Source organism: Panicum virgatum, chromosome 4K, assembly GCF_016808335.1.
Source record: "Panicum virgatum strain AP13 chromosome 4K, P.virgatum_v5, whole genome shotgun sequence".
NCBI lineage: Eukaryota > Viridiplantae > Streptophyta > Magnoliopsida > Poales > Poaceae > Panicum > Panicum virgatum.
Genome location: NC_053139.1, coordinates 9589088 through 9655959, shown reverse-complemented (window position 1 = coordinate 9655959; position 66872 = coordinate 9589088). Strand labels below are relative to the sequence as shown.

Here is a 66872-nt window from a genome sequence, read left to right as displayed (position 1 = left end):
ATCTACTTTTTTCACTTTGGTTCTGTTTTTGGTCCATGTTGTGTGGAAAATGATGACCCAATGTGGCGCGTAACGGATGCGAAACACAACTTTTTTGTTGAGAATTATGCGAAGCCCAACTTAGAAGCTCGGATTCTAGAGAGATGTGGGCCAAAAAACCCAAATAAGCCCAAGCCCACCAGCTCATTGGGTCTAAGCCCACCGGCTTGACCCACATCATGACATCAAGCAGCTAGCCGACCGGCTTGACCCATCGGAGCTAGATAAATGCTAGAAAATATCTATGAACGTGAGGTTTGACGGGGGATGGTGTCACCCGATTCTGATTATCTATGGGTTCCATAATTATCTATGATTTTTGAAATTTTTATAATAATTGAAAAAATAAGAACAATCTATCTAAATCGTACAGTGATCAAGATAGGAAGAAGTGCCTGGAAGTACCAGGACTAGAGCACATGATTGTACAAAAATATGAGATCAAGTATCAAAAAGTCACTTATATAGAAAAAGGGCTATAGTGACGGGCGTCATCTCTCTATGGTGACGGACATCACGCTCGTCACTTTTACATAATCACTATTTAGAATAGAAGGGTGATTGATATTTATCCGAATTGATCACTCTGGCAGAGAAATCCTGGGGGTCAATGAATTTAACACCAAGCTGACGGGTCTTTGATTCTCTGGCCAATTGCCTACATACAAATACATTAGTTTTCAGAAAGCTAATATAGGGTTTAGCATTACGAAGTAATTTAGAATGACAGTGAACAATTTTTTGTACTATATATACTCACAGTGTCAAGCAACAGATGAGGGAGATGTCCAAGGCATCGAGGTTGAAGACGTCGTACAGATCAGACCAAAAAACGGAGAAAAAACCAGGCACACTGTGCAAGTCCTCAGCCTTGAATTGACCCACGATTGACGTATTATTGTAACACCCCGATGTTAATTTTTAGTTTAACTTGCTAATCTCAAGCCTAAACATGTCATTAGCGTTAACTGAGTTGGAATGGTGTACTCCACTTTAGCTAGGTTCAATCGTGTTTTTCTCCCTAATCAAAGTTTCAAATCAAGTTTTACCCAAAACAAAAGTTGTAGATTTTCTCTTCCTCTACAATTTCTATTTTGGCCAAATTTCAAGTTCCAATATAAATTATTTTTGAGTTTTGGATCGTCAAATTCGGGTCAAAATCATTCAAATGTGTTCACTATGCTTCACTGACCACTGGGCCCGCTTGTCATCTCCTCGTTTCCTCTCGAAGCTCCCGGATCGCTTCCGTCCTCAAGTCGTCCACGGCACCACTCTCGCTTACTGCCCCGCCTCTGTCGCGTGCGTGCGCCGCCATGGTTGTCGCAGCTACGAGCCGAGCCACGCCGCTGCCGCCCCGACCACGCCGTGCCTCCTCTACTCGCGCGCGAACGCCACGCGCGCACCGCGCCGCCACACCTCCACGCCGAGCTCACCGCGGAGCACCCTTCCCCGACCCTCCTACGCCCGAGCAAGCCACCCCACTAGCTTCGCCTCATCCCGGAGAAGCTCCCCGACCGCCGCTCCGGCCTCCAGCTCACCGGAATCGAGCTCGCAGTCGTCTGCCAGGGCCGCCGCCCCTGCAGCACAGCGGAGCCCCCACCTCCGGTCCTCCTCAACCCAAACGACCCCGGAAATTGCATCCTCTTGCCGCAGTGAAGCTCCCCGGTCCGCTCGCCGCCGCCCAGGGCCGCCGGAGCGCCGCCGCCGCGGTTTGCTGTCGCCGCCGTCCGCTGCTCGCCGTGGGGGATCCCCTTCCTGGCCATCCCAACATACACTGAGCACGTCCACAGGTTGCCCTCGTCGCTCTCTAGCTTTTCCCCAACTTCCCCCACGCCGCCGGCGAGCCTCCTCGCCGGAAACGGCCGGCGGCGCCCTTCTTGTGCGCCTCCTCTGTTTTATTTCCGCCCAGGGACCTCGGGCAAGAATTGAAGCAAGTTCAGGGGGTTATCTGCATAGCTATAAACTCAAATGAATAGTGCTGCGAAAGGTTGTTTTGCAATAATTGGCTGAAACTTTAAAAAATCATAGTAAATCGTAGAAAAATCAGAAAAATGCAAACTAAAATTTGTTGGATTCCTTGTTCTAAGATCTATAACTTTACTTACAGGTTGATCTTCGGTTTCTAAATAGTTTTTGGTCTAGTTTAAATATTAATTTAAGTGGTTGCAAGCTTTGAAAATGCATAGTAAATAGTAGAAAAATGGTAAAAATGTTGATTTAATCATGAGTAATGCTTGTTTTAGCTTGTTTATTTAATATCTGCAGTTTTGGAAGTCAAAAAATTATGAAATTTATGTAGTAGTGTACTCTTGGCATGCTTAGTTCACTACAAAAATTTCATGTCCAAAAGCTATGCACATGTGTGTAAATCTATTTTTGTTCAGTTTGTCTTGTTTAGGCTAAAATAAATGCTTTATGTTAGTAATAAATGTTGGTAAATTGTTTTTACACTCTTTATCAGTATCTTATCATGCTAATTAATTTGTTCTATCAGGTCCTTGCTGCATGTCAAGTTGTTGGCCTTGTTTGGTTCCTAAATATAGTTGTTCTCTTGTGTGTTGCTAAGAGGTGATTTCCTACATGTTAAATTCAGTAGATAATTCTTGTTTCTTGGGTAATCATGCTAACCATGCTAGAACCAGTTTGTTGCTTGTTTTTATGTACTTTGCTTGTGTTTGCTGGTTAGTAAATAAAGTCCAGAGCTTACTTCTTTTTGCTCTAGGTTTATGCTTAGTCTTCCTAATCAAGTTAGTCACACTTTTTGTAGAAAACACTTCAGGCTAAAATACTTGATTGAACTCTCGTGTTGTAGCACCAACCTAGTGTAACAGTCCAAAATCTCACACAAATAAAATTTGTCTGAATTCAAAAGTTATTTTCAAAATCTAATTTCAAGACTGTTGAGCTCATCTCCCTTTGTTTGAAAAATCCCTCACAAGTTTAAGTTATCTAATTTCTTTCTAACAACTATGATCGAATTAGTGTGTTTCTCTCTTTATTTCTCTAATATCTCTCTGCACACGTGCATTCCACCTCTCTCCATCAATCAGAGCCACTATCCAGAATATCTCGGCTCCAGTTCAAGGGATACAGTACGCTCATGCACACACGAATCAAGCAATCAGCCCACACTCTTCACCCGTACTCCCTCTCTGTTCTTTTCTCGAACGCAGCAAGCAAACAGCAGCACATTAATTCTCATCTCACTCCCTGCACACACCTCCTCTCTCTCACACGTCTCTTTCATACTCTCTCTCCGTCGGTGGTGCAGCGCCCCCCTCTGTTTTTTTTATGCTCCACTGAGCAAGCAGGTAGCACACGCACATGCAATAGACACAGGTAGGTGGACAGCAGTGCAGCACTCACGCACACACCACAGAAGCCATTCACGGCGAGAAGCAGCATGCAGCATGCACTAATGCATGCCCTGATGCATGCACACTCTCGTTCACTCCAACCCAGCACTTCCGTCGGTGCACACCAGTGTTTTCCTTACCGATCGGTAACCGCCGGTTACCGCCGATTTTTACCGATACCGCTACTAGGCGGCAACCCATACCGGCGGTAAATTTCGAAAAATTTCGCCCGAATTTAAAATTTTCAAAAATATTTGAAATAGAAAAGGAAAAAATATGGTAAGAAAGTAGAGATGACATACATCATTCTAATATAGAACATATTCAAATATTTGACTGTTTGGGCACTCAAAAAAATAAAAAAACTTTCGGACCGGTAATCCCAAGCGGTATCCTCTAATCCCGAGCGGTATTCGGCGTTTTCCGAGCGGAAATCGACGCGTTTGGACCGGAAACCACTGCATTGTGAGTATTTCTTGATTTTACATTGATTTTTAGATGTTTGTTGTGTAGCTATATTCAAAAACATGTGTTCATATTAGCTATATGGATCCATTTGTTCATGGTAGTTGGATGTTAATTTGTTCATTTTAGCTATATGTATATATGTGTGTTCATATTTCAAATATGTACATATAATTTCATTTGTTCATTTGTTCATTTGGACCGGAAACCACTACTATGTATTATATATATTGATGATGATGGTTTGTGAGGACTATGGTTGTGATGATTTGCATAAACTATTGTTGTGATGATTTATATGGACTATGGATGTGAATTTCTATTTTTATGGATATGAACTTCTATTCTATGTATGTGTAAATGTTATATAATTGTTTGATATATACCATCAGTAATGATATTTACAAAATTACGGTGAAATGCTGCCAAAATTTTTAATTTTCCAAAGTCATACGGTGTTTACCGGTTAAAAACGACGGTTACCGGTCGGTAAACATCGATTACCGGTCGGTAAACAACGGTTACCGGTTTTTTGAATTTGAATTGTCATTTCGAGCGGTTTCTAGCGGTTTTCGGCGATTTACCGCCGGTTTACCGATACCACTAGTTGGCGAAAATCGCTTTACCGTCGGTAAGGTGAACACTCACGCATAGTACACAGCAAGCCTGAACTCCTCTTTAATGCCACCTCCATTTCTTTTTCTCCCACGTCACCTCCTTCTTGATTTTTCTGCTCCAAATCCAAACAAGCTAGCATGCAGCAGCAATCACTCTCTTTCGTTCTCTCTCTCACTCTCTTTCGTTCTCTCTCTGTCGGCAGCTCTCTCTGACTCACTCCCTCTGTCGTGGACAAAAGTCCACAAGGCAGCAGCAGCAGCACAGCACACCAGCTACTCTGATTTTTTTCCACCGCAAGCCACGGAGCTCTTTTGCTCACTGCTCTTCTTCTCTCCACCGAGCAAACCAACAGCTGTTGTTCCTCTCTCACCCATCGCAAGCCAACAGCAGCCAGCAGGCGAGCAGCATGCCGCCGTGAAACCCACCGCCCTGCTGCGCCCGTTGACGCCAGCTCACGCCGACCAGGCTTGCTCTGCTGTCTTAGGGCACCAAGGTCACCGCGGCACTGTACTCGTTGACGATCTCCGTTGGTAGCGAGCTGCAGCCTGCCATGGATGCCGGCAAATACCGCCGCGGCCGGAGAAATATCTCGCTGGAGCACCGCCTTAGCCCGCCTATAAAAGGAGCCGGTGAGCTCGCGGCGAGCTCAAGGGAAGCAGAGCTCGAGCTCGGAACAGCCAGCGCTGAGGTCTGCATAGGAACGCCTGAGGTCCTGCCTCCACCGTGCTGCGCCGAGCCAACGACTTTTCTTCCACCCTCCTCTGCTCGCTGCTCTGCTCTTGCGAATGCGTCATGGCCGGAGCCACCGTCACGCCGGAACGCCGTCGTAAGACCAGGCAACAGAGCACCTCGCCCTGCCACTTCCCCATGCCGCAGCAACGCCACCACTCGCACTGCATCACCGACGAACTCACGCCGCACACCCCCGCACAACGCTGCTGCCGCGCCCACGCTGGTTCGCCTCGGCATCAAGGCCGGGACGCTGCCACCCAGCTGCAGGCCGCCCAAGTCGCATTCGCTCAGCTCCACCGGAGCCACGCTGCGGCCGCACGCTGACAAGCTGAGGAGCACCGTGCTCGACCCGCTCGCCGCCGCCGCACAGCACCGCCTTGCCATCCTGCTCTGCTGAAGCCGCTGCCGGGAGCAACCACGACGTCAACGGCCACGAGCACGAGGAAGCCGAGCCTGTCCTTGCAGCACACTAACACACCGCAGCCACAGGCGCAGGTCCGCCACGACCAAGCACGGAACACGTCCTGACCCGGGCCAAACAGGCACACCCGTTCCATCGTCGCCGATGTCGCGACGCGAGCTAGCTGTAGCTAGTCACCGCGAACGCGAACACACGATTGGCCTTGCCAAGCCTACTTATGGTACCACGGCCGCTCTGCCCCGCGCTTTCGCCGCGGGCGGGCACGTCACGAACCGACCATGCCGGGCACCATGCGCATGCATGCCGCCGGAGGCCGTCGCGCTAGCCACCGTCCTCGCATACCCCGGGCACGAGCCAAGTCGCCGCGAACCAGTTGTCGCTGGACACCGCGAGCGCAAGCCTGCACAACCAAATAATCTAAAGATACAATCTATCCAACCGTGCACGTGGCACGCTTTTGTTCGATAGAACATTCGCCGAGCCGTTCGCCGGACGAAACGTTACCGACTCGATTGCCACGCGCCAACCTCCTGCTCAGGGTGCCCCTCGCGGTGCCATTCCCTTTCGCTGAGTATACGACACGTGCGAACCGCACTCAGTTGCGCCACAGTACCCCCTTGGCGCCCTGCCGCATCCGTCGCATCGCCGCAGACCGCCGCGCATCACGCTGCCGGCCACCAGCACGCCGCTCCACACCAACAGCTCCACGCACGCGTAGCCACAGCACCATCAAAGACCAGCGCCCTCGCCGGCTTTTGCCCGGCCTCGTCGCAAACGCCGTCAGACACAGCGCTGCGCTCAGCCCCACATGCCCGACCGCTCCTCCACCTCCGGCCTATAAAAGGCGACGCTGAGCTCTCCTTTCCAGCCAGCACAGCTACCTCATTCCCTCGGTTTCATCAGAGCAAGGATTTGCTCGTCACTCTCTTATTCTGACAAGCTGTTCATCGTGCTCTTGGTAAGCACTGCACGCTATATTCATCTTCCTAAATTTATCTAAAATCTAACTCTAACTATCTTTGTTAGTTTTATAATTTATAGAGTTCAGTTTGTATTTATGTATGCTGTGTTTGTTTGATTTGTGACGCGTAATAGTAGCCGAGAGTTCGCGAACAACGACGAGAGGAAGCCTGGAGTCCGGTGCCGCGGGCTAGGAAGTTTGTACCGCAAGCAGAAGCCAGAGTACGTACCGCAACGACGAGGACTGGTACCGCGAGCCTGAAATCGAAACGCGTACCGCGAGTTGAAATACCCGTTTGTTGAGCGAAGGCAAGTTCAACCCCATCCTTTGATGCATGTTTCTGTCCTAGTTTTTATAAACACAACCCAATGGCCTGTTTTATAAAATTGCATATGTTTTGCTTGCATGAAAACACGGTTGGATAGCCACCCCTTGATTTGTGATGACCATTCCTTGACCACCTAGATTAACGTCTGATTTTGCTTGGACGTTAATCGATATTAGAATGCTTAGGACTTTACTCATAATACGATTTGTTTTATAAAGAAAATGTGTGCGTGTGGGATGGATAAATGTGGTGTTTTTGTAAAGAAAGTTTAGACGGGATGGATGTCATATCCACGGATTTGCCATTTGGTGTGCTCGTGCCAATGTGGCAAGGCAAAGAAGGGAGATATCCATCTTGTCATGTCTAAGGACCGAGTTGGTGTGTCATCTCACCTAACTCCACTATCGTGCAAACCACTCGACCGTTGTATGGGCAACGGCGTAGCATAAATCCCACTAGTTGGTGTGATAGCCATCAGGAGGGCTGAGAGCAACGGGTGACCAAGGAGAAGAGATATGCTCAGTGTGACTTATACACCGGTTATACCTCAGAGTTAGGTCGATGACCCCTTGGTGATTCTCGTGATGGCTAGTCAGGCTTAGCTAAGGTGGGTAATGGCTATGTTAGGATCTACACCGACACGACGGTGTTCGAGATGTGGTATCCTACTTGTGGGTAAAGTTGCACACCTCTGCAGAGTTAAAAGCTATTCGAATAGCCGTGCCCACGGTATTGGGCGAGTTACGGTGTGGTCACATAACTAGTGTTTCATTGGGATGGGCTGGTGTGAGTTGTTTTGGAATTGTGTCCGGCAATTGTGCCGTGTGCTACGACGGACGGGGAGTCCGGTAGCAGTTTAAAACTTGAACTCCGTGTTACTCAATACAAAAACTGATTTTCTAAAAGGTTTTCTGTTAAATAAACCCCTGCATAAAATATCGCTTTTTCTGTAAATTAAACCGTAACCTTATCCTTGATTTACCTGTGCATATTATTCTGATATAACCCCCTCCGTGGGTGTGGTTGGACTTGCTGAGTACGTTTGTACTCACCCCACTCTTACTTTTTATAGAAGAAGAACCAGACTTCGTACCAGACGACGCCGAGTAGGGTTATCGTTCTACACCCAACCTTGCCTGTGGAACCGGCCCTGTCGAGATGCCTCCGCTGTCGCAATACTCTGAGCCCGTGCTAGACCCCATGTGGTTTGCGGTCTGGTGTTATGTCGTAGCTTGGTTAATTATTATTATTATCTGTATCGAGTGTCCTCCAAGGTTTGTACGGTTTTGAACCATCTGATGTAATAAATGTGGCATCAGCCTCCTGGGACTGGTGTTTTGTATCACATTTAAGTCTTCTCTTATGAGGGGACGCTTCACCTAGTTGCCTTTTGAGTGTGTATGTGGTGCTTACTCGATAAATGATTGTCTAGTTAGGTCTTTCTTGTAATTGCATTGCATCCTGTGCCCTAATGCATCATGTGTTGTTTTCTTTATGTTCATGCACTCGCCTCGTTGCATATCATTTAGGTACGCTAGACGCACAACGTGCGGACGTGGATCACGTGCTGACGGAACCGAACCACAAGACGGTGTTGGGTGGACGCATCCTGAAGCAAGAAGGAACCGCTGGAGCAACCGAAGACCTAGCTCAAAGTCGGGAAGGCCCAAAGCCTTGTTAGTACTAACACTAGCTTAGTGTTACTCCCAGGCAAGCCCCGGAGCATAACCCAAATTTAAGTATTCAATGTTTAATTAAATAATTGTGCATTTAAGTTATAGGAGTTGTATGGAAATCTAGTATGCATGTTCTCCCTAGGTACCCGAGGGTCAATACTAGTATGCAGATGTCGATAGAAATGCTCTGCTAAGTAGGATCTCGGTAGAAGTCGAGTGATTCCTGTCACTCGCGAGATTTAAGATCTTGTTACTTGTGGCAATGTGGTTTGAGAGTGAATCAATGAGGAAAAAGAAATGAAGACCGGGCGGAGATGGAATGGGTTCTGGATATAAAATGAATGGAATTTAGCCTCCGCCTGTGTCGATTGAGGACCGTACCGTTGTTGGCATTGTTGATCGAGGATTGAACAGTACTAACGACATGCCGGAAGTAGGAGGTAGTCGAAACCGGTAAGCTGTGTACCGCTTTACAACGATAGTTTGAATCCCGACCTGCTACGCTGGGCGTGGGAGTTGGCGGGTGTTGGATAGGATGTCGCCTTCAGGTTCTTTGTGAGTTCACCGGGAGGGGCCCATCACCTGGGTTTTAGCAGGCGTGGTTCAGCTGTCGTGGTAATGATGGAAACTGTTGACGCGCATGGCCCGACGGGACTTACATGTGTCGTGTTAGTTAGGTCCACCTTGCAATGTTAAATCGGATCGATTCGCCGTGACTCGCGGATAGGAGAGCCTTGGTCACTGTGTCACATCGTAGTAAAGAAGTGAAAATGAGAAGAGAAGTATGATGAGATATGTTTGTGGTACTCTATACAGATTAATGTGATCAACCATGCTTGCTTTAGATGTCAGGCAAATCTAGTTAGTACTTGATAAACTTAAATTGAGCTAAAATATTGAAAGTAAGGATCCAGTATTAGTAGCTTTTTAGCAAAACAAACTTCAGAGCCAAAAAGCTTTGCATGTCTAGATAGTGGGCTAAGTATACCCGTGTCGGGTAAGTCTTACTGAGTATTACTATACTCAGGGTTTGTTGTTACCCTATTTTCAGGTAGCTGCTGCTGGTTGGAGCTAACCAGGGTTCACATTGGTGGGCTCGGTGTGACATCCTCACGTCTTCGTAGTATCGTGATTTTTTTTGAATCAAACTTCTATTTAATTTCTGTTGTTTTTTTTGAACTCTGATATTTTACATAAACTCATTTTGTTAAGCTCTATTTTGTAATTTAAATTTGAGAAACTTCTGTTTGCATGTAATCATCTGTGCTCGCCTTCGGGTGAGACTTCCGGTGTTTTCGATCCTTAACCCAGCAGACTGCCGGATTACACCGTTTTAAGTGCGTGGTGGCTTGATTAATACTTAAAATGATAGTTAGCGCACTTAAGCCGATTTAATTTAGGCGGTTCTGTCACAATTATCATCGTTGCCATGGGTCATGTAGTGTTGTGGAGTCCCTTGGTATTTACCCCTGCAGTGGCCAAATCCAGCTCTGACAACATTGGCTTGCCCATCACAAACTTGGAGTGAGCAGAAGTCCATACATTCTTTGCAGCTAGTTCCTTGGGTGCCGTCTTACCCTTTGATTCCGTTGCTTTCTGTGCTAGTTTCTTGAGTTCTGCCTTATCCCTTTCTTTTTTTTGGGTGGCTGGTCTCTTTTTTTGTGTGGGGGAAGAGTTGTCGCATGCAACAGCATCCTTCTTCACATTTTCAGTATCAGGTGTTGGGGTGCGTGGCCGCTTTGGGGCACCACTAGTTGACGACCGACCAATAGGAGGATGAGAATACCACTTTTCTTCCATTGGATCCGCATGGTACGGGCATCCCCCAAAGTATAAATGTCGGCTTCTGGCAGCGGGATGGGCAGAACGACATCCTTGGCATTTTCGTGGACAAAATCAATCTTGACCACGACATACCCATCCTGCACTGGCACCGTGTGGCATTTCTTGTCCCCGGGTTGCACAATCCCCTGTGCTAGCTCAATCAACAAAGTTGAGTAACTTCCAGTTATAATGTTGCCGGGGGTTGGAACATTATTGAGCCTTTCAATTGTGTCCAGCTCATCAAATATAGGACCAATGCTCGGAGAGGGGGGTCTTGGGTTCAGCATGCTGCGCTGACGGGGGGAGGGGGGTTAGGCAAGGCTGCTGCTGCTGCTTCTTCTTCTTCTTTTGGTACTTGCTGTACCACCTAATAATGCTGCTTCGACATCAATCTCTGCTGCCCTGAGTGTAGCAAATATGTCATCCTTTATCTCCTGTTTCAGACGGTCGGGATCCATAGCAGAAGACCGTTTCTTTTTCTTCCACAAGCCTTCATGTTCTTTGCCGAAGGTTTCCTTCCAACCCCTTGAACTGGAGACTCCACGCACGTGACCGGTGTGCTCTGGCGTATCAATGGCAGTGGAGAGGATGTCATGTTCTCTTACACGGCTCTCATGATCCTTCAGCTCGATCCCCCGGTCGGCCAGCCTCTTGGTATCGTCGCTACTCCAGGTGATTTCTCCGGTGGATGGTGTTGGACCAGCCCTGGCCCTTAAATATGGCTCTGATCGCCCAGGATACTGGTTCCAAGGGTTCTCTGACACCGCGTCCTCCATTGTCTTGTCCTCTTTGCTCCACCTCCCCTTCTCTTTCCCAGCATAGCCCTCTGGACCGAGGCAGTGGTTGTCCGTGATCCTAGCACGAAGGTTCTTGAAGTGCTCACTCTTCTCTTTGAACTGCACCGAGGTGGCAGTCTCAACGAACATCTCCCAGTCTTGGCGATCCAAGTGCTTGTGCAGCTCGAAGGGCTCTTTACCTATATTGACATAATTTCGTACCAGACTGGACTTGAAGCTCCTGTGGAGCTTGGCGATTGACTTGCATGCTGCCCCTCTGACACGATTCAGCTCTGCCTCGGATGTGCCCTCAGGAAACTGCAAGTATTACTTCATGATATCGAACAAGCCCTGCCGCGCGGCCTCATCCAAATCCTCAAAGTGGACATTGATTCCAACCCTTTTCTGTGCTATTAATCCATAGATCAGTCGCCAGCATTTCAATCCATCATCATTTGTTGGGAACCCCTCACTATCGAAGCTTGCGACTTTGATGATGTCACTAGGCCACTTGGTTTGTGCTCTTGGCTTCCTACGTTGGGGGTGCTACATGCACCTGTTTGTGCAGATATTTTGGGTTGAACATTCAGCACTTGGTCAAGTTGTGCATTTGAATCGGAGGATCCAGTTTCCGGCATGGCTGCTTCCACTGATCCTGCAAAAATAGGCAGCAAAATAAACTATGATAATCTAATTAAATAGGCAGCAAATCTACCACATCATCATTTGCAGAAAGATTTAATAAAACCAAAATGATCCAATAAAACATAAAAAATGACCTTTGACATAAAAGATCAGCAACACTTGCATGTCAACTATAAAAAATATAACATAAAAAAGTATCAGAAATGAAAGAGATATGTTTGGATTAACTAACTATCCATGAAGAGCTCAGCCTCGAAGGGCAGAAATAGATGTCACACACCAGCAAGTGTTCATAGCATCTGTTTCATGCTCTTCGAGGCTAACATGTTCATGGCAACTATTCAATCTCTCAATTTAATTTGAGAAAGTTGGCAATGAGTGATTCACTCTCAAGAATCCATGAAGAGCTCAGCCTCGAAGAGCAGAAACAGATGTCACACACCAGTGAGTGTTCATGGCATCTGTTTCATTCTCTATGAGGCTGACCTGTTCATGGTAAGTATAAATCTCTCAATTTTGTATGGCAATAAAATATTCACTATTCTCATATCATTATTTGTCTCTAATTGTAAAAATAGACAGCAAATCCAAGCAATTCAGACTGATGTTTCAAACAGCAAAAATAGACAGCAAATCCAAGCAATGCAGAATGATGTTTCGGATAGCAAAAATACACAGCAAATCCAAGCAAATTCAAGCAAATATATGACAACAAGAACAATTTTGCCTGAAGACGAAGATGGGCGCGACGGTGTCACCGGCTCTGGATCTTGCCCGCTGGCGGCGGCTAGGCTCTGGATTTTGTCTGCGCGACGGCATGCCCAGCTCTGGATCTTGACTTCTGGCGGCGGTTGACCTCTGGTTCTTGCCTGGACGAGGCCGAGGGCGGGCGTCGGGGGCCGCGACGAGGAGGCGCGACGGCGAAGAGGGAGGCGCGACCGGAGGAGGTGGGCCTGCGCGACGGCGAAGAGGGCTGCGCGAGGACCAGAGGAGACGAGGAGATGGGCATGCGCGACGGCGAAAAGAGCGGCGCTACCGGAGGAGATGAGGAGGCGGGCACGATCTAGGGTTTGAAATGGAAGCCGTAAACAACTACAGCTAAGGAGGATGGCTTTAAGTTGGAACTTGACCCAGTCACCTTTTTATTAGCTTTATAGTGCAGCATCTGAAGATTGTTTTCAATGTGGCCTGTCACCTATGTCTTAGGTGATGGGCTATGTTTTGGACACGTCACCTTTCACGCATGGGTGACTGGCCACACAGATATCGCCCGTCACCTATGGCTGATAGATGACGGGTAATACACTTGCATTTGAACTTACAGAAAGCAATTCAGAGTGTTGTATATTGCAGTTGCACTTACACTTACAGAAAGCAAATTCAGACTGCTGTACATTACAGTTGCACTTACACTTCCAGAAAGCAAATTCAGTCATATTACATCAGAATTCAGACAACAAGTAATGTACATTGTAGTATAATTATTTGGGACATCAAAATTCAGAATTTGCAGTTGCACTTACACTTCCAGAAAGCAAGTTCAGGCTGCTGCACACATTTCAATTTCAGAATTTGACCATGTTATACTAGGTTTCTTTACGTCCACGTCCACGCCCACGTCCACGACCTGAATTTGACCTCACACGGATTTTTTCGTTGTAGTCGGTCCGCAGGTACGGGGTCTTGTCATTGGCATTTAGGTGCGGGAGCTCACAAGTTGCAAAAGGAGAAATTTCATCAAATTGAATAAAATCCTCCTCATCCACCGCATTATGCACTCCAACGATCCTTCTCTTGCCAGGAAGGACAATATGCCGCGTCGTCCTAACTGTATCAGGCACATAAAACACTTGCAGCACATCTTTTGCCAAAACAAAAGGTTCTGTTTTGTACCCAACATTGCAAAGATCAACGCTGAGAAACCCATTCTTGTTACGTATAACTCCCTGTGACCCTTGAACCCATCGACATTTGAATAAGGCAACCTTGAATTTCAGGTAGTTGAGCTCCCACATTTCCTCTATTTGACCATAGTATGGGGCCTTTTGCATGTTGTTATCATAAGCATCAATGCGGACCCCACTGTTCTGGTATATGCTCTTCTTGTCCTGCTGTACTGTGTGAAATGTGTATCCATTAATATCATAGGCTTGATATGTCATCACAGTGAATATGGGGTCTGCAGCTAGTTTCTTAATGTCATCATTCGGTACATTGTTTGCTGCCACATGGTATTCGAACCAATTGTTGAACTCTTTCATGTGCTTTTTGGGAACCCAACCGTCACCTCTCCCAGGATATTGCTGCACGATAAGCTGTTTGTGCTTGAGTACATATGACTCCACCAGCTCCATGTGTTCTAGGACAAGAAAATGGGCTTGATCGTACGCTTTCCATTCCGGACTCATAGACTTCTTGCCCAGAGTCCCAACCCCATCCAACCTTCCTTCGTGTCTTGAATGAGGCATTCCAATTGGGTTATCTGGATCCAAGTAACTCATCGACCACTCAACAGCCTCCTCGGTCCCGTTTCGGCTGATGATGTTTCCCTTCGGATATTTCTGATTATTTACAAATGACTTCAGGATACCCATGTATCTCTCATAAGGAAACATCTGGTGGAGGTAAGAGGGGCAAAGGTAGTGTATCTCCTGTACAAGGTGAACCGTGAGTTGAACCATAATATTAAAAAATGTTGGAGGAAAGAAGGCCTCCATCAGACAAAGCGTCTCATGTAACCGTTTGTCTAGAGCTGTCAGCAATTTATCATCAATGACCTTTTGCTCTATGGCATTGAAGAAGAAGAAGAGGCTCATGATTGTCTCACGAACCTTCACAGGGAGCACATTCCTGATTGCTACAGGCAGTACTGATGTCATAAGCACGTGACAGTCATGAGACTTCATCATGGCGAAATTCAGCTTCAGTTCTTTCATGCTGACAAGCCTGGCAAAGTTGGAATTGTATCCTGAGAGAAATTTTACACTACACAAGAATTGCCATAATTCTTTCTTCTCCTTTCTGGACATTGTAGTGGCGGCTACATGAAGGGCATTTCCATTTTCCGCTTCTTCGACATAAAGCTCAGGACGAATGCCCATCTCCTCAAGATCAGCTCTGGCATTCTCATGGTCCTTTTCTTTAAATGTATGATATCAATTTAATGTCGGACTGCTAAGATGTGCCAATACTCTAACTCCCATAAAATGGATTTCTTATTACAGATCCCTTCATGATCATCATCATCGCCTTCATGATCAACTCCACGTTTCCGTTTGCCGAGAACTGTTCTGACATCCTTAACCTGGTTGTACACATCACTCCCTGACAAATGTGGTGGAGGATCTCTTATCTTCCTTGTACCATCAAACTGTTTGTCCATGCTTCGGTATGGGTGATTCTTCGAAAGCCATCATCTGTGGCCCATATATGCAAATTAGTTTGAGTTCTTCAGCCTCATGGAACATGTATCTGACAAGCAGTGCGAGCAATCTTGACCCTTTCTTTTGCTCTGTCCGGACAAATTACGATGAGCCGGATGGTTACTGATGGTGGTCATCAGCATAGCATGCAAAGTGAAGTACTTATTGAGGACAACATCCCTAACCTCCACACCTTTCCAAAGGAGCTGAAGATCTTCAACGAGGGGCTGGAGGAACACATCAATTCTATCACCGGGTTGTTTTGGTCCGGAGACCAATGTTGACAGCATGATATACTTGCGTTTATTGCAAAACCATGGGGGAGATTCATGATTGACAATAGAACATGCCACGTGCTATGTGGTGTACTCATGTTTCCATATAGATTCATTCCATCTGTGCTCAGAGCAAACCTGATATTCCTAGGATCATCACCGAACCAGCCATAGAGCACAATCTGCAGGGTGACGTAGCATTCCGTCTTTATTACGGCCCTCCTCATGCCAACGCAACAATTTCGCCTCCTCCTTGTTTGCAAACATCCGCTGCAGTCTGAAAACCAGAGGAAAGTACCATGCAACTTTTCTAGGAGTCCCCTTCTTCTTCCTCTCATCTATGCTGTCCTCTCCATCATCATCACCATCCTTTCGACGCTTGTACCTCGACATTCCACATTCAGGGCAATTGTCCAGATCTTCATTCTCTCCACGAAATAAGACACAATTATTCCAGCATGCATGAATTTTTTTTTTCATTTTCAATCCCACGGGACACACAATCTGCTTGGCCTCGTACACAGTATCCGGTAGCAAGTTCCTCTCTGGCAGTATATCCTTCAGGAGAAGAAGTAATGCTTTGAAACTCTTGTCTGTCCAACCATGAGCAACCTTTAGTTGCAGAAGCTTCAGATCTCCGGTTACCCTCGAGTACTTCTCACAATGGGGATAAAGAGGTTTTTTGGAATCTTCAACAAATTGCTTATATTTACGCAGCTCAGCTTCAATTATCTCATCTTCTCCCCTGACATCATAGATCATCTCCTCAACATTGTCGACCAAGACATCAAACTGGTCGTCACTGAACTCCAGAATGCACTCCTCATTGATGTCATCCCTGCACCCTTCTTGATCACAGTTATCTTGCCCATCTTGATCATCATCCCTGCACCCTGCTTCTTGGGTATCGGTGACCCATTCCTCCCTTTCCATAGGCCCTTCCTCTCCGTGCTTATTCTAATAAGTGTAATTTGGTACAAATCCACGAACGATCAAATGTGCATAAACCAGTTCAAAATCAGAGTATTTCTTATCATTTCCGCAATCAAGGCACGAACAATACATTGTTGTTTCAGACCTCGCTTCCATGTCGGCCCTGTCAATCTGTATGAAAGACTTCAACCCCCTCAAGTACTGCAGACAACAATAGCTAGAAAGGCTCATCCAACTTCTATCCTCCATCTACTCGCAAAACACAAGATTTTTTAACAGTTAATTGAACATATCAAGGACGAGGTGATCGAGGAGGATGGAATGGGGAGATCAAGCGGGATAATTTGGAGCACTAACCTTGCACGACCCTCAAATCGCCCAAATGCGTCACCGCCAAAAATCGCCGCAATGAGCGGCGGCTGGCTGCCCGAGCGGCGGCTGATCGAAGGCAAATACTAGGTTAAGATCAACAAGGGTGACGGGCAAATACTAGATTAAGATCAAAAGGTGACGGACGTCGTTGTAGTCCGTCACTTATGATAAAGAGCTCATGTCACCTTGAAATAGTTACAGGTGACGGGCAATGTTTACAGGTGACGGACGTTATAGTAGTCCGTCACTTATGATAAAGTGCTCATTTCACCTTAAAATCATTACAGGTGACGGGCTCCAGATACCGCCTGTCAGCTATCTTCTCTCTCGGGAATCGCAACCGCCCCCCTGTTGCCCACGTCACCTTCAAATGGTTACATGTGACGGGCTCCACATACCGCCGGTCACCTATCTTTTTCTCTTGGGAATCGCAATCGCCGCCCATTGCCCTCTCCGCAGCCGCGCGCCCGTTCGAATTCCGCCGGCCCTATAAATACTGCCTCCCGGCCTCTTCTTCTTCTTCTCCACTTGCCACGGTTGCTCTCGCGCGCGCAGCCGCCGTTGCCGCACGCCAAGATGACGGGTGGCTCTCCCTCCCGCCGCTCCCGTCGCCGCCGCTTCGTTCAAGCGGCGGACTCATCGTCCTCGTCGTCCTCATCGCTGTCTTCCTCCACCTCCTCCCCTCGTCGCTATCGCCTTCGTACTCCATCACCTTCGGCGCCGGCCCCTGCTACGGCCCCCTGCTCCGGCTCCGGCTCCGACTCCGGCCCCTGCGCCGGCCCCTGCTCCGGCCCCGGCTCTGGCTCCGGCCCCTGCGCCGGTGGAGGACGTCTTCAACCCCAACCCCTTCGGCCCAGGCGACGCCTGGGCAACCGGCGTCCTGAGGGACTCGTTCAACTCGTTAAACGAGACCCTCCACCGCCTTGGGAGACGTCCGGTGAATGCGCCAATCGTGCCGAGTGTCGCCGGATACGTCTACGCCATCTTCATGGTGGCGGAAGCTATGAGGGGGCTGCCATAATAAACTATATATATATATATATATATATATATATATATATATATATTATGAACTTCTGACTGCTTGTTATCTCGCAACAATCTCGCAATTTCTAAGCTTTCCTTATATCTCGCGCTTCTCAACATTGTTCCCTCGTAATTTTCATCGTTTTGTTAGAACTGCGGCGACATGTCCTACAAAAAATGGCTAAGTTCATGGCCACTGATAAGATGACACATACACATAAGTGACGAACTATACGCGTAATGCGTCTCCTTTCAAGTAGCATAGGTTAAGTGCATCACAAGACGCGGTGACGGGCTAAGTAAACGCCGTCACCTTCGCAGCTTCAGTCATGACCCGTCACCATTGGATGTAATCTAGGTGATGGTCAAATAATGTGTACCGTCACCTTCGCAGCTTCAGTCATGGCCCGTCACCATTCAATGTAATCTAGGTGACAGTCAAAGAATATGGACCGTCACCTTAAGTATAGGTGACGGGCGTTGTTAAGACCCGTCACCTATCTTTTCTCAAAGGTGACGGACCACGTTTCTGCCGAGGCCTCGCGAGGCCCAAACTGGTCCGAGGGTGACGCGCGGAGATAAAGCTCGTCACCTCTACTTGTGGGGTGACGGGCAACAACGGCAGGTCACTTTTGTGCACGTCACTATAGGTCGTTTCTTACGTAGTGAGTGGGACCAAATACTAAATTAATTTAATTTTTATAAATACCTTCTATTGATCAACAGTTATAAAAAGTTCAAGGCAAAAGTACCTGAAAATACCCATTATTGATACTTTACAATCATTGTAACAAAGCTCATAAAATAATTACGTGTTTTGAAATTACTAGCCAGTGCAACAATACAGGTGATGATGGAATGTTAAATCTAATTACAAGGTTAAATTCCAAAAAAATCCACATCCATGAATAACAACACTAAGACTTCACTGTAAAATATTAACACGGCACATAGCTGGTTTACTTGTAGACTTATAGTTGGGTTATCACGGATGCAATTTATCATTTCCGATCTACTTTGATTATGTGGCTGGCGAAAATTATTTCGATCTCTGTCGAACCGAGTGTAGACCGAGTCTACCATCTACAAATGTCATGACATCAGTACGAGTGAAAAATGTTGGAAAATTTGCATGGGGCAACTAGTTAGGGTTTGGAGAGCTACCTGAAGCCACTTTGATGGATATATGGAGCCTCACAAATCTGATGCGTGCGTGCCCGATTGCATAATAATGCGTATTAATTTCCAGGTTATATATGTTGTCTAATTATTAAGTATCTATAGGGGTGAATCCAGCCAAGACGGAGCTCATTTCCCTTCTCTTCTTCTTCCTACCCTTCTTCTTCATTCTTTCTTCTCATAAAATGAAGGACTTAGAGCAACTCCAACCCACCTCTTATTTGGGCCCTTACTCTATTATTTAAGAGTTTAGGGGGAAATTCAACTCCAGCAGACCCCCCAAATTGACTCCCATTTTAGATGGACTCTCAAATAACAGTGCCAAGCCTCTAGGAATAGGAGGGTCCTATCCTCCCCTCTCATCTGTGGGTCCCACCTAATCTTTATCCTCTTTCCCCCCTCTCTCTCTTCTCCCGTCGTCCGCCGCCCAAGTTTCACGGCTCGCCTCAAGCTGCCCCGCCACGCCATCCTTGGCTGCGTGCTGGCCCCGCCGCCCACCGCCCCTCCTCCCGCCTCACTCGCCCGCCGCCCGGCCGCCTGAGCTCCGCCGCCCTCCTCGACCGCACGCTGCCTGCTCCCCGCCTCCGCCGCGTGCCGGCCCCGTGGCCCCGTCGCCCGCGCGCCGCCCGACCGCTGGCCCTCTCGGCCACGCGCCGCCCACCTCGGCCGTATCCGCGCCCTCGGCCATGCACCGGCCCGCCTCCTGCATACGCGTCAACACCTCCATGGAGCTCTGCCGTGTTCGCCTACCGTCGCCAGCCCCACCACCCGACGCCGCGCTCCGCCCCGCCGCTCACCTCGGCAGCATGCCTGCTGCGCTGGCGGCCCCGCCGGCCACTGCTCGACGCGCTGGTGGCCTGACATCGCTGTGCACGACCCGTGGCGGTGGCAGCCCGTGAGCGCGTCGGCGAGCAGCGCGAGGAGGCCGGCCGCCTCGGGCTCCGGGAGCGGCGCACGGGACGAGACGAGGGAGAAGAAGTCCATGACGAGGTGGACAGCGTCGGCGTCCTCGAACGCGACGTGGAGCGCGAGGTCCAGCGGGTTTGACTCGCGCAGCGGCGCCTTGGCCGTGGACTTGACCGCAAAGGGCTCCCCCGTCGCGGCGGAGAAGCAGCCCGCCGTCGAGCTTCACTGTGCTGGCCCGCCTTCTTGTGCTTGTCCCCACCAGCGCTGAACACGGAGGAACGGTGGAGCAGATGCATCGGTGCTCGCTAGCAGAATGGGGGCTCTGATTTGTTCAGTCGGCTGGAGTTGTTGCAAAATTTGAGTCTTTAAAAAATACAAGTGAGCTCCTAAATACAAAACTAGGGACTTCATTTGAGGTCTCTGGCTGGAGATGCTCTTAGGGGATATCCATTGATCTTTCGGAGATGGGGGACTTGAGTTCCCCTAGCCCCCTTAGATCCGCCCAGTGCCAAGCTAGATACCTAAAAGTTTGTTTAAAGTTGTACGAACGAACACAACACATGCATGATGCGTGTGAGTGTTTATGGATAGGCCACTGCACACGTTTTATGTATTATCATTCTGACATTCTTTAGTTATATGGTGCACGTATGAAGACCCCATCAAAGATTGCACATTTAAAGTAGTGAACAGACCAATTTGCAAAATTACGAGATTGCTGAATTCGTTAATTACTTAATGGTGACACACCCTTGAGTACTAATGAACTAATGATAAACTGATCAATAGAAAAAAGATCTTTTATTGAGAAAAAACCTCGTATATATGGTTTGTTACAATTCAATACGTACCCATTATAATCTTGGTGGAAAATAATTCTGACACAACCCGATATAAAAATTAAACGAATAAAACCAAAGGTTGGGCTAAAAATAATAAATGGTGTATACACCTTTGCTAATGTTTATATTAGCGAATTTTAAAAACCAATATGTGCTTTTGGGCACTATATATACTAGCCAGACGACGGGGGCCTGCACCCAGGGTTGGGGCTGTTCGTCTTACACGAGGGCCCCGCTCCCAGCTGCTGCAGGTACAGCCGTCGGAGAAGCTGGAGGGTGTGTTCGCCGGCGTCCCCGGCGCTGTCGCCGGCCATTAGCGGCCGTGCTGAGCTCGACGCAATCAGGAGAGCCATGATCGCCGCCGCCACTACCGCCACCACCACGATGAGCTTCGACCTCATCGTCGCCACTGATTCTCACTAGCTATTAGCTACACCTAGCTGCTGGACACACTGTCAGTTTTATGGTAACCTAGTAGATTGGCTAGATTCTGATAGAGATACGAAGTGAGTCTATTCTCTAGCTGCTTGTGCTCTGCTGGCAGTGTGAGTTGCAACTAGAGAGGCTCTCCCGGCCTATATAAAGGGCACGGATCGGGGCATGCCGCGGCTGTTTCCTTGAATGCGGCATGCATACTGCTGGTTACGGTGTGCGACTAGGCACGGCCGCGCATAAATGCAACGCACGGAATTTGACTTCTCGTGGAATTCTCGGCCGGGGCCGCACACCTACGCGGATGTTGCTCCCAGCGGCTTGATTTATTAATTTCCTGGAATCAAGCACCGACTTCACATCAGTGCAAACCAAAATCGCGATCACCGTGCCACTTTATACCAGATGATTATTCGTCTTAGTTTACTTACTTATGGAACTTATTAGTCTTTGTTTTTTTGCGACTATGGAACTTATTAATCGAATATGCAGCAGTAGTATAGTTTACTGCCCAATTATGCAAGCTTTGAGTATAGTTATTGAATTTTCCATTGTTTATAATAATAAGTTTACGTTTTCGGGCTGACGATTGTGTATTATCTGTCATGTATTGTTTACATATGAGGACCAACGGTAAAAAAAGTTTGAATTTTAATGGAAATATATAATTAAACAAAATAATTAAGCCATGTTTGAGGTAAAGATGGAATCTGCATGTGAAAGTGAGTCCTGAAATATTAGAGAATTTCCCAAATTTATCCATCAAATTAAGCTTCTGGGTGTCCGCATGTACAGCTCAATACGAAAGAATCATTCAAAGAAAAATTAGTACACCTAGACAAGACCCTTTCAAATCTGGGTAGTCTCAAGGACTGCAGAGTTATTAACAGGCAATATTTTTTTTATAAGGACAACAATTTTTTTGCTTCAAGGAAAAAAAAAGGGTCTGATTTGGACTCTGGACCGTGTAACCAAAATGGGGACAACAAGGCTCTGACGTAACTCCCCGCTCCATTCTTCTGTCATGCACGAAAAGCCAAGACCCAACGACTAGTTCATTGTTGCTACAGGACTAGTCGGTGGTACTGTGGTACAGGTAGCAGGCATCCAAATGAAACTATATATATATATGAACGTAACTGAAATCGTAATTGATAAATAACATGGGCACACACGAAGAAAAACACTTAAATTTGAATGTAGAATATTGTCGGCAATTTGGCAACAAGCATGAAGGGCTGAAGGCCGCATACATGCATGCACGTCGAGTTTAGGTTTTCTTCTTTGACCTCAAATTCAACTTTATGTACAGCTTGTGGCCAGCCGGCCGGTCACGTGCCATGTCGACATATGTATCGCCTATCGGCAGACACGCATTCCCTTATTCATTTTGGAATTGTAAACGGTCATGTACCAAAAGACAAAATATATATCCACTACTCAAAGAAATAAAAAGGAATACAAAAATATATTCTCTCATATCTAAGACGAGACATGACCGTAACAAAAAAAAAGTCTAAGACGAGACATGTTTTTAGAGGAACGGGCCACCTTTGACATACCGACATCGTTTTCCTGCTATGCCATTTTTGGTTTTGCTATGTCCTATAAGTGTAATGCCTGCACTGGGCCTTATTCTTCCTACAGTAGTATACAATATTAGAAGAAAAAAAAAGGGCCCAACGCCTAGGATCATGGCCCTACTAGCCCCATGCCTTCCAGGCACCACCGGCCTTGGCAATTTTCCGCAATATGGCTTCGGACGTAATCTTCGAGGGGAGCAACTAGCTATCACTTGAGGTGATGATTTGGTGAACCATCCATCATCCGAACAATTTGTACATATTAATGGACCTTAAGCTTCAGCACAATAAATTGTGGTAGAAACTGTAGAAGAAAAATATAATAATATGCGGATGGAGACAAATTGATGACATCACCCATATTCAAGGAGAGTTCATGCAAACAAAAATCTATACTAATATCAACAATTAAATTCGAACTGCAGCATTATCTTTCTTATGATAAGATTTTCAAAACAAAACCACACTTGCCTATGTTTGTACGATATTTTAAAACAAGACAATACTTATTATTTTCTACAAACAAAAATTTAAACATAACAACAACAACAACTACTACTACTACTACAACAACAACAACAACAATAATGTATAATGAACAAAATATTACACATCACGAACATTTGATTATAATGAAAAACGAATATCGCGAACAAATCAGTCAATATCACGAAACAAATTTGTTACACGCAGGTAAATAATTTTATGAATATAAATGCATCTACATGGTCGGCTCATAAAAAGGAAAAGTTGAAAATGCTCATTAAAAAGAAGAAAGAAAGAAAATATCAGCAACATTCATAGAAACATACACAAAAAATAACGTAGCAGTGTGGGTAATGAGCCAACATAGCAAGTGCACCGGTTGTTGGAAACATATGCAGGGCTGTAACCGGGTCGACGACTTGTATATGTTTATTTGGGCCACGGACGACTTGTATCCGTTTATTTGGGCCACAGCCGCAACCGCAACATGTAGGTGACAATGTAGCGCGCGCGATATATAGTACATGATCATCACATTGTTAACGAAATAATTAGTTTATTTTCTTGGAAGCCAAATGTGTGAAAGACCTTTTAATACAATAAGTGCGATATGAAATGCGGATGATCATATCCTATCACACAACCACGTTCTTGTGCGTGGCTACAGGAGAGCTAAGAACGAAAGATAATCCAGTCTATCTATATTAAAATAATTCCAATACGAAAGTGAAATAATCTTTGTGGGTGCAACTATACAATAGTGTACGTCGGTACGTCACCCTCCTCTTATTGCGAACCTCTCCACACAGCATCCACATGCGACGACGTCACACCGCCCTGTTGCTTCATCATGGCCTTGGTGGTGTTGGGCAGTCTTTGTTGTTGGGTCTCCACGTCTCGCACGAGTGCCCAGCCGGCTTCATCGCCAGTGGCAGGAGCTTGTTCCACGGCCGCCGGATCGACGGCAGCACGATGACCGGCGAGTCGTCGTCGGCAACGACGACGCCGCTGGTCCGCGCCTGCTGCTGGTCGCCCCACCGTCCGTCAGCGGCCAGCAGCGGCCTTCCAGTGGCCGCGGCGGGCGCCGGAATCCTGCTAGTCCAGGAGCCCGACACGACGGCCAGAAGTAGGAGCAGGGAGAGCCTTTGTTCCCGCCATGGTTCTCCCTTTTCTATAGTAATAAGTACAGTAGTAGCACACTTTAATCTCTAAGATGTGTAGCTACCAAAATAATTCAGCTTGGCTTATGTGTTGTGTGTTAGCTATATATATATATATATATATATATATATGGCAGGAAGTGTGTGTGTGTCTAGAGAGAGAGAGAGAGGCCAATAATAATGCAAGCTACTTGTGCATGTAGTGGACTGATGAATTAATAAGCTGGCAGCTTTTTGGGAAATTTCCATGCATCGGATGCGCGTGTGTAAACGTATACGAGGTCACCGTCCTTACGTGTGCGATCGATGACCAGCCGCCGCGCACAGTAACACACAAGTCTTAGTCAACAAGCTAGCCATGCATGCATCCATGGTCGTCGCTGTATGCCTGTATCGCCCTATATCTTCGTTCCTTTCGCCATTTCCTTGGAATTTCTTGCATGGGTCAGTTACGTTCATTATTCTCCATCTGCAACGTTTGTCACGGCAAGCCGGAGACCTGCCGGCGGCCGGCCCTGCCGCCAATGCTAACGTACGTACAACGTAGACCACGACTACGCGACCCATGTACGTATACACGCGCTACGACTTTGGCAGGTTGATTTTGCACCTGCAAGTAGTAGTTCGATATATATAGTACGTACCCGTGTGCACGGCTGGACTTCATACCCAACTTAATTTGGGGTGTGTGTGTGATGACTTGTTGACTTGCTCTGATTTGGCCCACATCTATTATCAATCACAAGTACAAAAGCCTAGTCGTAGGCCGTATGGCGCTTACATTCCTCCGTTTGGCGACGTGGACTTGGACTGCAAACAGGCTATGGGCTCCTTGACTTGGACCAGTCGCAATCTTGCATTACAATGCAAGGCGGATTATTGGTCGTCGTCGAGGGTGCTTGGTGTACCTAGCACTTGAGCATGTGCATCCATTTCAAAGAAAAAAAAAGGTTACTCTACAACAATAAATCACTGAGGCTATGTTTTTTTTAAAAAATATTTCAGTTAATATAAATATTGTTTTTGGACCGGCGACATATCTATATTTATTTTAGATTCATCAAGTCACTTTATGTTAATTGCATACCACTGCACTGAATGAAATTACTGTATTAATGAGGCATAAACCATGTCAAATATGAGGTTTGATCAGTGGTGAGTGAAGTGCAGCCACATCTGACTCATAATTATATACTCCCTCTATTCTAAATTGTAGGTCGTTTTGACAGATAGGTATATATATCGATAGATTTTGTCGTGCACCTAGATAATGGAGTATTGCTTATTATTAGTTCTAATTTAATTATGAGCTAGTACAATTTGATTGTACTACCATCCAACATCAACGTGTGAAAAACCCATCACAACTATGCAAATTTAACTTTCACCATATAAGCATATATGACGACCAAGTACGAACATCTATGATATTGGGATAGTAATACAAAGGTGGTCATTTTTTAGCAATTTTTAATTGTACGATAAGTGACTAAAAATTCTTATGCCAACTGAACAGTTCTCCGAACTTACATTGACCTAATTAAGCACGACGGCAGAGGGAGGAAAATTCTCGTCGAGTAACGCGGTCTGATGAAACCGTTCTTTGCATAATTAATCTGATGAAAGCCTGACGTGGAACTAAAATTTGTGTTACAACTAGCAACATTTCATATATTATTATGCGCTACCTTTCCCCTAGATTTGATCCTCGTCTAAGCTATTTTGATAGTCTCCGTGCCTTTTTTTTCATTTGCTTAACTAGTTCCGTCCTTCGTTCCAACCCATGGTTTCGATCGACGCTTTTTGCAGCGCAATGAGATGGCATTTTCGTAAAAATTGATGAGAAGACCACCTGTGTACTAGGCTGTTGTCCGCCTCTCAAGTGAAAGTTTATGGATACGTCACTGCACGTGTTATGAACATTATCATGTCTGTTTCTTAATTACAAACTTTACCCGACTGCCATCAAAGAGCAGGACCGAACACTATAGCTAGCAACTAGCAAGCAAACTTTACATAGCTCAATTATATATTCATATTTTTTCATGTTGATTCATAACTACTGATAAGCTGATGATCAACAGGAATTCTTTTATTCAGACAACTTTCAGATACAGTCCCTTACAAACTACAATAAAAAAGAGACACCCGTGGGGTGGTGCTTTATTCAACATGTATATACACAGACGAATCTAACATGAAAGAATAAAGGTATAAAGAATCAATAAGCGAGGGGTTTAATTTACTACAAACTTGGCTATATGGCTTAATGAAAGAACGAAATATATGTGTACTACTAGACTGGTGTACATAAACATGATCAAATTTCAAATTTGCAATCCATCGCTATCAGTCCGAGGACGGTGGTGGGCACCCACCGTTGGAGCTGTTCGTCTGGCACGACGGCGCCGCTCCCAGCTGCTGCAGATATAGCCGCCGGAGAAGCTCGAGGATGTGCTTGCCGGAGACGACGGCGTCTCCCGCGCTGCCGGCGAAGCCGCCGTCGCCGCCCAGCGGCCGTGCGGAGCTCGACGTGACCAGGAACGCCATGATCGTCGCCGTCAGCACCACCGCCACAACAAACTTCGACGACCTCATCGTCATCACCACCTCTGATCCTCTCACTAGCTTAATTAGCTCTAGATTCTGATCGAGTGATCGATCGAGTCGCTAGCTAGCTAGCTTGGGCTAAAATAGTGCGTGCTCTGGCAGTGTGTGTGAGTCGTTGCATCTGATCGAAGAGCTCGCGGGCTCCTATATATAGGCCGGATAGGCAGCGGTTTCTTGGATGCAGCTAGCAAGCGTCCGTGCTCGTTACGTGTGCGACTGGCACGCATGCGCAGTGGAGAATTTGACTGCGGCGTTAGAATTCTCCGCGCAGCACCTACGCGGATGTTGCTGATGATCGATCCCAGCTGCTTGATTTCCTGGAACTTGAGCTTGTTCTAGTCTGTTCCGAACTAACCCTTCGATTTTCTTGCGGAATTGCTGCTAAAGTGAGTACACGGTATGTAACAGTGTTACTTTACATATATAGTGCCCAACGATCAGTGAATATATAGCGAAATTGACTTTACCGACACACTTTGATAATACTGTTGCGACAGTGTGGGCATTCGGTTCTTCGATTCGATTTCTCGATTTTTGAAAAAAAATCGGTTCTTGAAATATAGGGTCCTATCAGTTCCAAGAAATTTTGGGAACCAGCTATTTCGGTTCTCGGTTATTTCGGCCCGGTTTCAGTTCTAACCGAACTTTTTTACTAGAAGCTAAGATAACAAGAAAAACACACATGTTCTATAGAAAATTTGGACAATACTTTCTTTATTTTAGAGAATAATAATTGAGAAGGGGATTGAAATATGATACATCACATATAAACTAAATATACTCTTATAAAATGCAAAGTTTATGTAATTTGGTTATATTAACCGAGAGTACGAACAAAACTTTTTTTGTTTATTTTGGTTCCATACTTTCTGGAACCGAATAGGGAACCGATTTTTTCGGTTCCGATAATTTCGGATCAGTTTTCGGTTCTTGGTAATAATGCCCACCTAATGGATATGAATACTGGCAATATTTGAGTGTATATATATGAACAAAAGGACGGCTCTTCCTTCAAAGGGAAAAATGTTTGATTATTTGGACTCTAAAACATATAAAAATGCAGTTGGATGGAACAAGGCTCTATACATAATTAGAACAAGAGTATATAGTAGTATGTAGTAACTTGACACTGCACACTTCCATTCTGCTCTACATACTGACCGCTTGAACATGCATGAAGATCAGCCAAGACCAAACGATTAGTTAATTGCCGGTTACGGCACGTACAATCCGGTTGTAGTGGACGTCCAAATCAAAGGACACGACATGTATGAAGAGCCAATGACGAAAACAACCTCTGAGACTCGCACTATGGTGGTAGGCAATTCTTAGCACGCAGCACGTATGACGCACGCATGTTGGTTCTAATTTAGGTTTTTCTTTGACTTCAAATTCAACGGGCCGCACGTACGCACAGCTTGTGGTCAAATTCGCCTATCAGCAGCATCCTGGCATGATGCATTAATTCTCCTTTATTTTGGTCTCTTGGAATTTGGCGTTCGTTAGGAGTTTTATTGGTTACCGTAAAACCATTTCGAAGAAAAAAAGGGGCGGGGGGGGGGGGGGGGGGCGGCTCGACCCGCCGGGGACAGACCACCCCGAAGAAAAATGCAATTGGAACAAGCATATACATTGCACACACACACACATATATATGTGTGTGTGTTACGACCTTACATCCGACACCAACCAAAATATATGTTCTCATTTTCCTCGGATTTTTGTTTGGTCTAAGTAATGAAATAGCTAGGTGATCCTACCCACCTCATCCTTAACATCCACATGATTAGTGTAAGTATGAGAGAATCTTGAGGTAAATTCCTGATAGATCAACACCTTATCAAGAATGAGGTGATTTCTCAAACCAAAAATACCCTTCGATCATATTGGTGAACTACAAGAAATCATTTAATCTATGACGAAACAAATTCGTCACAGATTGCTGAAAAAATATCATAAAACAACATCTATGACGATTTCGGATAACGTCATGTATTGAGCGTTATAGATTAAATCAAGTGATGTTTTTTCCGTAATCGTCACAGATTGGCACGATCTGTGACGTTTCTAAACCGTCATAAAATTGCCCAAAGTCCACTTAGCCCAGCCCAAGCCCAATATCTGTGGCGAAAATAAACGTCACAGATGTTGTCACAGATAATGCCATATGTTCAACTATCAATGACATGGACATTGACATGGCATCTGACATGGCGGCCAACATGGCTGCTGATGTGGCATTCGACGTGGCGGCCCACGTGGCTACCACATGGATGCTGACGTGGACAATGATGTGGCAGCGAGTCAATTTGGGCCCATTTGCATATGGCCCAATTAAGTTTCTACTCATGAAAAAGCAGAGCCCATTTTACATCTGGGCCATTAAAATACAGCCCGTTTTTCTAATCAATGCATTATCATTTCAGCCCAAATCAAGATATAAACTAGCATACATTCTAATCCAACAACTCATCACATACATACATGATACAACATCAAAGTTTTTCAGTTCAGCATGAAATTAGTGTAACTCTAGTTAATCTAGCAAAACATCTCACAATTCTGAAAAATAAAGCCTTCTGCTTCCTTCTGCAGAGTCTTATCATCGACCAATCTCTCTAGCTGCCTGTTCCTTGAAGGCTCCTCCGTCCCTCACGTGTCTCCTTGCTTGCTGCAATGAGCATGAGAAAAAATCACAAACAACCCAGATGAAAATGATTAGCTGGTAGTGTAGTGGGTAGCATATAAATCAATAGCTCAAACTGCATACACATATCTTAAACCAAGATGGGCAGCCATAATTGTATTTTACAGTGCAAGATCTTAAATTTGTTAAACATAAGTTTTTGCCCAGAATGACGAAAAAGCTTTTGCTCAAAATAGTATAATTCCATTCAAGACAGTACAAGTGTGCGAAGAAACCAATGGGTTACCATGGACAATAGTTGAATCACAGGCACACTATCATTCTAAACCATGCTTAGCTTCTACTGCTCACCTCTTCACAAATCACAGGCAGCAAGGGGCAGCAGAAGGGGAACTTGTGCGTCGTGTGCACGTACGGTGGTGGTGTCATCTTTTTGATAACCAACATTTGTCCAAGTTCTCCAAGTTCTTACTGTTTCTCCATGATCAAGGAACCCAAACCACCATCAGTTTACCTAAAATAGAATAGTACGAAACTTATGCACAAACGAACGGATAGTGCAGTGGCAAGTTTGCCTTTTTCCGTTGCTTAGAGCACAGTTCGATTCTCCCGGCCACCTTTTCTTTTGAACGCCAACTTTTTTCCACACCATTTTTTCCCCCAATCACATATGCATACTACGGGAGGATAAGGTTTAACGCCAACCCAATCACATATGCATACTACGGGAGGATAAGGTTTAACGCCAATTTTTTTCCCAATCACTTTTTTTATCCAATCACATATGCATAATACGGGAGGATAGGTAGCGGAATAAAACTTAGTAGAATGTTGAAATTTGGTTTAAGGCTTCTAGTTTGCTGTTTGTGACGAATTTTTTTTAACGACACAGTATTCTGGGCCGGACAGTGACGAAACTGAAAAAACGTCACAGTTTTTGAGCTTGGTACCCATAACAACGAATCCATGACGTTCTCTGAAAACGTCATGAAAAATTCGTCACGTATTAAATAGTTTCTTGTAGTGGTGGTAACAAAAAAAAGAAAAGAAAACTATAAATATCACAAACATGTTTATTAATATACTAACATTTGTCGCTCTTCCTGCAGGTCTAATGAAATTCATTAGCAGGAATATTTTAATTAATAGATAGATCCAAAATTGATGAACACTGCAACGAATCCAACAGACACTGTGTGCAACCACTGTGGCCACTCCTCTAATTAACATGGAAGCAAACAGATCATGCACAAGCCCAAAGATTTTGTTTTATTATATGCTCTCCAAAATTTTTCTGGCCATGCCAGAATCTTTCATAGACCATTTTTTGTTATGAAACAGGAGGGGAGAACCCCTACTGATTATATATTATAAATAGAAGCAAAAAGGGTGAAAATTCTTTCATAGATCATCGGTGCTGCGGGCAGCCACCATTTGAGCTGTTCGTGCCGCACGAGGGTCCCGCCCTCAGCTGCTGAAGGTACAACTGCCGGAGGAACTGTATGGCACCGTCGCCACCAGAGACGGCGGCTTCCTGGGGCGGCCACACATGGCCAGTAGCCAATGGCCGCGCCGTGCCTGAGGCCACCAAGAACGCCATGATCATCAGGATGATCATCACTGGTACAGCAGCAATCCCTCTCACCATCGCTATGTATATGTATTAATCGTAAATTGATCGATCACCGCAGCAACCTGTGATCCCGATCTCGCGCAAGTTGAAGTAGCTTGTTGAATCAATCGAACTACTGATTCACTTCTCTTCTCGTATGTGTCATTCTGTTGGACACTATGAGGTGATGAGAGTTGCATGGACTGTCCATGCAATGCGTATATAAAGGACATCAAGGCCGTACTCATGCGTATAATCAAACACTAATTTTCACACATGTGCTTGCTTACCAAATTGACCAGCTCGTTAGTTTGTTCCAAATTTTCATGTGGAATTGCCTAACTGAGTACGAAGCAGTATTAGTAGTCTATATATTTGCAAATGGGGTGAATAGATAGTACTGTTGACTAAGCCCTCTCGGCAACGCTCTAGCTCCTTGCCCCACATCAGATTTATTTATAGTATGTTGGTTAACGTAAAGTAGTACTATGGTTCACACTCACAACACGATGCATGGTTCACTAAAATTTGCTCTAAGTTTAAAACTAATGAATATGAGGATAAAATGCACCGCGAAGGTAGCTTATAGTATCATCTAGGTCCCCAAACGTCCAAAATGCACATCCAACTCCATAGATTTACTAATTGTGTCGTGTGACATCCAAATTACCATTTTTAAGTTATATAAAGCGGAATCTTGCTGATGTAGAGCTCACATATGGCCTCAAATTTTATTTTTAATTTTTTTTGCTCAACTCTAGTATTTTTTCAAAAAAAAATTCTCCAAATTTTTTTTCAAAACTTTATGTCCAAATAGTTTTCTTTTTCCAATGTTTCCTCCAAAATTTATTCTTTTTTTATTTTCTGATTTGTTTTTACAAATTTTGGCATGTGTGTTTCGTTTTTCCTACAAAACTTTTGTACGTATCTTTTGTATTTGAACATAATCATACAAGTAAATTTGTTATGATTTATTGCGTGTATATGTTTGTATATAATTTTGTATTTGAACAAATTATATAACTTTACCATAAATAACTATGATTTGAACCTCATGTGATACAATTAGCAAGTTTAAGTATCTGAATGTGCATTTTTAAAGTTGAGAACTGGCACATCGATCCTGAGCCAAGTTAAGATCTGGCAGTGTACTTTACTCATGTTATAAGTATATATGGTTCCCAGCAACGTGAACTAACTTGCCATGCATTTGAGTGAAGAACCGTGGTTCACCTCCTACCCCCTCATCCATTTGGTCATGCATCCGATCCACATAGCGACAAGACCAAATTAATGAGTAGTAATAGATGATTATCACAAAACTAATCATAGGTAGAGTGTTATTAGGTGGTGGTAGTAGTCCAAATCAAAGAGCATATAAAAAATTTAGAAGATGATTTGCACAGGGGGGGCAAGAAAATTTGGTCAGCAGGCAGCACCTAAGCTACGGCAACCACAGTCCACAGTTTTGGGGTCAAACACCAAAGCTTTCAGGTTTTCTTTGACTGCAAATGGAACCGAACGGGCATTCACAGTTTTGGGGTCAAACACCATGACATATGAAATCGCCTATATATCGGCATGGATCGATGTATTCGTTTTTGTGTTTTGGAATTCGGCCATCTTTTTCTTCGGTCTCACTTTCGAAAACTGCCATGTAAATTGGCGACCAACAACTTGAACTTGGACACATAATGCAATAGCATCCATACATGTGACGACGTCATGCAAATGGACCTTTCATTTGGACACGCAAGGACCATATTACTTGAGCCGTTAGCTAGCCTGACTATATGGTGACTATTACCGTTTTCCTTCCAAATTTGCCTTTTTTTCTTTCTTTTTTTAGAAAAAGGAGGAGGAGGTGTACTACTATATAGGACTAGATGCTTTATTAGAGGAAAGATTTTGGATTAGCTAATGGCCGACGGAAGTGTGGCTGGTGAACCTAATTTGGCCGGAAAAATATACTAACTTTGGCCTATTTACAAAAAAAAAAAGGGAAAGCATTGGGTCGTTGAACAATTTCCAGTACTTGGTCAACAAAACATTCATGAACACCACTGAACATTCATGAATAAAGCTACATACTTTAGTATTATTGTACTCACGGTGGATTCATTATAAGGATTCATGCATTTGAAGATTTAACCCTGCTTTTATTGTTCTTACAACAATTAGTACTCTAGGAAACATTTCTATTGGCAGGTCCCATGCTCAAAATTTATTTTGTGTACTTATTGCTTATTATTATATTTTCAATATGACTTCAAATTTTCTAAAACTCATCAGCTTGAATTGAAACGGCTCGCAAAATCCGCTACACCATGCATGCATGGCAGACATGAACCGGAACCCTCATAGAAATCAGCCTAAAATGTGGTCAAAATGGGATTATTTGTTACTAAATTAAACATTTGTCTTGAAAATTAAACCATCACTCGAAAGAACCACCTCTGCTAGTATGGTGGTGAAGTTAAGATATGCAACCAAAGAATGGAAAAGATTCTTCAAGACTTAATCACCAGGATCCATGTCCATAAATTAAACACACGCAACAATGGGTGCGGAATAAGCGTGTAGTATTGTCACCCCTATGATCGCAAAAAAAAAATGCAATTGCTGCTATATATGCATAATGTATCCCCATGATATATACTTTTAGAACGGATCATCAGTCTTGAAAGCACGCAAGCCACGCACACTCGCGCGCGTGTGCACTCCCAATACTAGCTAGCTACTCTTTTTAGGTACGACTTTATTGGGTGACTAAGGGCGCAATTGAATTCATGTTTGTAAACCAAAATTTATACAAACCTGTAATCCCAAACGATTACAAAGAATGCCTTTTGTAGTGTTGAAGGCACTCACTTGCGTATTTTTAAAATTTGCATGAACAAAGAAAATGATTAATAAATGTAAATAAATCTACTTTTCAAGTTACATGCATGTGTCACATTTTTATTACAAGGCTGAGCAACATGAATATAGACCCCCCCCCCAAAAAAAACGGAAAGAAAAAACACAACGGATCAAACCAATATAAGGCATAAGCCAAAGTGAATAGAAACAATAAGCAAATAAAAAATACAAGCACCGCACTGCTTCCACTACTCCTCTAATAATTAAAATTACCCTCTCTCACATGAAAGCAACAGATGATGCCTGATGCCATGCTCAAAGATTGCTTTGTAGGCTCTCCACCAATTTTCTGTCCCAGCCAAGATCTTTCATAGATCATGGGTGCCGTGGACACCCACCATTCGAGCTGTTGGTGCCGCACGAGGGCCCCGCCCCCAGCTGCTGCAGGTATATTTGCTGGAGGAACTGCAGGACGCCGCCGTTGCCGGAGACGTCGTCCTCGCCTGCAGGCGACCACACTTCGCCGCTCAACCGCCGCGCTGCGCCGGAGATGGCCAAGAACCCCATGATCACCATCAGCATCACCGGCACCGCTGCAACAATCCCTCTCGCCATCGATATATGTACCGCAATTTTTCTGTTACCCAACAAACAAAGCTCTCAAGTCTGAACCTCTCGAGCAACACTGTTTAGAAATCAGAAGTAGCTACTAGCTTCTTGCTTCGACCCGGTATGATCTGCTCTTCTTGTGTTCAACCTGTTGGACACGATGAGATGGGAGCTGCATGCACCGTCCATGCATATATATAGGTCATGGGTCGTACGGTACGTTTCTAGAGTTTGTTCGTGCGTATTACGTGTGTCGTGACGAGACGGAGAAATGTTCTACACAGTATGTGTGAGGGCAGCTGCGAGGATGTTGCGAGAATCGACAGGGAACTGAACGTTCAAACAGGCACTAACTTCACATGTCGCTATACTGCTAACCACACCCGGTTTGTTAAGTGGTGCCTAGATTATTTTTGCTTTGGCAGGACCATATTAGCAGAAGTGCACAAGTTCTTGTGGTGCGCATTATTATTCACCTTTTCAGTTGCGCCGGCCTTCTTTATCAAGGATTTTGCAGAATGCAGGGCGAAAAGCAGGCACAACAGGGTTAAAGAAGGGCGGATTGGAGAGTTTCTGGTGACGAACATGCCTTTTGGATCCAAATAATGCTTCTACGATTCGTTTGATCTGGACGGAATTGAGTTTGTAATGTGTCCGGCGGAGTGATGTTTTGGTCGTCATTGCTTGGTCAGGCGATGACTCGTTCTCAATTCTCAATCAAAGCATTAAAAAAATTAAGATTTCGATTTTAATAATAACTTAAACTTCTCTAATTTGTAGGAAGATGCACAAACATCTATAATAAAAAAATAGTTTCACTAAATCTATATGTAATATATCTTGAAAGTACATCTATTTGGTTGTGTGCCGTCCCAGAATTGAGAAATATTTTTGTTTTCTAAAAATATTATTTATTATGTATGTAAATATTATTTTCTATATGAACTTGATCAAAATTAGAGAAAGTCAACTTAGAAAAAAATTGAAGCGCGGACCAATTTAGAGAAAGTTTTCACGAGTTTTGGTACAATTTATTCATACATGTAGCATTTCTAACACCTCATCATGGTACGAGATGATGAACCGTGCAATCCTTGAGGCCTAACAGACAGTTTTATTGACCAGTCAACGGCATAAGGGAATCTGAGAACAAATAAAAAATCAACTTTCTGGTTAATTTTACTCTAATAATAATTAAGCCCAGTTTGTCAATGAATTTGCAGAGATCAGAGGAAGTAGCAGTGTAACCAAGTTCTAGCGGTGCAAGTGCGTTTTCCATTTCGTTACGAGGCACAATTTTATTTTATTTTTTTGGCCCGCGAAATAAATTGAGACATCAGCATTTGCAGATTGCGGCGGAAAGGCAGGGTTGACGATAGATGGCGTCTTCGAACCACCGTCTGATTTGAGATTTCGAGGAGACCAACGAGCTTTTTGCTTGCGAAGCAGTGCGATTGCATTCGTTGGGTTCTGGTGTGCCCCGCGCGCGATCGTGCGGTGGTGCCGAAACTGATTGGTCAGAGTATCTTACTTTGACCAAAATCAAGTAGCGTAAGACGATACGTTGAAGGGATCGTTTCTAGGAGGATTAGGAGATCACAAAGGGTTAGATACTACTTTGTTTCTTGTAAAATCGATGGACTTGGACCAAACAAGACTCGGTTTACATACTGAGGGTATATTTTAGTTGGAACATATTTTTGTCGGAAATGGGACGGCAGGCACGTTGGCATGCACTTCACAACCTTCAAAATTGTTGTGCATTAAAAACAGTTATTATTCCCTCTATATCCTTAGATATAGCTACTTTGAGCATCTCCAACAGCCTCAATATCTATAATAGGATAGGCAATAACAGATAAATTCCCTAGAAACTAGGATCCAACAGCCTCTCCATCTTGCCGGGCTCGGTATCTCGCTCAGCATCCCATGGTCATCACTCACATTCTATACCAACGGGTGGGCTTGCCATCTCGCTCGTCACACGCCTCTCCCGCCCTCACGCACTCTCGCTCCGCCTTACCCAGCCCGCGGCCAATCTCCTCCCCAACCGAATCGGCCGGAATCGGCCCAGCCACCATTGATGCTGGGAAAGCCCCACACGTCTATCCGCCTCTCCAGCCCTCCTCCGCCTGAATCGATCCCAAAAAGGGTTCGTGGTGAGTCACCAAAGCTCCCCAGCCCTTTTCCCCGTTCGTTCCGCGTCGCTGGTGCCGGATCACCGCGCCGTGCTGCCAAGGCCGACCCGCCGCTGTGCTCATCACTGCCCACACCCTGCGCCATGCCACCAGGGGCGCTGGCTTCGCCCAGTCACGCAGCACCACACCGCCACCGGCCGGCCTCGCCGCCGGCGGGAGCCGCGTGCCATGGACCTAGCTCGGCCATGACCGGTCTGACTGGAGAGTCTGTTGGAGTGCACCGAAATATGAAGAGGAAATCTGAGTTAAATGGATAGGTAAATAGGAATATGGAGAGTGAGATTTGGCTAGTGTCAATTCCGAAAATGGGCGGCAGTGTGTGTCGTGCATTATGATCGAAGATGGCCTAGCACACAATAACTCAAGATTTATACTAGTTCGGCAGCAATGTCTTATGTCCAATCGAGGGGTTGGTGATGGGGACGTGGGTTCCTGATCTTCCGTCAGGTTCTGGATAACTATCATTGTGTTCGGAGAGCGACACACCGATCCGGCTTCAGATCAATAAGATCCGACCCTGCAATCTTAGCACCACAACTCCTCTTGTTATCAACCGTGTTACAACCCAGTTGACCTCGCCACGAAGGCTAATCCCTGCAAGCGCAACGAAGAACACAAGCAAGAACGAGAAAGAACGCAACCAAATTGCAGATGTATGATTAATCTCATAAGTTGGGGTCTCACAAACCGATGAACGGCGAAACTGTTCTTGACAGATTAATCTAAGCAAAACTCAAACCCTAATAGTGTGGCGGCTACTGTTTATGAAGATTCTAGGGTCATGCAAGACCCCCTGGACGCGCCCCTAATGGGCTCCAACACGATACAAGGCCCAAAGACCGAAAGACGGCGTCGCTGCGCCGGGATAGATTATGGACGTCAATTTCCTCGGGTGATTCCCGTCGACTCCAGAGGAATTAGGGCCCGAAACTAGTGCCATTGGAAGCGTCTTGAAATTATATTTCCAACCATATAAAGAACGTTCAAATCCGACTCCGTACGCGACCTGGGCGACCTGGAGTCCGAAACTGAAACGAAGTCGAATCGGTTTGGGCCTCCACCTTGGCTGGGGCGCCCTTGCTGGTCTCATAAGGTGGTGACCAAAGTGGAGGACGTCTTGGGCCATCCCGAAGGTGTTGTCCACGTTCTTGAGGCATGCTCCTACTTAGGCCGGGATTCCAAGGGTGAAGAAGCATTGTTGGGCTGCCGAACCGAATGTTGGACTTTGATGAGCTTGCACTTTGAAACACAATTGTATTTTCAATCAAATAAAGACATGTACATATAGAACCAAGTGAGTTGTACCAAAAGTTACTATGCAAATATCGAAATGAGCTCACCAAATAATCAAAGTCATATCCAAAGGTGTCATGTCCTCATCATCCTCCCCTTCTTGACAACAAACCATCTTCGGTTTGAGAATAGTTGGAGGAGAGGTTGTAGGTAGTAGCAAACATTACTCTCCTTCTTGAAATTTAACCTGCTTCTTTATGACAAAGCTTGGGTTTCTCCACATGACATTATTATAGATATTGCAGTCCTCAAATTGATCATATTGTCGCATAGCAAAAGGAGAATTCAGATTTGAACAAATATAAACTCGGTGTACCATGTAGTCTCCTTTGCAATTATATTTGCCAATAAAGTGATATGTACATCTAGACAACCAAGGAAATTCAATACATTCAAATTTCTCTTCTAAACTACTGAGAGCACAAAGAGTATCAAACTCAATATAACCCAAAGTATTTAAAGAAGACAATAATTTTTGTTCATCGGGTGCACTAGGAATTGGAATGAACAGTTTATTTTCAGCACTAGTGTATGGCTCCAAAGCATGTGTATCATTAACATGGACTAGTAGTGGCATAGGAATAAATGAATCAATTTCACACAACTCTTCTTTGTCACAAGAAACATCATACACCTCAGCTTGTGACAAAGGTAGAGTAGAAAAAGAATTCTCACCTTGGAGTGTTTCACAAATATTATTACCTATGATCTCAATCTCAGTGGAAGCAAGTGGAAGTGTGGGTTCTGAAATTTCACCAAAAATTGTGTGTACATCTTCCTCCTCATTTGTCTCATGTTGCTTGTAATCTCCAAAGTCCTACAAAATGTTAGGCATAGATGGAGGTACAACAAGATGCTGCTCCTCTATTAGTTGCTCTTCATTTGATACATGGTGCAAAATATTAGGTCCAACAAAAGACAAAGCAAGATCTTCATTTTGTACAAAACCAGATTTAGATGAAAGTGTTGAAACATTCAAAATAGCTCATTCTCTTCTAAACGGTTCGCTCTTTCTTCTCTCATCCCTTTCAAGATCAACTTCTAAAATTTCAGTAGCAGTCATAGGTATAAGAGTAATTTTTCTACCATGGCATTTGAAAGAATATTTGTTAGCAATTGTATCATGCACAACATTATTTTCAGATATCCAAGACTTGCCTAGCAACAACTGACATACTTGTAGTGGTACAATATTGAAATCTAAACTATCCTTATAAAAACCAATAGAGAATTCAATATGTGCAATTTCAGTTACCTTTATCCTATCATAAGAATTTACCCATTGGATGTAGTATGGATGAGGATGTGGTCTTGTCGTCAAGCCAAGCTTCTCGACCAATTCTAAGCTTGCCAGGTTGTTGCAACTCTCGTTGTCGATGATGACACGACAACGCCGCTCCTTCACAGCAAAGTATGTTTGGAACAAGCTGTTGAATTGGTTTTGCTCTGCTTTCTCCATTTGAGAACTGAGCATTTTATGGGCTACATTACTCATGTTGTCCTGCAAAAAGTTAGTAATACGAGAAAGGACAACCAAGGATGATCCCTATCAACTGCTATGAAAGTGGATAGTGGTGCCTCTCAACACAACAAAAGGAAGCGTCTTACCAAGCTCTTACAAGGTTCTTACTAACACAAAGCAAGAGATGGTACAACCGGTGGATGGTTCGTGATACTTACCAAGAGGGAGTGGAACCAAGATTGCAAGAGTCCTTTGTTGTACTAATCTGAAGTGTATATATGGAGTTTGAAAGGCACAAAAAGGAAAAAATATTTGTATGTGGCACACAAGTCAGTCACAGATAGCAATATTGAATAAATATCCAAAGTACTTGTCCTAGTTGCTGGCCTATACGTGTTCCTAGCACCAATTTGGAATAAACAAGAGAGAGAAACAAGCATGAAAGGTAGCAACGAACAAGGACAAGGCAAAAGGCACCACAAACAAATAGAGCTATTGGCTGTTGCTTATGTGCTCCTCTTTTCTTGTCTTTTCATTCACTATTTTTCTTTTTTTTCTCAACCTTTTTTTCTCCTATACTTTTGATATATATATTTTTTCAGCAAGGGGCACATAAGAACAAACCACAAAAATGTGAGCTCAATTGGATAAAAGATGTGGTCTATACAAAATCAGAATTGTGCTCTCAAATGCATGTCAAATTTGTCGGCCCCGAAACTCAGTTTTCCTGATCAAATTTCACAATTCTAAATTTTGTGAACCCAGCAAAGCTCGGATGAAACGGATCTAAAATTTTTTTGTAGTTCTCCGTAGATATAAAGTTTGCACCTTTTCGAGTTCGGACGCAAAAGATATGACTGTTTTATAGAAGACATTCGAATCAAGGTGTTATATGGACAAAAGATGTAGATCTAGTGGATGGTGATAGCAAGGTTGATGGAAACAAAGGGGATCACACAAATTAGACTGAAACACGATCTAAACCAGCAACAAGACCTTGACCTAGGATAAAAACTCAACACTACGAACTCTGAAACTGAAATATGCAAAGGCTATGGCGCGGATGGTTTTTAGGTAGAAAACAAATATGGCGGTGGACTATGGGACGAAGGCGAAAACACTCAACTAGGGTTAGATAAGAACTTGACGGTAATACCTGAGTCTCTGATTACCAAATGATGGGGACGTGGGTTCCCGATCTTCCGTCAGGTTCTGGATAATTATCGTTGTGTTCGGAGAGCGACACACCGATCCGGCTTCAGATCAACAAGATCTGACCCTGCAATCTTAGCACCACAACTCCTCTAGTTATCAATCGTATCACAACCCGGTTGACCTCACCACGAAGGCTAATCCCTGCAAGCGTAACGAAGAACACAAGCAAGAAGGAGAAAAAACGCAACCAAATTATAGATGTATGATTAATCTCACAAGTTGGGGTCTCACAAATCGGTGAACGGCGAAACTGTTCTTGACAGATTAATCTAAGCAAAACCCAAACCCTAATGGTATGGCGGTTGCTGTTTATGAAGACTCTAGGGTCATGCAAGACCCCCTGGATGCGCCCCTAATGGGCTCTAACACGATACAAGGCTCAAAGACCGAAAGACGGCGTCGCTGCACCGGGACAGATTCTAGACGTCACCTTCCTCTGATGATTCCCGTCGACTCCAGAGGAATTAGGGACTGAAACTGGTGCCATTGGAAGTGTCTTGAAATTATATTTCCAACCATATAAAGAATGTCCAAATCCGACTCCGTATGTGACCTGGGCGTCTGTTTTAGTGCGGGATGCTCCTAGAGTCCGAAACTGAAACGAAGTCGAATCGGTTTGGGCCTCCACCTTGGCTGGGGCGCCCTTGCTGGTCTCATAAGGCGGTGACCAAGGTGGAGGACGTCTTGGGCCATCCCGAAGGTGTTGTCTACGTCCTTGAGGCATGCTCCTACTTGGGCCGGGATTCCAAGGGTGAAGAAGCATTGTTGGGCTGTCGAACTGAATGTTGGACTTTGATGAGCTTGCACTTTGAAACACAAATGTACCTTCAATCAAATAGAGACATGTACATATGGAACCAAGTGAGTTGTACCAAAAGTTACTATGCAAATATCGAAATGAGCTCACCAAGTAATCAATAGTCATATCCGAAGGTGTCATGTCCTCATCAGTCGGCCAGATGTATTGCTTGAGCCCAGGTGCTCATGAGAGTTTGGGGAGTTACAAGCTTACGAGCGAGGATGGATATCTGCGGTTGTTTGATCTCTTGGTTTTTCAGTCCTTATATCCTAAACGGCTGACCCTCCCTTTTTAGTTCAAGGGGAGTCTCCTTACAAGGGGGGACTAAAAGTAGTGAGAGAGAGAGAGAGAGTGCCTTCCCCGTCCGTCAATTCTTTCAGTCGGGACCACCCACTTTGTCGGTTGGGGCCCTCATGCGGTCATAGCCCATGTCCTGTGTCGTGGAGTGGTCGTCTCACTTTGTTCCTATGCGTGGTGCTTCATCAGTCGGAGTGGTGAGTGTGTTGATGAGTACTGTATGGCAGTCACGCTCCATACTCGGCATTACACCCTATCACTACTTCATGATGGAGGTGTGTCCTCTGCATCGTGATGATGATGTTGTGCCCCGTCCCCTCACGAGGATGGGCGGGTGAAACGGTGCCCCCTGCTGCGGCAGCAAGGAGGTTTGTAACCCCCGTAGAGGAAGTGGTTGGCCCCGTATGGCAAGTTGACTCAAGCGTGCGTCTTTATCTGCTACACTTGCTCTCGAGACCCGCCAGTGCGCAGGATCTGGCTGGCCCCGCCCTCATTGGTCGGGGATGGCCGCACATGTAAGACGGAGCCCGGTCGGCATCCTTAGTCTGAGCCATGGTACGGATCCAGTGCCCGGTCGTCCTCTTGGTTGGGGACGTGAGTCAAGGCTCGTCCCGACTATCTGGTCGGGGCCATGGGCCCAAACAGCCCGGATGACGTCACGGCCCACGAGGATTGCCACTCGTGCCGGATGTTGTATTGAGCTTATCCAAGATGTTGGCAGGAAGTGGGTCCATCGGGGACCCCAGGTCCCTAGACCTATCAGCTAGACTCTTGGAGATGCTTTAGAGCAACTCCAAGAGCCTAGATATAATCCTAGCTAAATTTGAAAAAAAATTAGAGGACCGTAAAAAATAGATACCCTCTTAAACGCTGGGGCTAACCAACGGACTCTCCAAATCTATAGCCAAATCTCCAAATCGTGACGCCTGAAGTCACTGGATTTTGCACTAATTAAACACCCTAGAAAGAACTTGGACTTGCAATGTAGTCCCTAGGTATGGCTGCGGCGGTGGAGGTGAAATTCTGACGAGGGGAGGGCTTTGCCGGTGGTGGGGAAGTGATGGGGGAGCATAAGGGATCACCTGCGATTGATTTGGGGCAAGAGCCGGGGTCGGAGGAGGGTCGTCAGTGTAAGGGGCTCGCGCCGCGATATCGAGCTCTGCTCCTCGAGGGACTTCACTCGTCCAACCGGGTGGGGGAATTGAGGGAGGAGCTTATGGGACAGCTGCCTATGCGAGAAATTGGAGCAGTGACACGACAGCCATGCACAAGGAGGGCGCAGCCACCTGCTCTAGCTGGGATGGTCGGCCGAGCGTTGCTCCACCACCGCCCTTTTCTAGGCAAGGCAGCAAAATGGAAGCGTAGGAGGGAGGCGGGCCCATAGGAAGATGCTAGCTATGGCAAGTGGGGAGGGATCGGCAAAGATGGCTTGCCACTAAGACGGGATGCCGAGCGCGAAACCGAGCCAAGAAAGATAGCGATTCTGTTGGAACGCAAGTTTACCGGACTATTTCTGTTTTTACCGATCCATCTCAATTTACCTAGCCTCTTGGAGATGCTCTTACTCTCTCTTTTCTTAGTCATAGGCAAATTAAACATCTCTATTTTCTTATCTTTATTTTTCTTTATATTGGGAAAAAATCCATACCGAGGTGAATGCCTATGCATAATAGTCTCTCTCTCTCTCTTACCCGCCAAAGTTGTGTATTATTCTGGCTTACTAGCACCCGGACGTCCGGTGAAAATAAACTCTATCGGACTCTGTGGAACATCAATAGTCAATAGATAAACAATGCAACGAACTCTTTCAATCTCTGCGACGAAGTCGGATCTCAATATAAAAAGAACTACTATGATACAGATAATTGATCTGCCGGCAAAAATGAGTTCAAAACATGCATATCATGCTCCCACATGCTTACGCGCATGAAGATCTAGCACAAATTTTGAAAATAAAAATAAGTTTAGGCCAACCGCAACAGGTAGGAATACTTATAGGTGATTGGGCATAAAAACATTTTAGAATACACGATGCAACATTGGAGGTACTGACTTCAAAATAAGAGAGAACCATGTTGCAAAATAAGAGAATCCGGATAATTGAAACATTTGCGAATATATCTCATATAACAAATCAATAAACCTATGACACCACCATATGTTTTTTAGAAAGATTGGGCAAAAAAACACACCCGCAAGGCCGCAACATGGAAAAAAGCCTCCCTGCAACAATTACAAAACGCATCTGTAACATGTCTACCGGAAAAATGAGCCTGCAAGCATCGCCCGAAAATGAGAGATGGTCACTTACATGCGCGCCCATCTCGGAGAGGGGCAGAGCATTGGGAGGCAAACAGGTCGCGGCGAGCAGCAAGAAGGACAACCTCGCAGCGGCACCGCGCGGGGAGTAGCAAGGGCCACCGCCGCAGAGACGACCGGCGCCAATCGCGGTGGAGGTGGAGGTGGAGGTGGAGTTGGATCGGGGTAGAAAAAGGGAACGAGGGATCGGAGTTGAGGAAAGACTGCAAGTCACCGGTAGGAGTCCCGTATATTTTAGGACAAATTATATTGCAAAACTGTTTTTATTTTGAAGTCCAACTACACGGTTGTCCCTGTTTAGGACACAAGCATTACCTATATACTCCCTCCTTCCCCGTTTATAAGGCATACACGTATATCAAGATTCAAATCTTCTCATCTTTGACCAATAATTTGACTATTAAATTTTTATTTTTATAATGCAAATTTCATATGATTGGATTCATAATCAAACATAGTTTACAATGATTATAAGTTTATAATCAAAAGTGATATAATATATGATAAATAAATAGTCAAAGTATTGTTTAGAAGACCGTGTCATGTTCCACCATGCCTTATAAACGGGGAAGGAGGGAGTATACTAGTTCTTAATTAACTTCTTCGAATGGCATGGTCCCCCACCATAACCGCGGGTTTTACACCCTTAATTACGACCAACAGCCATGGCCTTATTAGGCCCAGGTCATCAAATATATAAGGCGGCATGCAGCCAAGCCCAAGGCCTTGTGCCTTCTCAATCCAAATAAAAAAAACTAACAGGCCTTGTGCCTTCGTCTTATAATTAATAAGTCATGTTCTCTTAACACCAAATCTTGAAGTGGAACTAAACCAATAATATAATAATCCTCCCGCGTCATGCACACCACAACGATGTGACCACGAAGAACAATCTCTCTTTTGCAAAGAAGCAAAACCATCTCATGTTATTCATTAAGAAAAAGCAACAAATTTACATTTCTACTTGCATATATATTATTCAAGCATGCATGTATATGTTTTATGTACAAATTGGCACCAACCGTCCGTCGTACTCAAAACATACGCGTGGCCATTTGGGCAAAAAAAGCTAGCTAGTATCAAAAAAACCAATCAATCAATCAACGAATCAACCATTGGATTGAGCTAGCCATCGTCGAGAGCTCCATCGATCTCCATGCATGCCTCCTTGTCCATCGATCGCGCGCGTCTATCTCTGGCCACGACAATCCTCCACGCACAAGCCCGATCGGCACGCGGCGAGAGGTTCATCACCATCCGATCTTGCGAAGCGAGATGAGCACGCGCGCGGGCGCATGGCGGCCGACCCATCAGATGCGTGCGCCGCCGCCGTCGTCGGCCACGGTACGGTCCTACGGAGGGCATCCGTTGTTGGGGCTGTTGGTCTCGCACGACGACCCCGGGCCTCCGAGCTGCTGCAGGTAGAGCCGCCGGAGCGTCTCGACGACGAACACGCCGCCGCCCGGCAGCGGCCCGGCTCCCGCGGCCGCCCACCCGTCGCCGCCGACGCCCAAGGGCCGCGCCTCCGCGCCGGTCGCCGCCGCCACGAGCACCAGCACCGCCGCCGCCGCGAGCACCGGTAGAGCGAGCCCCGTCCTCCTACTCCTGCCCACCGCCATAGCTGCCGGCTGCTTCCTGTTCCTGATCGAACTCCCTCCTCCTTCCTCCTCTACCTAGCTGTTTCTTGCAGGAGGAGGTCGATCTCTGTATCGGAGGAGTTGAGAATTCGCGTGGCGCAATAAGTTAGCACGACAGCGAACGGGTCGGCGCGTATATATAGAGCGAGGAGGGTTCCGTGCGGCGACTTGGTCATCAGGCGGCCAGCCGGCAGCATTGCGCCGGCGCGCCAGGGTGATGCTCGGGTCGGGCATGCATGTATGCCTGTCTGGTTGCAGCGGCGAGGACGTCAAACGTCGGGGCGCGCCGCGCAGGTGACGTGGCAGGTAGCTTAGGACCGATTAATTGGGCCAACGTTGCCGTGGCTGCCTGGCTGCTGGAGAGAGAGAGAGAGAGAGAGAGAGAGAGAGAGAGAGAGAGAGAGAGAGAGAGAGAGAGAGAGAGAGAGAGAGAGAGAGAGAGGTTCTTTTCTTTTCTTGCCTTTTTTTCTGTTTGGAGGGGAGGGGAGGGGAGGAAGGTGGCTAGATCAAGTTTGACCAGGAAAGTGCCTTCTGGGCCAAGGCAGGCAGGTTCGGCCGTTTGTGTGGGGGGTCTAGTCTGACTTCTTGGGTCAGCGGAACGATTCCAATCCGTCATGGACTCTGCACGCGCACGTTCCCGCAGGACTCGGGTCGTCCTCTTGGTTCACGCGGTCACAAACTTGGAGTCCCTTTGCCTCATTGCTTGCATGGCATGGCATTCAGCAGCCGAAGCACGCACGCTCGCCCGCTCTCCATCGTGGCATCGTCCTTCGGTCAGAGTTTTCACCTCGGCGTGATGTTTATCCAAGTCAAAACCCCGTGCGGATTTCCAACAAAATGCTTGCTAGCTAGCAAAGTCTTGCCAAAAGTTTTGTTTCGGCCGGCTTCATGTTTTTTTTCCACATTGTCTTACGTGTAAGCAGCTAGCAAGTTTAAGATAAACTTGTGCAACGTTCCAAGTGTCACAGGGCAGCACGGTACCCGGTCGAGTTCAATTCCTGAGGGAATGAAGGGGAGACCGTGACTTGCACAACTCTCCGACTCTGATCCGTCCTAGGCTACGTCTGCGTGATGTGCCGCGAGATCCCGTCTCGTCGTCACGCGTGGTAGCTGCACGGCTTCGCCCGGCGACGGAGACGTGGAGCTGCTGGTCGCAGGTTAGCATGCAGGCATCACCGTCAGCTGTATCCTGACAGATGAAGCAGCATTCTGTTCCGACTTCAGAGAAACCACACCAGCTCGTCCGTCATTGTTGCAGCTGACGGCGGGCTCGTTCCGGCAGGCTCCAAGAAATGGCGCCTTCTTGCCACCTCCCTGCACGACAGGTCACACTGCAGAGTGAACACGTTGGTCGTCAGTTCAAGGTCAGCACTGCAGCTTTGTGTTAGCCAGCTTCCTCTCAGGGGCTACAGAGTGCAGACAAGAACCACGGTACCTGCGAGCTGGTACGGCTCGGAGATCATGAGGATTGGTTTCCCCCCATGCCGGTGCGCGTGACATTTGACCAGGTGCTGCATGCCAGCAGCGGCTGGCATGTAAGGCAACACAAAACCTAGGACCGCTTCAAAGGAGAGACGCAAGGCTGTGGCTTGTACGGCTCTCTTTCCTGCTCGTGCCTCCGTGTCCATGGTGTGCCGCGACTTGTTCCTCCTCAATTAGTAGTCATCAGGGTCAGCATTATACCAACCTCGTCCCAACTCCGGGAGCACTAAGCTCCGAGAAAATGCCCCGGGTAGACTGTAGATATCATGGAAATTCAGGCTTCAGCACAGCCCCGGTAGGCAGGACTCTGTTCCGGTTCCAAGGAAAGGGTCCTGATTGTCAAGTTCCCCGCCTCCCTGCACGACAGGCAATACAGAAAAGTAAGCACAACTTCTGTCACTGTAAGTCTATAAACTCAGCGATTGGAATACCACCGTCACCAAATTCAAATACGGCACCTCTGAACATATTCATTCATGATCTAACCTGTACGGGTGAAGAGGTCTGCAAAATTGGAAGTGACTTGCTCAGCTCTAGTCTCTGTTGTTTTTCTCCTACCTCGTTTTTCTTAGGCATCTCTGCTTAGCAGCAACATCAATCAAAATCACCAACATTACCAAAGCCAGGAGACGAGGTTACTCACACCGGCCACAGATCTCCAGAGTTGCAAGGGGGACACGGTTTCCCTGCCATGCCAACTTGATTTCTGCTGACTTCTATGCTTGACGTGGTACTCTTGCTCATGTCTTCCCAGCAGTAGAAGAAACAACTGGCAGGAACAAGTCAACATGCATGGCTGTCATCAACTGACAAAATGTGTACCACCGCCAGCGTTGCTATGGTATTTCAATTTCCTTGAAACATGGACACAACTTTTAGCATGCTTCCGTTTCAAAAAAAACTTTTAGCATGCTTAGCACAAGGACTGGGTGCAGGAAGGAGATCAGATGCCTCATGAAAACCTGGCAAAACAGTATAGTGGGTAAAAACAGGAATATGTAGCACTGACGTTAGCTTTAATAATTCAGTCGCAAGTGGCTATTGGTAATGTTGAAGGACAACTAATAAGGAGAATATAACCAAAAGCATTAGCTTATAACTGGTTGCTAACAAAAGCCTTTTATCCTATTTCAGCCTCCTCTATTTTTTACTTTTTAGGTATGTATACGCAGATCTCCATGGAAGGGTGGACCTGGCGCAGTGGTAGAGACTCTCCTCTTTGCAGAATTTCAAAGGAATTTCACAGAGGGTCGTGAACATTAACAACATACGGCTGTGCTCTTAAAATCTTATTATTTTTCGAACTGAAATTATTCAACATTATCTGTCGAAGAATGAAAACCTTCATTTGATATAGACCAATGTCGACAATGACTGCGTACATTGGTAACTGTTTTCAACTATCATCTATTCAGGGATGGAGTTGCCACAAAGGAATAACCTGATGAGTTGCCCCTATACTGAATATAATGTACAAAACAAACTCTGATCAGGGGAATCCAGGTCCATCTCCCAAGGCCAGCTAGGATTTTAGAAAACAGTTTTCAATTTCTTATGTCAGCACAGTCAAGTCTGAGCTTCACGTTACAAATTATATAGACATAGCAACTCTAATTAATCTGATGCAAGATTCATTCCTCCATTCATGGTCCAACATGCAAGACAGAACTCATGGTGCCTACTAAGCTCCCCGTGCTTTCACATGGTTATCCTTTTGATCCCACTGCTGCATAAAAGGCTTTAATCTCCCTGTTTCACCAATTCCAGGGAGCCATTCCATGAGAATATCCAGAGTCACATAATCAGGAGTGCACCTCACGTCTCTCATCTGGTCCATAAGTTCAAAAGCCTTTTCTGGCATATTCTTATCTTGAAGACCCTTCAACAATGCGTTGTAGGTTGTTATGTTTGCTGGCACACTGTTTTCCCTCATCTCATCAAACAACTTAATAGCTAAATCAACATCTCTGCTCTTGCAGAGAAAGTAAATGAGAGTACTGTATATTATGGTGTTGGGCTGAACCGTGGACTCATCCATGGACCTGAAAATTCTTAACGCCTCATCAAGTTTACCAGCTTTGCAATATCCATGTACAAGTGTACCAAAAGTGTGCACAGAAGGCTGACAGCCATCATCAATCATCTTCCCCAGTAATTCATCCACCGCCGAGAAATCTCCTGCTTTGCAGAAACAAGACAACAAGGTATTGTAGGTATACACGTCTGGCTGAAGACCAGCTCCTTTCATCTCTGCAAGCAACTCGTAGGCCTCATGCAACCTTTTTTTCCGGGAAAATCCACCAATCAAGATGTTATAGGCCTTTGCATCCAGCTTAAAGCCTGCCTTCTTCATTGATGCTGCCATGGTGCAAGCATCCTCCATCCGTCTTGCTTGTGTCAATCCAGATATCATGGTGAAGTACATTACTGCATCTGGTGGGTGTCCTTGATCCGCCATCTCATGGAATAACTCCATGGCCATTCCCACATTGTTGCAGTGGAGAAAAGCACTAACCAAAGTGCTATAGGTCCTAGCATTGCCCCTGGCCTCTGGCCAAGCTGTTCTCTTCACGCGGAAGAACTCCAGAGCGGCTCCAACCCTCCCAACTCGGCATAAACCACCAACAATTGTGTTCATTGTGACAGTGTTCGGTGGCACACCCTCTTTCTCCATCCTCCCCACCATTTCGCAAGCCATGCCAACATCCCCCGCCCGGCAAAACGCATCAGCCAAGCAGTTATATGTAACCGTGTTGGGCGCACACCCATGCACGCGCCTCATCCGCTCATCGACGAACATAATGGCCTCCTGAAGCCTCCCATTCTTGCACAGACCATCCACTACAGTGTTCAAAATGACAATATCCGGGCGGACGTCCGAGCCTGGCCTGCACATTCCGTCGAGCACCTTCAGCGCCTCCCCAACGCGGCCTGCCTTGCAGAGACCGTTGAGAAGAATCCCATAAGTGACGACGTTGGGCTGGACGGACGCGCCCCGCATGGAGACGAACAGCTCGGTCATCCCGCGCAGGTCGCCGGCGCGGCCTAGCGCGGTGAGGAGCGAGTTAAAGGCGGAGACGTCCGGCGCCGGCGCGCCGGCGGCGAGAGAGTCGCGGAGGAAGCTCGCGGCGTCGGCTGGGGAGGCGAAGCGCGCGAGGAGCTGGGAGAGGAGCGACGCGGAGGAAGGAGGGATACGGTGGCAGGCCGCGAGGGAATGGAGGATGGCGAGGGAGCCGGCGGTGAGGGGGCCGTCGGACTTCCCAGACACGGCGATGAGGGCGTATAGCTCGTCGGCCAGGCGGGGCTGCGCGCGCATGAGGGAGAGCGCGTCAGAGGAGGGGGCGCGCTCCTGGAGGAGGAGGCTCGAGAGGACGGCGACGGCGCTCGGGGCGGAATGGTCGAACGGGGATGAGGACGAGGACGAGGATAGCCGGCGGAGGGATAGGATCTTGTTGAAGGCCGGCGCAACGAGCCGGCTGGTAGATGACATGGTGGACGGCGGCGGCGGCGCGGGAGAGGCGGCGGTGTATTCGTCCGGCAGTGGAGGGGACCTCTATTTACCCGGCCGCTATCTACCATGCTCGGCGGCGAGCGCGGCGGCGGCGGGCGGTGGCCGCTGTGAATTATTCTGCGGTTTGCAGGATGGGCTGAGCCTGGGCCTCATACCGACTTTTCCTCGCCAAGGTGATATGGGCCTAGTTGGACTGGGCCGTAGAAACCGAAATTTTTAGAAAAAAAATCATTTTTCCCTCCTTGAACTTTGAGCACGGTTCACTTTTCCTCCCTAAACTTTAAAACCAGCCACCTAGCCTCCTCGGACTCTCGAAACCGGTCGCACAACCTCCTTGAGTGGGTTTGATGGTGGTTTTACTATTTTTTATGTTTATTGTAACTGAATTTTTGAAAAATCATAATAAATCACAATAAATTATAAATAGCAAATTCAATTTTTTTGTACTCCACATGAGTAGATATACGCAGTGAACATATTATGTATACTTTAGTACAATTTTTTTGCTATATCTTTAGATATATACTTTTTTGTAATTAGTTTATAGCTACAGTTTTCGTTGTCCTGTTATGGTGAAATTTTATGGCGGCCTAATCATTATATGATTGAGTTGTAGTTAAAATTTTATAATTATTGGATAATGTTTGACTGATCTATAGATTTATCTATATAAACTAGATAAATCTATAGAAAAAACTAGACAAATCTATAGATAAACTTAGATAAATCTATAGCTCAGTCATACATGATGCAATAATCATAAAATTTTTACTACAGCTCAATCATATAATGATTAGCCCACCATAAAAATTTCACAATAATTGGACGACAGAAACTGTAGCTATAAATTAATTATAGAAAAGTATATATCTAAAGATATAGCAAAAAATTTGTACTAAAGTATACCATATAATATGTTCACTGTGTATATCTACTCATGTGGAGTCCAACAAAATTAGATTTTCTATTTTATAATTTTTGTGATTTACTATGATTTTTTAAAGATTTGGTTAAAATAAACATAAAAGAAAATTAGTAAAACCGCCCTCAAACCCGCTCAAGGAGGTCATGCGACCGGTTTCGGGAGTCGGAGGAGGTTGGTCAGCCGGTTTCAAAGTTCAGGAAGAAAAAGTGGACTCGACCCAAAGTTCAGGGAGGCAAAAAGGATTTTTTCCAAATTTTTATCCATCTTTCAGGAAAAAAAGGAAAAAATTCTTTTTGTCTCCCTGAACTTTGGGCCAAGTCCGTTTTTTCTCTTTGAACTTTAAAACCGGCTGACCAGCCTCCTCGGACTCCCGCAACCGGTCGCAGGACCTCCTTGAGTGGGTTTGAGGGCGGATTTACTATTTTTCTTTTATGTTTATTTTAACTGAGTCTTTGAAAAATCATAGTAAATCACAAAAAAATCATAAAATAGAAAATCTAATTTTGTTGGACTCCACATGAGTAGATATACGCAGTGAATATATTATATGATATAATTTAGTACAAATTTTTTACTATATCTTTAGATATATACTTTTCTGTAATTAATTTACAGTTTTCGTCGTTCAATTATGATAAAATTTTTATGGCGGGCTAAAAATTTAATGATTGAGATGTAGTAAAATTTTAATAATTATTGGATAATGTTTGACTAATTTATAGATTTATCTATATAAACTAGATAAATCTATAAAAAAATCTAGACAAATCTATAGATAAATCTGGATAAATCTATAACTCAGTCATATATGATCCAATGATCATAAAACTTTTACTGTAGCTCAATCATATAATGATTAGCCCACCACAAAAATTTCACAATAATTAGATGACAAAAATTGTAGTTTTAAATTAATTACAGAAAAGTACATATCTAAAGATATAGCAAAACATTTGTATTAAAGTATACCATATAATATATTCACTGCATATATCTACCCATGTGGAGTCCAAAAAAATTGAATTTTCTATTTTATGATTTTTTGTGATTTACTATAATTTTTCAAAGATTCAGTTAAAATAAACATAAAAAGAAAAATAGTAAAACCGTCCTCAAACCCGCTCAAGGAGGTTGTGTGACTGGTTTCGGGAGTTCGAGGAGGCTGGTCAGCCGGTTTCAAAGTTCAGGAAGGAAAAGTGGACTCGACTTAAAGTTCGAGAACTTTTTCCAAAAAAAAAGGCTTATACATCTTTTCACTGTTGGAAAATTGTGCACAAAATATGAATGGCTAGGTAAGCGCTGACCAGGTGCAGACATCGTGGGCCGAGGCGTCGCGGGCCCAGGTAGTCGCTGGAGCAATGTGCGCCATGGGCCATCAGTTGGTTGACGTGAAGGAAATGTTTCCGACCTCAAATTTCCAATGAAATTTTCCCTTCGATAATTTATCTTTTTTGAAATCCATTTGAAGCATATTATTTGTTAGAATTAATGCTACAGACTGAAATCCAATATGTTATAAATATTTTTTATTTAGCATTTCGATATTTTAATACGCTAGTTCAATATTTTCACTATATCACTTCAACATTTGAAGTACAATGTTTCAATATTAATTTCTAAACTGTTGAGTTAGTTGTTTCAAAATGTTGAATCGGTTTGAGAAAATGTTAAACATTTGTAAGTATGTACTGTTAGTATTTCTGTTATACACATAATACATGCATCATGGTGGAATGATTGGTGGCACTCTGTGGCAGAGACTAGTGAGTGCAGGCCGAAGCTACATCCAAGAGCACACCTCTTCTTCATGTCTATAGCAATCATACAATCATCAAGTAATGCTCCACCAAGTAGCTTTAGAATTCTATTTGGACCTGGTGCGCGTAAGATGGATGTGGCGTCGCCGCAGTGCAAGAAGGCTCGAAGAGAACGAACTTCCTTTTTATTTTTTTTCTTCCTCTCATCTCGGACATGGTGGAATCGCCATGGATTTGTTTCTTGAATCATCTTCATTCATATTTCACTTCTTTTCATTTTTGACCTCTTATTTGCATACACTGTGAATCAGCCCAATCTGTACAGGCTCGGTTCTTCTCTCTCTCTTTACTGCACGTATATGTACAGCTACACAACCGGCCCGCATGCAGAGGTGGGAAAAAAAAAAGCATGCAATGCTAGGGATACTCGGGATACAACCAGGGTTAACCATTTCGTTTTCGTTGCAAATCCCGGTGTTTAGCGGAAACGAAATTTCGTTCCGAAATTTCGGTAAATTTCGGCGAATTTCGGTGACTTTTGGCCGAAATTTTTTGAATTTTGAATTTTCAAACGAAATTTTCCGAAAAATACCGAATTTTTTTTCCCGGTAAGTAGCGAAAACGAAATTTTTCGCCGAATTTCGGCGAAATTTCGCCGAAATTTAAAACCCTGGATACAACACGCTTTGACTGGCGCCCTCGACCCTTGTACAGTGTTCTACTCGCCATCTTCCTGATCGTCGTCGTCGTCGCCTCCGACCAGGTAGAGCTTCTGGCCGTCATTGACCATGTCGACGTCGAGCACCCTCGCCCCGTCCTCGCAGAGCAGCCGCAGCCGCGCGCCCGGGCCGGGCACGCCGAGCTTCTCCTGCGCCGACGCGACCAGGCCCTCGATGGTGTGCGGGATCCACAGGACCACCCCCTCCTTCCGCCGCTCCGCGCCGGCACCCGCCGGCGCCCGCCACGGGTGGTACGGGAACACCGAGCACCGCCGCGGGTGCATCTTGTCCCTGACCTCCTCGCCGCGCTCGGGGAACTTGGACAGCTCCTCGGCCCGTGCCTGCTCCAGCAGCGCCAGCAGCGTCCGGCCGCCGCACTTGCGCGCTTCGTCGAGCGGCGTGGTGCCCCATCTACACACCACAGTGCGACACCGTCGAGCTCGCGTTCCGAATAAGTTGCTACAAACTTGGCATCGGATCAAAGCTTGGATGCATACCTGTCAGTGGCGAACACGCTGGCGCCAGCCTCGACGAGCATCTGGGCGATGAGGTAGAGGCCCTCGGCGGCGGCGATGTGGAGCGGGGTGCGGTGGTCGTAGTCCCCACAGTTGGGGTCGGCGCCGAAGGCCAGGGCGCGCCGGATGAAGTCCGAGTCACCCTTGGCGACCGCCGTGCACAGGTGGCTGCCGGCGTTCTTGAGGCTCAGCTTGGCACCCTTGGCGAAGAGCAGCGCCGCCACCCTTTCGTGCCCCTGCTTCACCGCCTCCAGCAGCGGCGTGTTCCCGAATTGATCTGGTAAGAAAAATGTTAACATGATCAAAGAGGGAGCAATAATCTAGGGGGGGCGGGGGGAATGGACATCAACGGACGACAACAGCGTTGGATCTAATTTTCAGAAGAAAAAAAACGATGTCATGGGATCCAGCATGGTGTCATACCGGTAAGGTTGATGTCGACACCTTCGCCGAGGAGGAATTGCACGACGTCCTCGTACCCTCTGGAAGCCGCGAGGTGCTGCGAGGAAGACGTAGATTACATCACGAACTTGTTGAGATGATCTCAGGTAACTTCCAATGACAGGCATTCTGCTCGTACCAGAGGAGTCCGCCCGTCGTAGTCGGTGTTCTTGGGATCGGCCCCAGCCCGGATCAGGCTTTTCAGCTGGTGCAGGTCACCGTAGAAGGCGGCGCTGTTGACCCGCAGAATGAGCTCCGCCTCCTGCTTCCCGATGTGGAACGTGATGTCCGACTCCAGCTGCTTGATCCGCCCGCCATACTCGCTCTGCACCCAGCCAGGAACAGAGCAACGGCATCAGAAGGCATAAAAAAAAACTTGGTCGGCGGGGGAAAGACCGCCCCGCGGCATTCAATTAAGAAGAGGCCAGTTTGATCCGACTGAGAAACCTCTCGAACCCCGGCTCTTTCCGGGCTTGGCCTGGCGACTCGTTGCAACTGGGTCGGAGCCGCACTTGCGGTTGCATCGTAGCCCAGAGCCGTGCCAGCCAGCCCAATCACTTCGAGAGCGCAGCGAGGGTTTTTTTTTCTGCAGGTGGGGAAAATCCGCCCCGGTGGGGGTTCGAACCCCCCACCAGCGGGTGCCGCCGGTTGCCCCCCCCCCCCCCCCCCCACCAAACGGGCTAACAACCTTAGGCACGGCATCAGAAGGCATCATCCACTGACCACTGGCCAAGCCATTGCAGAATTCGATGGCACCAAGCGCTATTTCATTTTCAGCTGCGTATGTACGGTACCTCGGAGAGGTTGCTCAGGATCCTCCTCCCGTCGACGAAGTAGATCTCCAGGATGTTGGTAAAGGACTGCTTGTCGAGACGCAGCAGCTGGCAGAGCTCACAGACGCGGACAGTGTAGGGCTGCGGGATGTTGCAGAGGATAGAAATCTCGCCGAAGGAGCTCTCTGGCTCCAGCATCAGCAGAGTCTCCTCTTGGCCGTCTTCACCAATGCCAACACCTTCCTGCAGAGAGCAACAGCATGTATCAAACACACAGATAGCGACTCACTCAAGCATGGAGAGATGCTTATGGAAACATCTGATGCTTGTCGTATGCGCTGGAACTCACCAGTGCACCGTAGCAGACAAAGTATAACTGATCAACCGCGCTTCCTTGCTCCAAAATGACTTCTCCTGGTAAGAAGAACTCCTCTTGCAACCTGATCACCTATAGAGCACAATAACATGTTACATATATCTTGGAACAGTATCAAAAATAAAAAAAGAGTGTGCATTAGGTCAACATGTATAATTTGGATGAAACATAGGGCCCTTACTATCTGCTGAATGAACTCTGCTGAACATCCCTTGAACAGTGGTACGCTTTCGACATATGGCTTATATAGTGTTTGAGAAATCTGCAAATGCAATACATTTATCATCAGTTCCAAGGAGCATAGCACAGTTGATGTTCTGTGTCACTGTGATAGCCGGAAGGACAACTGGAGCACCTAGTATTTTAAGCTGACAGTTGCAACCAAGACAATTTTCAGAACAACTCCAGGAAGGATGGAAGCATAAGAAAACTGTGGGTCGTCACCTTTGCACGAATAGAAATGGGGATATCCTGAAGGACGGAAGCTTCAGTGTAGCTGCTCTCATACTGCAACCTCAAGTGTCCTTTGATCTGTTCTCTTATTTCCTTTCCAAGTTTATTTCTGTTCATATATCTGATCACTTCTTTCATCTTGTCCCTAAACCGCTCAGTCCTCGAGCCTTTCACTATGAGTGCAGTCATGTTACCGATGAGGTAAGCCCCTAGAATCATATCAAAGGAAACATAGATCATGACGAATATCATTTCTCTGATATTAATAGCATGTATGTCACCATAACCTGCAGAGAGAAAAAAGAACATTTCAGCTATTTTAAATACCAGCATTTGCTAATATTTTCAGAGAAATGAAAATGGAGTGGTGAAAGTTATGTGTTGGAAATTAGGAGACCAAAACTTACCCACAGTTGACATAGTGACAATGGCAAAGTATAACGATGTTATATAGCGCTTGGCGAGATCGATCTCCCTGAAATTGGCATAGCTGTAGTCCCCTAACTTCAAACTCCCAATCCATGTATACCCTTCCATTGATTCAGGAAGTGTTGTAGCCAGATAATAGAAGATACAGGCTGCTGTGTGTGTACAGTAGAGTTCCACAACTATAAGCTTTACTATCCTTGTGAAAAGGTAGTTGACACGTATGTCCTTTTCCAATTGCCAGAAGAACTCTGTAACCTTCAGAGCCCGTGTCAAGCGAATCCACAGCAGGTATCTTACTTCTTCTTTACTTCCACAAGCCTGTAATGGAGTTCACCATGAGAGAATTAACCAGAACAGAAAAGCGAAAATTTGATTGCAGCATAAACACCAACGTAGAACTAACGATCTCAAAGTTTTCTTAAGCAGAACAGTAACCTTGTAGATGGCATCCCATGGGAAACAACCAAGAAGATCAAATATGAAGCTTGACTTGAAATACCGGAGGGCAATTGCTGTGGGATCATAGACGATCCGATATGTATCTGGGTCACGGTACGCCACAAAAAATTTGACAACAATGTCGATAAGGAATGCAATTTGTCCAGCTATATCCAGTAAGAAGAGGTTTCTTGGGAGCCCTCTGAAGAAGGCAAATTCCAGGGGTGTGAAGAAGGAGCTGTACACTGCCCAAACTAGTATGAACTTGGTCCATAACCGATACAACCTGCAGAAAAGGCCATCCAAAAGTGATTCAAAGTTGAGCAAATTATGAACCTAACTTATAAACATATTCACATTTAACACTAATTCTAAACCCACCAGTAATGAGTAATGACCCATGAGTATAGTGCTACAAGAATTGAGAGATTTAGGTAAAACAGGCTCAAAAAGCTCATTACAGCCCTATGATTTTGTTGCTTTGCAAGGTATGTGTTCAGAGACAGGATCTAAAACCACGCACGATGCTTGCTTGTTAGGTCAGAAGAAGTAGGTAGACCAAATTGCATGGTTCCAGGTGAGTTCAGACGCACAACCCATTCTCATGAGCACATGCACATGTCTGAGGTGACCGATGTGGCCATGAGTGGGATCCGCTTGTTGTGCACCCATCTGATGATCCTGTTGGTAATAAACTAGTTCCAAAAGGACCACTTGAAATGATATAAATTTAGGATACGCTAGCAGAGCACCTCATCTCCTGTCACACTCGCCAGGTAAGGGCAAAACAGAGATCGACAGGTTTACCACGCAAACTATTTAAATAAATAACAGCTAGTAATTCAGCAGAAAAAAAATACATGTTGATGTTAACGAGGTTTATCAAAGCCATTTGATATGCAGTAGGTCTGTGCTCTTAAGGATCTAGCTTGCTGAATAGAAAATTATGCATACTATCGCTAACCTGATTTGATTATGCGTGATCGCCGCTGATTGAAGCTACAACAGTCCACATCAACACAATTGTTTAGCTGTCAAGGAGATTACTCCACGACCTTACAGATTGGCAACCTACGCACCCCCGTTAAAAATTGCTTAAGACGTGATCCGAAATGCCTCCCCCGTAACAGTCCAAAACTGCTCTGGGCATCCTGACGAGAGGAAATTTTTTGGCCTCGAGCCCCGTTCAAACCCACCCGTCAAATTCAGAAGTAACCAAATCAAACTCGGAGTGCTGAACCTCTTCAGCTGCCGTACACCTGGTTGGCCTTTAAGGTGAAGGGTGCTCGTATAAGCTATAGCTTAGTTGTCCTATTGTGATAAGCGCGCGGATGAGCGTTATTTATTGTGTATTGTTTGACCTCAGCGTGGTAATTAACAACTAAGCACACATGGAGGATTGATGTGGATAGCTCCCATATTATGTTCATCATCATTTTCTTCAGAAATTAAAAAGATCATGTGTACCTCAGTGTTCCACTCGTTTACGCCATCATAATTTTTTTAAAAAAAGAATGTCGGGCAGGGAGGGTTTTAATTAGTTTACAAAGTTTTGATGCTGCCTGATGACAGAAAGAACCCAGGATGAGGATGAATGACAGGTTGCAAAGCAACCTCCAGAAAATTTGAACATTCATGCAGGAGGAACATAGCGGACACTACAAACAGCTTCCTCTTCAGTTGATTTTTGTTTGCATAAGGAAGCGAATTTTTCAGATACTAATCCATTTTTGGTGTTCTGCTTTCCTTTTATTTTTCATGCTTTAGTTTTGTTCTGTGTGCTCATTCTGCTAGCCAAATCAAGCGGCGCCCGCGGGTGACCTTTATAATGCTCAAGTTGTCATGATAGCATTAACCAATTCTAACAAGAGGAATCTAGCAAGCATTTTCTGTGCTGCGTGGAATCTACCAATATTTGCTGCCCCTACCGATTTGACAGACAATACCCCCGTTTATTCAGCTTCATATAGTGGCTCAGTCACTACACTCTTTTTCCAGGAACGAAAAAGAGGGGAAAAATGACTTCCCCACAATATCCGGTCAAATAAAAGGGGGAAAAGAGAGGAAAATTCGTGCAAAAACAGCTACCAGCGTGATCCAATTAAATTAGGCTCATGTTTGTGTGGCCGTCAAAGCCTACCCCGTGACCGCGTGGCTGGCAGTCCAAGCCAGCAGCTTGCGCAGCTGGCGAGTCCATCATCATCGTCAACCCGCGAGAAATTTGCGGCTGTGATGCTGATGCACACTCTGCTCACCATCGCCTCCATATCGCGTAGTCATCCACCATACGAACGTACGCGTCACATCGATCAAAATCAAAACAAAACATTCGAGCAGAAAGGGAAAAATCCCGGGAAATTCACCGCCGGGGGTTACTCGTGGTCAGGTAATATCCGACAGAAAACATATCAATATGCGCCGTTAAAAGTGTTTTGAAATACTAGGATTTATCCGGTCCTGGTTGCTCGGTTATGGCGAATCACTGGAGCCGTCCGATCGGGCGGACGCAGCCGAGCGATCGAGCGCGCCGCTTGGCGTCGCCTCGCGTCGCCGCCATGCAGCTTGCAGGAGAAGCAACAGCCGTGGCGCGAGCGAGGAAGAGGAAGCGGAAGCGGAAGCTTCTAGAGCAAACGAGGGCGATGCGGAGATTGGGGGAGGGGGAGCGCCGGGATTGCGCACCTGTTGTCGGGGTGGATGACGAGGTCCTGGAAGAAGCCCTCGGCGGCGCCCTCGCGGCGCCTGCGTCGGCGCGGGCGGAAGCGGCCGAGGCGGAGGTCGGAGCCGAAGAGCGCGAGGCGGCTGCCGCGGGAGGAGGCGATGTGGTCGCGCACCACCTCCACCTCGTACTCCTCCGAGGACCCCTCCTCCTCCTCCTCCGGTTCCGTGTCGCCCTCCGCCACCCTCCGCTTCGACCCCAGCCCTCTCCCCATCGCCCCCCGCCCGCGATCTGATGACGCAGCAAGGCCGCGGCGGCGGTGAGCGCGGGTCGAGCGCCGAGCGCAGCACTAGTGGCGGCGGCAGGCGCTGGTGGCGGTGGGGCCTCGGTGGGCGGCGAGCGTGCGGCGTGGAATTTGAACTGGGAGGGAGACGGGGAGGCGGGGTTATTTATAGGCGCCGGAGAGGCAGAGGCTGAGCTCACCGAGGGGTGGGGGAGAGGAGGAGGAGAGCAGGGGGGGGAGGTGAATTCGAAGCCGTGGCCGTGAGGAGGGTTTAAAGGTTAAACCGCGACGGGGAAGGGATGGATGGTGGCCGGCGCCTCGACGGTGGGGTGGAAGGGACGGGACGGCAGGGGCAGAGGCCAGGGCCATGTTTGGATAAAACCATCAAAACTTTTGCACAAAAAGATGAATGCATGCATAAAGTACTAAACGAAGTTTATTTGCAAAACCCTTTTAGGAATGGGTGTAATTTTTCGAGACGAATCTAATGAGCCAAGTTTCATCATTATTGGCTACAATGATGCTACAGTAACCGCGCTCAATCATCCTCTAATCATGCGGTCAAAGACCTCATTAGTTAGAGCAACTGCTACAGTACCACAGTTATGGAGGTAATTTTATAATTAGACTTTATTTAATACCACTAATTAGTAGTCAAAGCATCGTTTCTCTCTCATCAAAACTTTTCCACCCTTCATCCAAACACAGCCCAGAGGCCAGAGGCGACTCCTGTCCTGGCCCACCCGGCACCCGCTGCCGCCGGGAGAGCGAAGGGCCGGGAGCGCAAAACCAAGAGAGGTCTGGGGCTGTCGTCCGGGATGGATTTGTGTAGTTTTTTTTTTTCTTTTGTCAGCCTAAAATGTATGAGCTCACTTTCTCTCAAACAAAAATGTATTAGCTTCACTTTAAGGAGGCAACTCTCTCCACTTAGCGTTAAGTGGAGAGCCTTACTAGTTATTATATTTAGCAACTATACATGCACCAAAAATGGAAAAAAACAATTATGCTTCTCCGACGTAGCTTCTGGTCCGTGAGCTCAGAATGCAATCCCAGGGGCAGCCACGTGACATGGCGCAAGTGATCCGGTGCAAGTTAAAAAAATCTATAGTCCTCCAACCACATATGCAAATCAAAATCCGATTATACCGTTCTGTTTGTTTTATCTAGAGCTTCAAAACAAGATCTCACAAGACTATGTTTTGCTCAAAGTGGTGATGTTACTTTTTCAAAGACAAATCTTATTTTCTCTGCTATATAAACAAGTTGCAAGTTACTTCATACCATATATACTATTAGCAAGTTACTTTCTGTCACGAACCAGAATGTTACTTTTTCTAACAATACTATACTACAATATTACTTTTTATATAACTTTCACCAAGTATAAAAGTTATTTTTTTCAAAAACAAATCTTACTTTCTCTGCCATATAAACAAGTCACAAGTTACTTCATACCATGTATCATATATACTATTGGTATGTTACTTTATGTCACAACCCAGAAAGTTACTTTTTCTAAAATCTTTATACTACAATATTATTCTTTTTAAACTTTCACAAAATATAAAAGTTACTTTTCTTAATAAAGGCACAGATCATAAAGTTACATTTTGTTATATTAATGTATTACAAAGTTACTTTTTGTAATTTTCATGGAGTAGAAAGTTACTTTCTTAACACTGGGTTATAAAATTATTTTGAAGATAAAAATAACAAACTTTCTATTTTTGGAAATCTGGTGAAATTATACTTTATGTTTTAAGAAAGTTTGAGGGCTCTCCCTGTAAGACTAAAAGGAGAGGGCTCTCCATTTAGATTTTCCGTCACTTTAATTATCCTCGATTACCATGGATGATTGTGGTGTATTTTTTTTTCTAAAGAAGCTACATCCGTTGCTGCAAAATGACTCATATAGGCTCCTAGCTCAGTAGCCCGTGGAGTACGATGTTCTTTGCTTTTGAGAAAGATTGCCAAGACCAGCTAGCAGATCAATCTTGTTTAAACTTTGAAGGCATCGTCGTCTACCACTGATTACTTAGTCCAAAAATAAAAGTATCTCTAATTTTATCTTAAATGAAACCATCGTAACTTTGACCATATTTATAAAATGTAATACCAATATTTTCTGTAGCAAATAAGTATATTTAGCTTCAGCATAAAATATATTTACATAACATGCATATTCTGTATCATAAATTTGATATATTCTTCTTTATAAACTTAGATAAATTAAAGATAACTTGAAATGGGACAAAGCAGCTAGAAGTGCACTTAGGCCTCTTTCGGCACAGCTTCATGGGTAGCGTTATATAAAGTTGTGCGAAACGGGTATTTTGCTACAAGCTTCATCCACGAAGCACCTAGTGAACCTGTTTCCAGCTTACACTAGGGAGGGAGGAGCTAGAAGTTGTAGCTTCGCCCAACTTCTCCCGCAGGCCCATGTTTCGCCAAATGATTTTAAAAACAGCTTCAGCAGAGAACTTTTAGAAAAAGCTGAAGCTGTGCCAAACAAGATCCTAAGACGGAGTGAGTATTAAACAGGTGCATCAAGACACAAATGATGTAGAACTTGGGATTCGATGCCGGATAAGCTGGGTACAACTACCTATGTCAACCACCCAAACGATATTTTTTTCTCTATATATAGACGATGAATCAACGATAAGAGCAATGTGAACTTAGTATGCTCTTGGCATTCAGTTCATGCCTTACAAAGCCTTTTTATCAAATCTAACGACATAACACTCTTGTCAAACTATAGTGTGAACGATGTTGCTGCGGAGCTACCACTCGAAAAATAAAAATTTTTCTCCAACATTTTTTTGTGTGACAAGATGACATGAATATAAAGCCTCTTATACCTGATTTGTATTAAGCAACATGAAGTTGGTATAGAAAGTTATGTCAAAAATTATTGTTCAATCCAATGAAATCTTTTTTTCCACCGCAAGTATAGCCACTCTGGTGAAGTACATACCCACATTAACCACTTGGGAACCATTCAGAGGGCCACACCCCAAAGCAGTCCGGTTTGCTCTTGCGCTGCCATCTGTCGACGAAACCATATTCCTTTACAATCCATTTACCAGTGCTCGATGGAACACTATCCTAAGACACAAAGGGAACAGGACACAGGAGGATAGTTATTCCAAAGAGTTAGCATCAGTTCCTTAGCCAATGGACATGAAATCCTTAGCCAATGGTGCGCCCCCATCGTGGAAGAAAACATCAAAGTGAGATGACTGGAGGGATCAACACATGAAGATTTGGCATCTGCACCATCATTGGTAAAGGCAAGGATTGACGGATGCCCATCTGGACCGAAGCCTAGAAAAGTTGCTAAACCTATTGAGGGGATGGATCCCCGCTCCCCGCTGCTCCCTCGTGCATGCGTCAGTTCGTGCTGCCTGAGCCAGCAAAGGATGCCTGGCCTGACGATGAATTCGCCGGACCTCCGTGGCCGGAATCCAGACTGATCCTGCTGGCCGGCAGCTTGCTCATCGGGTCGCACCTTACCAGAATACCAGAGCTCGGACACATCGTGTCGACCGGCGCCGAAAGCTAGCTATTAGCTCGTCAGATCGTGCCTGTCTGAGCCACCACGCATGGATTCCTGGCCTGACGATGAATTTACCTGACTCTGTGCGATGCCCGGGCCCTGGGATTGACATGCTGGTTCGTCTCTGCACTTCAACCACCGAATTGATCGAATCCATGTGGCCGCAGCACGCACGATCTCTCCTTTTCAGAGAGCGGGTTGAACCGGTTGATCCTGCGCGTGCCGGCCGGGATCTGATCTTGTTCGATGTGTCGGGGATCCGAGGCTTCGTCCACGTCGGAGCTACCACTGCGGGCCTCGGAATGTACTATTTTTCTCAACCAACTGATTCTCGTGTCATGGCGAGCGTACGACGTTGTCTCGAGGTAGTTAGAAATGCTTGGCGGTATATACTTTTTCTTTTTTAAGATTATGCAGCACGACTTATATACTCACAATGCGCGCACACTTACTTCTATGAACGTATCTATGCAAATCCTACTCTTATGAGCATTTTCCAAAACATTGCCTGCATTCTTGGTGCCGATGCAGGCAGCCAAAAAGAGTGGATCTGCATCCACAGAGCTGACCTGGTTGAGATATAGGCAACCAATCAGCCCCATAGTTGTTTTGGCTCATCCTGCCCGGGTTTTTTCCAACCAGAGGTCCTACTCACGTGTTGGTGGCCTCATGCCACATTGCTCCCCACCGTACCAATTGAGCGACTACTGCTAGGCTATCTCCCAGTGGATTAGTATATTCGTTCTAAGTCTCGCAATGATTCCTTAGCAAGTTAATCTTACCCGCTAATCCGATGTGAGTTCATTGATTAAAAAATTTGCACAAAGTCACCACTTGAAGAATGGGAAGAGTGAAAAAATTGATATACATGGAAGGATAAGCAAATATTTAATGAAGCAGCTATACAGTTGACCATGCACACATGGCAAGGATTGGGAAGGAAATGTTTCAAACAATGTACAAAATAGCGCGCTATAGCGTTTTTCGACCACTGTAGCTATAACACCGTTATACTGAATAGCGGGCTACTATAGCGGCTGAGAAGAGCTCTCCGCTAATTTTCATAGCCCGCTATTTTATACACTAGTTTCAAATATAAGTGCATGGGTGCTGAAATTGTGACAACCATCCAGACAAGTACCAACTTTGGAGTCAACCTAGGGGCCACTCCTACCATGGTCCCTGCTGTTGTGTGGCATTATCATTGTGCCAATTCTAGTAGGAGATCTTTGAAGGAGAACAGCATGCACAAAGATTTCTTGATTGGTATAGCCGTTTAGCCTCGGTCCAATGGGCAGCTTGCCCACCTCTACCACCAAAAGCACGCACAACATGCGTGCAACAGCGAGTAACACGCATTACATATGAATTCTCAATGTACTGCTGTATTCGGGACCATGCAACAATTCCTGGTGAGGTGAAAATATGAGTAGGGATATCCAAATCTATAAAACTTATAAAGTTAGTCCCCACTAGAGATTTCTCTTAACATGCAAGTTGTCCACCTCAGCAATGCACTATCGTATGCAATTAAAATCCACTGCACCAGCATTTTATTATCCACGTCAATATATCATGCAATCTACAAGACTATGCTATAGTGACGTGTCGACTCCATGCTACATGAATATGGCCTACACGCCACCGACAACCTCAACAACAAGAGAAAATTCGCCACTGGGCCAAGGGCACCTCTCTCTTTTCTCTCAAGTAACCACATCGTTAACCATCAATCAGATCAATTTCGTGCACATCTTTTATCCATCAAATTTATTATATTTTTTTGTCACAGTTTAGCGAAAAGCATATTCAAATCCCGCAGCAACGCGCGGGGAACCACCTAGTTATCCAATATTGGTATCCACTAAAGCATGAATATGGATATCTGTATTATTCGTATCCGAGACTAATATGATACTAAAATGGATGTATCTGAATTTATTTTTATTATTTTTGTCTATCATAATCTAGATCCGTATTTGAAGATATCTAAAAAAGAATGAAGTACATTGTGAAATTATCTAAAAATTGTATCTCTATTTATACTAATGATATTAGTTGATAGTACAACTATTCAAAATTTATGTATATGACTAGTAACCAATGATATGAATTTTAAAACTACTACTAATAATGTATCCTTGAAACTATTTGAAAGTTATTATGAGTAATGAAAAATGATATTAGTCTTAACTACTAAGATATATAAAGATTGACTTTAATCAATTCTAATGCAATTAACTACTTTAATTTAATATGAATAATCATACTAATTTAAATACTTAGTTTATCTATTTATGCATGAATTTTTTGTATACTTTATTTATTTATTTCATGACATGTAATTATATATTTATTTATTTTTCACATATTCATTATAGGTAAATATGTTTTGCAAGCTATCTTCCTTTTCTACATGCAGTATATACTTATACTTTAATTTGTAAGTTTAACAATTTTGTTGCTATAAGACATTGAGAAGGCAAATTAAATGGATATATACCTACTACCTTCCGAATTCATTTTGTATCCGTGTTT

At 45.4% G+C, this 66872-nt stretch overlaps 3 protein-coding genes and 2 long non-coding RNA genes across 5 annotated transcripts; 1 reads left to right on the top strand and 4 right to left on the bottom strand.

The window, feature by feature from the left end:
• Positions 1-5151: 5151 nt before the first annotated feature.
• Positions 5152-7004, top strand: LOC120702980. The gene is made up of 2 exons (XR_005686641.1): positions 5152-6589; positions 6727-7004. It is a non-coding gene; the product is annotated as an uncharacterized LOC120702980 (long non-coding RNA).
• Positions 7005-45285: 38281 nt separating this feature from the next.
• LOC120705033 lies at positions 45286-46126 on the bottom strand. Its single transcript, XM_039989573.1, has one exon. The coding sequence runs from the start codon at positions 45997-45999 to the stop codon at positions 45733-45735; it is 267 nt and encodes an 88-aa protein (XP_039845507.1). The 5' UTR covers positions 46000-46126; the 3' UTR covers positions 45286-45732.
• Positions 46127-46802: 676 nt separating this feature from the next.
• On the bottom strand, positions 46803-48742 carry LOC120702979. The gene is made up of 3 exons (XR_005686640.1): positions 47986-48742; positions 47453-47855; positions 46803-47348 (listed from the first exon to the last, which is right to left on the bottom strand). It is a non-coding gene; the product is annotated as an uncharacterized LOC120702979 (long non-coding RNA).
• A 60-nt stretch (positions 48743-48802) lies between these two features.
• LOC120702978 (pentatricopeptide repeat-containing protein At3g61520, mitochondrial-like) lies at positions 48803-51137 on the bottom strand. The gene has a single exon (XM_039986971.1). It carries the CDS (start codon positions 50987-50989, stop codon positions 49181-49183), a length of 1809 nt encoding a protein of 602 aa, XP_039842905.1. The 5' UTR covers positions 50990-51137; the 3' UTR covers positions 48803-49180.
• A 2784-nt stretch (positions 51138-53921) lies between these two features.
• LOC120702977 (potassium channel KOR1-like) lies at positions 53922-61012 on the bottom strand. The gene is made up of 12 exons (XM_039986970.1): positions 60516-61012; positions 57834-58122; positions 57377-57716; positions 56961-57256; positions 56698-56778; positions 56490-56588; positions 56162-56383; positions 55507-55692; positions 55350-55425; positions 54909-55203; positions 54374-54822; positions 53922-54131 (listed from the first exon to the last, which is right to left on the bottom strand). The coding sequence occupies exons 1-11, from the start codon at positions 60764-60766 to the stop codon at positions 54411-54413; spliced, it is 2547 nt and encodes an 848-aa protein (XP_039842904.1). The 5' UTR covers positions 60767-61012; the 3' UTR covers positions 53922-54131; positions 54374-54410.
• Positions 61013-66872: the final 5860 nt, after the last annotated feature.

Excerpts from the sequence above, each read along its gene's own strand:
- LOC120705033 (XM_039989573.1), bottom strand. The coding sequence starts at position 45,999 with ATGGCGGTGGGCAGGAGTAGGAGGACGGGGCTCGCTCTACCGGTGCTC.
- LOC120702978 (XM_039986971.1), bottom strand. The coding sequence starts at position 50,989 with ATGTCATCTACCAGCCGGCTCGTTGCGCCGGCCTTCAACAAGATCCTA.
- LOC120702977 (XM_039986970.1), bottom strand. The coding sequence starts at position 60,766 with ATGGGGAGAGGGCTGGGGTCGAAGCGGAGGGTGGCGGAGGGCGACACG. Across the intron at positions 56,384-56,489 it reads TTGTCTGCTACGGTGCACTG|GAAGGTGTTGGCATTGGTGA; the intron begins GTGAGTTCCAGC and ends TGCTCTCTGCAG. Across the intron at positions 54,823-54,908 it reads AGCGTGTTCGCCACTGACAG|ATGGGGCACCACGCCGCTCG; the intron begins GTATGCATCCAA and ends TGTGGTGTGTAG.